The sequence below is a fragment of the Vicia villosa genome, unplaced genomic scaffold (assembly GCF_029867415.1).
Source record: "Vicia villosa cultivar HV-30 ecotype Madison, WI unplaced genomic scaffold, Vvil1.0 ctg.002905F_1_1, whole genome shotgun sequence".
Taxonomy (NCBI): domain Eukaryota; kingdom Viridiplantae; phylum Streptophyta; class Magnoliopsida; order Fabales; family Fabaceae; genus Vicia; species Vicia villosa.
In genome coordinates this window covers 63,702-135,790 of record NW_026706064.1, presented here as the reverse complement: position 1 = coordinate 135,790, position 72,089 = coordinate 63,702, and the positions used below count along the sequence as shown (strand labels likewise).

General features: G+C 35.2%; 3 protein-coding genes across 7 annotated transcripts; 1 reads left to right on the top strand and 2 right to left on the bottom strand.

Moving 5' to 3' along the window:
* Positions 1 to 16,188: 16,188 nt before the first annotated feature.
* On the bottom strand, positions 16,189 to 17,076 carry LOC131640039 (uncharacterized). Its single transcript, XM_058910454.1, has one exon. The coding sequence runs from the start codon at positions 17,074 to 17,076 to the stop codon at positions 16,189 to 16,191; it is 888 nt and encodes a 295-aa protein (XP_058766437.1).
* Positions 17,077 to 28,264: 11,188 nt separating this feature from the next.
* On the top strand, positions 28,265 to 30,766 carry LOC131640042 (receptor-like kinase TMK3). 2 transcript variants are annotated; one of them, XM_058910457.1, is made up of 3 exons: positions 28,265 to 28,470; positions 28,563 to 29,937; positions 30,030 to 30,766. In XM_058910457.1, the coding sequence occupies exons 2-3, from the start codon at positions 28,713 to 28,715 to the stop codon at positions 30,536 to 30,538; spliced, it is 1,734 nt and encodes a 577-aa protein (XP_058766440.1). In that variant the 5' UTR covers positions 28,265 to 28,470; positions 28,563 to 28,712; the 3' UTR covers positions 30,539 to 30,766. The 2 variants fall into 2 exon arrangements, with proteins under 2 accessions (XP_058766440.1, XP_058766439.1); XM_058910456.1 differs by having other exon boundaries at positions 28,265 to 29,937.
* Positions 30,767 to 33,132: 2,366 nt separating this feature from the next.
* On the bottom strand, positions 33,133 to 64,336 carry LOC131640037 (protein disulfide-isomerase-like). 4 transcript variants are annotated; one of them, XR_009295127.1, is made up of 4 exons: positions 64,143 to 64,336; positions 63,933 to 64,012; positions 63,149 to 63,289; positions 33,133 to 34,047 (listed from the first exon to the last, which is right to left on the bottom strand). XR_009295127.1 is itself a non-coding variant. In XM_058910452.1 (3 exons), the coding sequence occupies exons 1-3, from the start codon at positions 33,990 to 33,992 to the stop codon at positions 33,422 to 33,424; spliced, it is 333 nt and encodes a 110-aa protein (XP_058766435.1). In that variant the 5' UTR covers positions 33,993 to 34,216; the 3' UTR covers positions 33,133 to 33,421. The 4 variants fall into 4 exon arrangements, 1 of the variants encoding a protein (XP_058766435.1); XR_009295128.1 differs by having other exon boundaries at positions 63,929 to 63,982; XR_009295129.1 differs by having other exon boundaries at positions 63,933 to 63,982.
* Positions 64,337 to 72,089: the final 7,753 nt, after the last annotated feature.

The following is a 72,089-nucleotide window of genomic DNA, read 5'->3' as shown; positions in this document are numbered from 1 at the left end:
AGTATTTAATATTTCTGCATCTTAAGATTCTTTACACTTTAACAGTTTTTCGTTACATATTTTACTTACCCTTTCGCTGAAATTATACTTACGTATAACAAAGTGATTGTCAAGTTTACTTGTTTTATTCGAAACGATTCTTATTGACAAAGATAAATCATGAATATGGTTCCAATGACCATTCAATAACAATCTTTTTGACTATGTGTCCTAGGATCAATCTAGTCGAACCCCACGAGTAACCAAATCATATTTATTTATAGTTTGGAAGACTAGCGGTTGTTTACCGGAAATCACCGTAAACAATAACATGTATTGGTATTTGGTACCATGTGCTAATTGTAATATTTGGAAACGATGAATGCTAATTTTTATGCATTGTTGTAATTGTCGTATGATAAATGTGTTTTCTACAATGGTGGAATAATTCAATTAGTTGAATTTTGGTAATATGCTTGGATGTTAAGATTATATGGATAATTCTTAATTGCATATGTTTTGGTAATTGTATGTATACATGATGCTTAGATTTAGCAAATGTATATGTTATTTTTGGAGAATTATTGAGAATGACATTGATTGGCTTGTATGCTATATGTTATTATGATTGATAAATGCTATGTGAATTATTATGGTATGAGGTATGTTAAGATTGTGTGATAATCTTAATTTCACACACACACACATATATATATATATATATATATATATTGTAAGTCTTGTTGCACATGCATACATGGTGGCTTTGAAATAGAAGCGGTGAAACTTTGGGTTCACATGGTTGACCTCGATCCTCGATCGGAAATAGAGGTGGTGAAACTTTGGGTTCACATGTTGGCTTGGATTCTAGAGGTAGAATCGGAAGCAGTGAAACTTGGGTTCACAATGGTGGCTTTGGTCTTGTCCGGATCAGAAGCGTGGTTTGGATTCTAGATATTGAATCGGAAAGCGGTGAAACTTTGGGTTCACATGGTACCACATGCATTGAGTCACATTTATTACATTCGAGTCACATTGTGTGCTATGTGATAGTTTTTGTATCAATATGGTTGTTTTGTGTGATAATTGATATATGGTGTATGAATGTATGTTTTGAGAAGAGTGATGAATTGTGAAATGTATTCTTGTTGTGTTTTGCATTTCCCATTATTATGTTTATCTATAATAATTTGAATTCTCGCCCTTCTGTTTGAATGATGTTCATCGTGACATCGTGCAGGTTCCGACGAGTAGTAGCTTGTCTGAGGATTTAGCCGGGGTGCTCCTAAGTTTGTGGTTTGATTAGGTAGCGAGTCATATGCTCTGATCATGTAACACTTGGGGGGTTTTATTTGACTTATGCTTATGTTTGGATATTGATATCCTGTATATATTTTGAATCGATACTTTGGATATGTTGTTGACGGCTATGTTGCCTAGATTTGATTTTGTTTAGCATAATTGGATATGTTAATTGAGTTCGGTAGATGAGTATAGTATGGGATATATTCATTGAAATGTTTGAGTTATAATTCTTCCGCGTGCGATATGCATAATTTATGAAAGCATGATATTTTCAAAATGTGTTACGATATGATTAGTGCATGTTGGTATGTTTGTTCTAGGTTTTCATTGTGATGAAAATAACATGTGACGCCTCTTTGATTGTATGCATAATTTACTCTGTGAATAATATGTTATATTTGGGGTTAGAAAAGGGGTGTTACATTAGTGGTATCAGAGCATGGTCGACCAGTTGGTCAATAGTCATTAATGTCTTTTATCCCGTTGTATTATATTTGTGTATCTCACACGATCAATACCGTTTTGCCTGGTTTGGTTGTTGGATGTCTTAGGACAATGGCTGCAGGAAGGAATGGTAACATTAATGTTGAGGCAGTGATGAGGTGGATTGGTGCGATTGGACAAGTGCCACAAGAGAGTGCTGGTTATGGAGGAAAGGATGAGTTCCGTGCTTTTGGAGATTTCCGAAGGTTCAATCCGCCGATCTTTGAAGGAGAGTATGGACCGGACAAAGCACAAGAATGGATGAGAGAAATTGAGAAGATCTTTCAAGTCATGATTTGTACTGATGTACAGAAAGTACGGTTGGTACTCACACGCTGACGAAAGGAGCTGACGATTGGTGGAGTTATACTGTGCTAAGATTTGAAGAGAAAGGTATGAAAGTTACTTGGACTCTTTTTCGTGATGCATATTTGGAAAACTATTTTCCAGAAGATGTGCGGGAAAGAAAGATGTAAGATTTCTAAAGTTGAAACGAGAAGGAAGACAATTCCGTGGGAAACCATATGTTGAACAGAGGAAACAATCTGGTTTTGGCAAGAAGCTAAGTGGGGGAGGAACTTCTACTCCACTTAAGTGTTTCAGATGTGGTGTTGAAGGTCATCGTGCTGTTGATTATGGTAAGGACTCGGTGACATGTTTCAAGTGTAACAAGATTGGTCACAAAACACACAAGTGTAGAATTGGTTCGAGTGTGATTTGTTACAATTATGGTGAGCAAGGTCACATTAGTACCAAATGTGATGAGCCAAAGAAAGAGCAAGCGAAAGGAAAAGTGTTTGCGTTGCCTGGTGCTGAGACCACTACTAAGGAGAAGATAATATGAGGTACGTACTTTATTATTGATAATGGTGCTACGCATTCTTTCATTTCTTTGGATTGTGGTGTGAAGTTGGATCTTGCTTTATTTGTTATAAATAGAAGTATGGCTATTGATACAGCTGCTGTGATTTTGTTTCTACCTTTTTTGCGTGTTTGAATTATCCGTTGAGCATCTTTGGTAGAGATTTTGGAATTGATTTAGTTTGTTTTCCGTTAGACCAATTTGATGAAAATCTTGGTATGAACTGTTTGGAGTTAGAGCAATTAATTGTAACCTTAAGAGAGATTTTGGGTCTTAGTGCTTCAGGAGATTTTGAGTACAAGTTCTTAAGGAAAGCTATTGTAGTTTAGTAACAGAGGTTTATGTTCCATCATGGTTGTCGGCTACTATTAACAAATTAAGGACTTGATCACCCTTAATCTATTGTTGATAGGAGACGAGATCGTATTGGACGAGGTAGACTTGACTTACTAACTTGGTAGCGTGTAAAGCGATTAAGGAGAAGTTGAAGAGTCAATTTGAGAAAGGGGTTTATTTGTCTAAGTGTATAGTTGTAAAGTCGCGCCTGTTTTTTCGAGTAAGAGGGAAGAAGGTTCTATGAAGTAATGTTTCTTGAGGATATTTTGATTTTAAGAGTGACGATGACCATAGTGAACATTAAGGATTGTGTTATCGGTGCTGATAGGAAAGAGGTTTTATGCGAAGCTTTCTGAATGTGAGTTTTGGTTGGAAGAAGTGAATTTTCTTGGGTAGGAGATTTCGAGCTGAGGTGTGTTGATACAGATATCGACAAGCAGTAGTTTATGCTTCAAGGAAACTTAAAGTTCATGAGAAGAATTATTCGTTGTATGAATGGATGTTATCTGCCGCTGGGTTTGTTTTAGAACTTAAGAGGTATTAATTGTTGGATCGAGATTCGAAGTGTTTAATGAGCACAGGAGTTGCAATATTTGTTTGATTAAAGGAATTGAGTAGGAGGCAAACGATATGGTTAGAATTCTCAAAGGACTGTGATTTTTGTTTGAATTACCATCTTGGAAAAGCGAATGTTGTAGCCGATGCATTGATTAGGAAATCATTGCATAAGTCTATGTTGAGGATTCTAGAATTGGAATTTTTGGAACAATTTAGAGATTTGAGTTTGGTTTATGAAGCGACGTCTTCGTATGTTAAGCTTGGTATGTTGAAGCTTACGTGGGACATTCTAGATGAGATTCGAGAGGGTAAAAAAATGGGATTTAGAATTAGTTAACAAGATGACATTGAGGAAGCAAGGAAAAAGGTAATAACTTTTCGATTGGTGAGAATAGTGTTATGAGGTGTTATGATCGAGTTTACATTCCTGATGTTTTGAATTTGGAAAAGAGAATTTTGGATGGAGGGCATCGTAATGGTTTGAGTATACGTCATGATGTTACTATGATGTATCAAGATTTGAGGAAATGTTTAGTGGCAAAGTATGAAGAGGGATATAGCGGGATTGTGTATTTGAGTTGGACTTGTCAGAAATCGTTTAGTTGGTGCAATAATTATTTTATTCGAGTGGAAGTGAGATAGTATCTCTATGGATTTTGTTTCGGGTTGCTGAGAACATCGAGTAATTGTAAAGTGATTTGGGTCATTGTGGATAGGTTGACGAGATGCGCTTATTTTATTCCAATGAGGATGGATTATCGGATGGAGAGGCTTGCTAAATTTGACATCGAGAGAACGATGTGTTTGCATGGTATTTCATTCGAGTATTGGAGTGGCATCCTTGGAAGCTTGTATGATTGAAGATGTGGAACGTTTTGTATTAGTATGAATCTGGAGAGAGTAGATGTGGTTTTGGCGTTGAGATGGTTGTGTCAATTGAATTTTCGAGGACGAAAATATTCTAAGTGGGGGAGAGTTGTAACATCCCGATTTTTATTAATATTTTTATTAATTATATTAGTAATTATATTATTTGGTGTTTTTAATAATTATTTGCTTAATTTAGTCATTTCTGATGTTTATCGAAATTTTCGCGTTTTGGGACGATTTAGTCGGTATTAGTTCGGGATAGCGGATCAATATTTAATCGAAAATTTTAATATTTTTAGTATTAGAAATATTAATGAGTTAATATTTAGCGTTTTGGGAATTTTCTGAGTAATTAAGATTAGACCGGAAATATGAGACATTGAGTTATTAGAGGATTTTATCCGTATTTATTTTATTATTTTATTTTATTTGGTGTGTTAAATAATTATTTAATTGTTATGAGATATAATAATTAATTGAATTAATTAATTTTGTGTATAATTGTGTTTATTGGGTTTAATGAGTTAATTAAGTTATTAGAGAGATATAATTAATTGGGCCTAAGTAGTAGATATAAAATATGAAGTTGATTTGTGGGTTAGGCCCATTAAAAAAAAAGATAGTAGGAAAGAGTTAGGTCATTCTTTAACTTTTCATAACTTTGGTAAGAAGAATAGAAGGGAGAGGAGAAGAGAGCATAGAAGAGAAAGAAGAGAGGATTGTAGATTCTTGAAGAGGGTGGATTAAAATCAAAAGGTAAGGGTGTGAATCCAAGTTATTATAAGTAGATATAAGTGGGTAATGATGATTGAGTTAGAAAATGCATGATTTGGAATGGGTTAGATATCATGAAGTTAGGATTTGGGGATTTGTTATATTCTTGAAAACCCTAACACGAATCTATGTTTAAATCTATGAAATTGATGATTTATATATGCTATGATGTTTCTATATTGAAATCCATGAATGGGTATGTGTATAGAACATGATTTAGTGCATATATGTATGTTTAAGTTTCACTTGAAAATGGTTGATTTGGAATTTTGGTGAAAATTAATGGAGCTTAGGATCTTGTTTTTATGATCCTAATAGTTGCTATATAATGTATATAGGTTGTATAACTATTTATTTCATGAAAAATGATGGATTAACATGGTTTTATGGTGAAAAATATGGGATGGACAGTAGTATTTTCGCAATAGCAGACAGTATTTTTGCAACAGCAGTTTTCTGGTTTTTGACAATATTTCCGTAACAACAAATTTTCTGGTTTTGACAGCATTTTGAAAAACTTATAAATTCAATAACTTTTGACTCGGGTGTCCGTTTGATGCGGCGTTTGGACCGTTGGAAAGCTAAAATAAATTTCTATCTCATTAAATTGGATTTGAAACCATTAGATAATAATTTAATATAACTTATATTTTTTTGTATGTGTTTGATCGGTATGAATTGATAATGATGTTGTATGCTACATGCAATTAGTTGTATGTATTCGAACTGTATGAGCCAATGATGATTCCTTGTGATGAATTAACAATAATATGCTTTTATTAAGAAGTTGACTTAACTGTGTCATGTTATATCTTTTGATCCGTAACTTCTTTTTATGCGTCGTTTGAAGCATTAGGAAGCCAATGTTATTATCTATGTGATAGGATAGAATTGGTTGACACTTATTGAATTAATTATGATGTTGTTGTGTGAATAACATGTAATTATGTATATGTGAGTTATGAATCGACGAATAATGAATAACATTTGTTGATATGTTATGTGGTATGATATTCATGAGGTGTGCAAGTGAGTGTATGCTATTTAAATGCAATTGTGGAGAATGATTATTTGATGACTTAATCATTATGTGATAGTTTATGTCAGGGATTAATGTTAATTGTGGATAACATGTATTGGTATTTTGTACCATGTGCTAATTGTGATATTTGGAAACGATGAATGCTAATTTTTATGCATTGTTGTAATTGTCGTATGATAAATGTGTTTTCTACAATGGTGGAATAATTCAATTAGTTGAATTTTGGTAATATGCTTGGATGTTAAAATTATATGGATAATTCTTAATTGCATATGTTTTGGTAATTGTATGTATACATGATGCTTAGATTTAACAAATGTATATGTTATTTTTGGAGAATTGTTGAGAATGACATTGATTGGCTTGTATGCTATATGTTATTATGATTGATAAATGCTATGTGAATGCTTTATTGATGATATATGCATGTTGTGCAACGTTTGGTGGATAATTCGAATTGTGCGAATTATTGTGGTATGAGGTATGTTAAGATTGTGTGATAATCTTAATTTCACACACACACACACACACACAGATATATATATATATATATATATATATATATATATATATATATATATATATATATATATATATATATATATATATATATATATATATATATATATATATATTGTAAGTCTTGTTGCACATGCATACATGGTGGCTTTGAAATAGAAGCGGTGAAACTTTGGGTTCACATGGTTGACCTCGATCCTCGATCGGAAATAGAGGTGGTGAAACTTTGGGTTCACATGTTGGCTTGGATTCTAGAGGTAGAATCGGAAGCGATGAAACTTGGGCTCACAATGGTGGCTTTGGTCTTGTCCGGATCGGAAGCGTGGCTTGGATTCTAGATATTGAATCGGAAAGCGGTGAAACTTTGGGTTCACATGGTACCACATGCATTGAGTCATATTTATTACATTCGAGTCACATTGTGTGCTATGTGATAGTTTTTGTATCAATGTGGTTATTTTGTGTGATAAATTATATATAGTGTGTGAATGTATGTTTTGAGAAGAGTGATGAATTGTGAAATGTATTCTTGTTGTGTTTTGCATTTCCCATAATTATGTTTATCTATAATAATTTGAATTCTCACCCTTCTGTTTGAATGATGTTCATCGTGACATCATGCAAGTTCCGACAAGTAGTAGCTTGTCCGAGGATTTAGCCGGGGAGCTCCTAAGTTTGTTGTTTGATTAGGTAGCGAGTCATATGTGTCATACCCCAATTTTTGACCTAAGATACTGTCGCACCCCAATTTTTGCCCTACAAATTGCATTCATTCTTGGTCACGTCGCATCTATATTTCTTTTAAGATAGTTTTCACATCTTTGCATATTTTTATTCAAGTTACCATCATTTCGGAGTTTTATTTTAGACTCCATATTTTTTTATTATTATCACTTAAAAAAAATGTCAAAAGATGTGTGTTTTATTTTTTAGTTTAATTTTATAAAATCAATTAGTTTTAGATAATTTAGTTTATTTATTTTATTTAGGATTAGTATTATTTTTATTTTAGTTTAGATTAATCTTATTTCTTATTAGTAAAAAAAAAAAAGAGTATATAACAAAAAAAAGAGAGTTTCTTTTGATGTATTACTAAATTTTTAGTTTAGGCCATTGAAAAAAAAGCAGATATACTTTCAGATTTTGAATAGGTCCCATCGGCATCCATCTCACAGCATCAATACACAATGCATAACAATCAGAAGAAAACAACCAAAACAGTCCAAAATTTCTGCCCTGCTACACAAGACCTGCTGCTCCACTCTCAATGCCAAACACTATTGTCCAAAATCCTGCTCTTTGCTGCACACAACACTCCAAATCTTGCATTCAAATGGCTCTAAAACAAAACATGCATCCAAAAAGCAATAACACAGTTAAACACATTTGTTCAAAATCCTAACAAATTTTCCCCCCATTTTATCATTTTGACTCTCTATATAACAGGGGAGGGCACACGAAAAAACGGAGAAGAAAAAACGCACGGAAAAACTCAGGAGATATCCCTCCAAACCCATACCTCACTCTGCTTAAATCCCATAAGCCACCACCAACAATATACCATAAGCCAACCACAAATCCAAACTCATAATCTTCTGCACCTTTTGTCTAAACCGCAAATAAGTTGCTAGCTAAGATAACCGTCGCCTTCACCATTCAACTTTCAGTAAACTTTGAGTAAACCATAACATCCACTAACCACCACCAAAAACCGTACTCTCATATCACAACCAATCTTCATAATCCCTTAACTTCAATCTAGCTCCTTTGTAACATCACTGTTCAAAAACAAACGAACAACACACACACACTTCACTGAACCTGCGAGCAACAACAACACAACAAGCTTTCACAACACCAAATCAACCTTCAACAAGCAAATTTCGATCAGACTTCGAAGCAGAAATAAAAAGAAGGAGAAGGGAAACGAAAGAGAGTCAAAGTAAAGATGAAATTCGTGCCTAAGAATCATTAGAAAAGTTATCATCTCCGATTCGGTACCTTTGTTTCTTCTCTTTTTTCCAGTTTTGCTGTTATCATGTAATGTCGTGTATGTGTTTGCCATGTTTGTTGTTGCGTTTCGATTGATTGGACCTGATGTTTCTGGCTTGGTAATTGATATGCTTGGTTTGTATTTGTTTAAGTTCGTGCTAATTTTGTGTCGACCGTGAGAATATAGAACGAGATGAAGGTTGTTCTTGTTGTTGCGATTAAGAGAGAGATCGGAAGTGAGATTAGCGAAAACAGAGAGAGATCTTGAGAGACGCGAGAGGTTCGTTGTTGTTGTTGTTTTCACGGCGAGAGAGAGGCAGAAGAGATTTGTATGTGAGATTGAAAGATGAATAAACTGTGAGAGCAATAGCGAGATCGTTGCGAGAGAGAGCCGAGAGCTTCGCAGAAAGATCCATGAACGGATCGAGAACGTGAGAGTGAACGTGAGAGTTTTGTCGTGAGGGAAATTTGAGGGTGAGAGAGCGGCCGAATTTGGAAATGTGAAGGAGGCATTTTCGTTCTCCATGTAGTTTCTAGGGTTTTTTTTTGTTTCAATTTAGTTTGGGCTTATGGCCGTTAGGACCCGATCCGGCCCAATTCGTTTTTTCCTTTGATACAGCCCCTACCTCCAGCGTACCCCCTTCCTTGGGCCTCAACTAATATGGGCTGGTGCCTACACTCTTTGCACTTCCACCAGATTCCTTACACCCCTCCTGTACTTTTAGTTTATATTTTATTTTCTTCATGGATTTTAGTTTTAATTTTCAATCCTTGTTTGCTTTAATCATAAAAAATGTAAAAATATGTTTTATTTAGACTTTTATTTTCCCTTTTATTACTTAAAATACCAAAAATATTAAATTAATATCTCAATCCAAAAAAAAGAACAATAAACTTTGGTTCAACGCCAAGTCGTTACAATAATTCTCGATCCAACGTCGAGCTTCTTCTTTTCGAAAACCTTTTTCTTAACCATACCGAAAGATCGTGTGACAAGGGGTGTACACCTCTTGAATACCTCGATTCTTTTGGATTAAAACCCTTTTTTTTAATAAAAAGCTTTCTTAATCAAATCAAAGTGATCAAGTGACAAGAAGTGCACACCTCTTGAATACCTTGATCCTTTGAACCAAAACACATTAATAAAATCAAAGTGATCAAGTGACAAGAAGTGCACACCTCTTGAATACCTTGATCCTTTGAACCAAAACACATTAATCAAATCAAGAGATTAAGTGACAAGGGGTGCACACCTCTTGAATACCTTGATCTTTTGAATCTAAAACACGTTAATCAAACCAAGAGATTAAGTGACAAGGGGTGCACACCTCTTGAATACCTTGATCTTTTGAATCTAAAACACGTTAATCAAACCAAGAGATTAAGTGACAAGGGGTGCACACCTCTTGAATACCTTGATCTTTTGAATTAAAACAAATTAATTAACAAGGACAACAAGTGACAATGGGGCTCGCTCCTGTTGAATACCTTGGGTAAAGGACGCGCTAGGTGAACACCTTGCTCAAATACTTTACTAAACATCTGCAAATATCTCCTTTAATTTAAATCTCTTTTCATAAACGAGACACTTAATCAATTTTCAATACGAACATACTTCCACATGTGAAAATCGAATATCTTCCACTCGAATGCGATGATGCCCAAAATCATGTCTTATCTTGATTTAGTCATCCATTCTTGTAGTGATCTCATATCCATGTGCGCATAGTATTTCCATTTGAAGGCGATCGAGTACCTCTCGCTAAAATCAACCAACAAAACTTTTCGTGGTTCCTAGCCCGAACTACGATTGCTCTGACTTTCCCATTGCACTAGGGAATACGTAGGCACAAGATACAAACGTCTTGGCGAGCATAATAATAAAAAATCTTTTCTTTTTCTTCCATAATAATAATAAAAACCCTAAAAAACATTTCTTTCATCTTTTCTCGATTAATAAGCTAAAGAACACAAACATTATGTTGACACTCAAACACAAAACTAACTAAATGGGTCCCATCGAGTACGATGGAGGTGAGGGGTGCTAATACCTTCCCCTTGCTTAACCGACTCCCGAACCCAAATTTGGTTGCGAACGACCATCTTATCCGTTTCTTTTTCCTTCGTGGGTTTTATCGATATTTTCCCTTTCCATCTTGGAATAAATAAAGTTCGGTGGCGACTCTGTTGTACTTCGAGCGCGCGAATACGCTCGAGTCACATTTTTACCGCTACAGATACCACCTCATATCATTTGCATATGCATCATTTGCATCTCTAACAAATTACATAGCCTGTGTTTGCTACTTGTGCTCAGCAGGGTTTAATCAAGAAATCACTCATCAGTACAAGCAACAATCAATTAGGGTTTTGTTCTCCCTTCATCTCAAATGAACTAGCCTCATCCACAATCAACATTTGGTCCTCAAAGATTCACTTCAACAAGCTCAACAACTTTGAATCGACCAAATTAGGGTTTTGACTAAAGACAGCATACTCCTAACTTTTGCTCAGAATTTGACCTAATGGCTTGGGACATGACTTCAAGACCCTAAGTGCATTATCTTGACCTAATTTATTGGTTCAAGACACCCCTCACCCAGAGATTGATCAAACAAATCCCCAGATTAGGGTTTTGAACTATCAGGGACTGAAAATCAGGGATCACATTTGGGAAACCCTAAAAAGCTCCAGGGCATCAATCAAAGGCTTCAATCATATTCAAATAATCCCTATGACAATATACAATGGAAATTGTATCTCAATTCAAGACCTACATACATCAATTTCATCTGGTCGACAATTAGGGTTTTTGACCTAATTCATTTGAACAACTGACTTTTTAATCAGGGCATGGTGCTACAACCCAAACCATGGTTCAATATCCTCTAATTCCTCAATATTATCCATTCGTACCATTCATTTGGTGAGGATAGCTTGGTTCATTTGAAATCTCCAGAAACGCGATTCGTTTGAAAAAGTCAACTGTACAAGATCACCATTGAGTTTTGGGAATTTTGGTCAACCATGAATTTTGGAGTTTTAAATCATCAATATATGATATATGAAATCATTTGATCAAAGAAAATCAAGAAAATTAATCAAGAATCAAAAAGTCAAAAGTTTGACTTTCCATACTTAGAAAAATTCTAAGTGTTTTTCAATGGTTTTTTCCAAACTTTGGAAGAGAATTTCTCAAAATTTCACCTACAAACTGAAAAAAACTTCCAACATGAAAGTTGTAGATTTTGATCCAATAAACAACTTTGTCAGATAAAATGACTTTCCAAAAGATCAACCATTTAAGAGATATGGAGCTTCAAAGTTGGTATCTTTTGAAATTTTCACTTAAAATCTCATTTTTCTCAAAGTTCATGGATCTTTTTCACCCATTTCCTTAAAGGTCTTGAAGAAACTTTCAACTAGGGATTTGAAGTACATAACAAGAGCTTTCCAAAATGTCCAAGAGCATGAAAAAATATGGAGCATATCTATGGTTTTGAATTTTGTCATTAGAGGTCATTATGCATGAAATTATAAGCCATTTTCACTAAGTTTCAATTAGGGGTGGCAAAATGGATGGATTGGATGGATATGGATTGGATTGCTAATGGATGGATCAAATGAATCCATTAATCCATTAACAATCCATTAAAATGTCTTTTGAAAAATCCAATCCAATCCATCCATTAAAGATATAATCCATCCAATCCATCCATTAACAACTTTTTAATGGATGGATATCCATCCATCCATAAAGTTAATTTAATTTTTCTACAAAAATTTATTTGATTTTTAAAATTTTACAATTTTTTTTGAAGATATCTCTAAACTAAATTTTTTATTATTCTTTTAATAACATAATTTTTTTTTTAATAAACGATATGATTAGATGTAAGTGGTTAATATAAGTATGTTAAAATCAATTTATTATAATAGTAACCAAGTAAATTCATGTAACTAAAACAAAAAATTAGCTGATCTTTACGAAACCCCCCAACTGTAGTCTAAATATTTAAAATAGAAATACTTCAGCTATGTGGTGTTTGTAGAAAGACCATTAAGATTTTTTTTTTGACAGGACATTAAGATTTAAAATTAAGTAAAAACGTTATTTTATTGTTTCAATTTTATAATTTCAATGTGAATAAATTAAATTGACAAATCTATACTATTCTTAGCAAATTGCATAAACAAAATAAAGAAGATTTAATTTAGAGTAGTAAGACTTTAAGAGATATTTAAATTATTTTATAATAATTTTTTTTAATTTGTTGAATAAATATATTTCATATTATTTTATAATAAAAATAATCTATCAAATTTAAAATAAAAAATAAAAATAATCCATTGGATTTCTATAATGTGTTGGATGGATTGGATTCATCCATGAGTCTAAATGGATGGATTGAATCCAATCCATTAACTAATATTTTACATAATGGATGGATTGGATGGATTATTTAGTGGACGGATCAGATGAATATTGAGTTAATGGATTTCATTGTCACCCCTACCAATTTGTCATTCAGCCTAACATGACGATAACTATGATATTTTGAATATGGCCAAAATATCAACATCAAACGTCACTTATTTTTTGTCCTTTGGTCTGACCCGAACTCATTTATCATATGTGCGTCCTCGTTCCCCAGATTGAGCTGTCCGACTTTATCCTATAATCCGACCCACTCTTAGAGTGTACGGTCCTCACCGTTATTCCCCTCATGACTTACGTGTTTGTCATTCCCGACTTAGCAAGATATGAGGTGATGATATCGGTTAACTAGTTGTTTAAAATGTTGAGAAGGGAAACTCCGCCTCTAATTAATCAATCGCCTTGGGTGACATTGAAAATTCTAAATAGATGAAGACTTTGAACTGATAAGAAGCTACAACAACTTTTTGGAACTCAATTGTTTGTGATTCTTAAGAATCACAATATACTCTTTGAGAGTACAAGAGTTTTGAGATTGTTGACCATTTGGTCTGCTTTAAATGTCCTTTTGGGGCACTGATAAACAACAACAGAGACTCAAATGAGTTAACAGTTACAATACAACTTCAGCTTTTTTCAAGATGGAAAAAGTTTCAATGTCTTTGTTTGCCGGGTGATTGTCCATTGTAGGAGATTATCAGAGTTTTCTTGCAAATTTTGCCAGCCATCGAATGTGTTAGCTATTGAGGATGATGACAATGAAGCAGCTAAACTAGTGATACAGTTTGGTGTGGTGCGGATTTTAAACTTGGGAATCACATGAATATAGCATCTGCCATAAGATATAATAAAACAAAAAATTTGGCATGCATGTGATGAGAGTGCATGAACATGGAAAGTGGATCATGTGTCTGTAGGGTGACAAGCAGTTCTATTTATATATAACTTGTTAAGATCTGGTTTATAATACAGTTAAAGATTGTATGGAGCAATCAACAAATATCTTGCATGAACTTCAGTCAGTTATTCCTAGGAAGAGAGGTGTGGAAAGTGGAACTACTGTTGAGGGTGATAAATACTTGGCATATAAGAAGAAAAATTAGGAAAGCAATTGCAACAGCTCTTGGAAATTTGAAAGCAATGAGACTTTTTTCAATGCTTAGCAATCTCAAAGTTGGTGCGTCCTAAAAGAATATAGTGTAATTCACAACGATCAGAAACAAATGACTTCATAAAGATTGATGCAGTGTTGTAGTTTCTCATCAGTTCCAAGGCTTCTTCTATTCAGAATTTCAAATTCATATGCACAAGTTAAAGTTGTGCATTGAAGATATAGATAATGGAGTTCACCATAAATTAGAACCAAAGTTTGGCTTCTCAACTTTTTTGAAGTTCTTGTCGAACCCAAAACCAAGAGGAATATGTCAATGAATATATATAGTTTCATAAAGATTCTCGTGTAAAGATACATTCTTAATCTTAACATCAAACAGGTAAACTAACCAATGGTTGATGGAACAAGTGAACGAAGGTAAACACAAAAAAATTGGTGGGAGGATGAGAGATTGGAATGACTAACATATTTATGAATAGAATAAAGTGTGCTATGGACAGTAGCCAAGAAGTATTAGAGTGTTTGGGGAAATCGGAACCAACAATGAGTCTAATGTTCCAGACCCACAAAAGGAGAAGACGTTACATCGCCATCCAAAATGTTCATTTGCCTATGCACATAATTGATGCTGAAGAGAAGTAAGGTTCGAATATACATTTTGCATTCGGTAGCCATGTATACAAGTCATCTGCAAATTGCATTTTGACGTAAACTCATTATATGCTTAACTATTTCAAAGAGAGAAGGGGCGCTGTAAAAGAGATGAGGGAAATTAGAGGAGGGCACCGTAAGCTCACGTGCGAAACATTTACTGATTTCACGCATCATTTACAGATAATTGATGCATCAAGACCTCTTCTGCGAAGACTCGATTCAATCCATTAGAATCTCATCAAGAGTCCTTCAAATTTCTTTTCCTTGATTACTTGTTTTTTTTTTTCCATCAGCTTTGTTCTTTATTATTATTATTTCCTTGACTTTTGTACTATCATTGCCTTAAATGTGGCCTGGACCACCAGAAGAGTTTGATTGCTACTTGACTTGAGTTGGCTCGAAGGATTCATCAAACCTGTGCCAATTTTCCATGACTGAGTGACCATACTTGTTGCAGAGCTGACAAGTTGGACGATTACCAGTGCCAAGATTGGACTTACAACGACCATAACTATGAAATTGACGTCTTCTACCAGAAAATTGTTGGTGACCACCATGACTTCCACCATTACTGCCTGAGTTTTCACTTAGTGTGGTGTGAGCCAAATTTACAGTGGCATTCGTGACAAATAACTCTTGTCGATACTTGTCAAGTTGTGCTTTTTGAACATAGAGAAGAGCTTCAATGTCATAAAGATCCAAACGGTCGACTTCACCATAGATTATCATAATGAATGAGTTGCATTCTTCAGGTAAGCCTTATAGAATTGCATGAACCTGATCTCTTTTATAAAAAGGATCTCCAATAGCAAGAGGCAAATCAACTATAGCTCTAATTCATAAAACATACTTCGAGATTGAATGATCTGCCTTCTTCGTAATTTTGAGTTCTTACCTCAACTGATGAATCCAAGCTTTCATCAATGCCTGAAAACGCTTATGAATTTTGTCTAAAAGCATGTATGCAAGATAATACTTGAGTGTAGAGTAACTTCAGAAATTGTAGAGAGGATCTAAGTAAAGAGAGCTAGGTCTTGAACAAGCCAAGATTCCTATTCATCGGAAACGCATGATAAATCCTAAAGCTATTGTCATGATTTAATAGATCTACAAGTAAGTAAATAATCATCCGGTTTAAAAGGATATTGCAACGGGAAATTAAGAAAAAGTATTGGTTTATTATTGCTATACATTTACTCATATAACTTCATGTACAAGTGTATCTATATCACTACAAAATTTTGATCCTTGTATACATTCAACTAATGATTGAGGGTATTAAGAAGTGAGACTCGGATTTTAATGAGACGCCTAAACAGAAACTCAAGTCCTTCTTCAAGGTCCTGACTGCAACATTCTATTTTTAACAAATGGTTATGTAGATCATTGATAGCTTCAAGTTTTCCAGTCTTGGTAAATAGGAAACACTGCAATGCTACATCCACTTGGCCAAATTCACTCTCATCTGCAACTAGAGAGCAAGCAACTCTTTTAGGCTGTATAAGCTTGGAAATGGAGCCCCAACTGTTGGATTTTGACGGTGTGGTCCCTGAGATAAATTGCAGCGTTGTCTGGAATGTAGTTAGTGTAGCTACTTCAACATCTTGTAATAATTTAATCAAAGCCAATGTTTGATGGTCTTTGTTTGTTGATAACCTGTTGCAACTTTTGGTATCTCCCTTCAAATTTGTCAAGGCTTTGGAAATGGCCTTTTTCACTACTTTTCTAGATGTCATGAATTTCTTGGCCTCCGCAATGACGTCCGCTCCGTCTCCTCTTCTTCTTATGATGGATTGAAGTTCCCTTGTGCATTCTTTTGTATGAATTACAGCATCTTTTGCAGCACTACATACATCTAAGAGCCTTAAGGATCCATCCAATAGGTTATTTACCCAATTTTCTTGATGATCATGGACAAGTGCATCTTGTGTGAGTGGAAGCTGAATCAAATTTTCAACACACTCGATCAAATCTCGCAAGCCATCAATCTTATGGTAAATTAACGAAGAGGAGAAAGTTTCATTTGAAGACTTTAATAAGGTCTCCAAATGTTCACTGCATTTAAGAAATAGGGGGTGGGGTCTAGATGGCAAGCTGATTGAGCGAGCATGGAAATTGGATTTTGTGTTCAAAGGAGAAGAAGCTGCCATTTTTTTTCTCAAGAGAAGAGAAAGAGAAGCCTTGATTTGTATGTGGAATTGAGTCTGTTATTTTTCATTGGCATCTTCTTAATATATATCATAGGTGTTAGGCGACATATGGAATCTCTTCTTATTCGCATATGAATGAGGCCAACTAATCAAGATTTGAATCCAAACATTACTACATAAATGTTAGAGATGTGTCTCCTCCAAGGAATCTCTCCAACTCACACTCTGTTGCATTTGCATTATTATAACATTTTCAATGCAAATGCTTCACCAAAAAAAAGAGTGTTAATAATAATACTGGTGTGATGCTAATGCAACAATTGCAGCATGTCTCTTGAAGGAACATGACTCACACCACCCACATGATCAAAATAGATCTTAACAAGCTATTTATAAATAGGAATGCTTTGTCATCCTACAGACACATGATCCACATTCCATGTTCATGCACTCCGATCACCTGCATGCCCTTGAAGTTCAAAATTTGAGTTTTATTATATCTTATGGAAGATGCTATATTCATGGGATTCCAAAGTTTAAAATTGAGGGGTGCGTTGGGAAGCAGAATTGAGCAAACACTGGTGTGGAATTTGAACATAAAAAATGTGGTTCTTGTCTACTCTAGTTATCTGCTATATATTTAAAATATATCAACTACTACGACCATTAAATCACCAAATGAAATGGTAGTTAGTTGCACTTTCTGGATTTGCACCCGTGCACTTCATGTAATGCTACTTAAAACCCTATTTTAGGGTGAGGCGCTCCATTTTATAAACATTTCTACACTATTGTTTATGAATTAACCGATGTGGGACTGTGTTACACTCTATTAGTCTTAATATATTTTACTGTACTTTATTGTTATTAATTAGACTAAGTAAAAAAATCTATTGATTACAGGCTATGTAACATATCTAATTCTTCGAGAGCTGCGTATTGCAAACCAGATCTAGTATAACATACGGAAACGAATCAGGTGACTATGATTTTAGAGCATTCATATTCATTAATTATATTCATTTGACTTTTTTAAATGGGAGTCCTACTCCTACTTAATTTTTTATATTATACTAGTCAGAGACCCGTGCTGTCGTCCGGGTACATTATTTATGGTGTAGTATTTTTTTGAACGATATGAAAAAATATGTAAAGAAGTTTGACCAAATTGCATATGTAAAATGGAAATTAACCATTTAAAAAAAAGTTTTACTAATAAGATATTAGCAGTATAAAAATTAGGTTATAAGTTAAAATAATAATCCAAAAAAGGTTTAAGATAGGTCAACACGGGTAAGTTCATTCATATCTTAGATCATTTCGATAAGGTTTTATTGTTGTTAATATATAATTATTATAAAATCACTAATAACTGAAAATATTTAAAAATAAATATGTAACAAATTGATAAATTCAATATATTCAATATGTTTAATAACATTAACTATTTATAAAAAAGTTTTGGTGACAACTATTTATAAATATTTTGTTAATTAAATAAAAAAATGGCCCGTGATAATAACTAAGACACTTATAAAGTGAGTCATTAAAATATAATAACAGAAAATTATTTTAATGTATCATATATTTGACTCGTAGATATGGAGTTGAAGGAATATAAATCTATTTGAGATGTAACCAAATTTTTGAGAAATTTTTAAAATTACTAATTTGATTGGTGATAAAATTATCATTAGCAGTATATGTATAGTTAATTAGTTTCAGATGCATTATACCCACACGGATAATTTATTTATGATATTAATCATCTAAGAGTTATCAAAAAATTGTGTTAATGTGTTAAAATTTCAAAAGTATCAAAATAATATTAAGATATTTGTTAATTTTTTTAAACAAAACATTAATAATTTTTTAAAGTATTATCAATTTATTAATAATTTTTTAAAAGAAAATAATTTATTAATGTTTTGCAAATGATTTCTATCATGTCATACAAAGTTGAGTCAACATGTGCATGTTGAATGAAATTTACATTTGTGAAAAAATATGAATGGAGCTAGTTCACAATAATAATCAAGCATTATTTCATTAAACATATTTTTCACAATCTTTATCTTTTTTATTATAGGTGTTACGCCAACGCTCTCTAATATTTTCATTTCAATATTATTCATATCCGATGCAACATCTTGCTACACTTATACTGCTAATTACTGCTAACATAAAGATAGTATATTTTTTGGTCTTAATTACTACTAACATTTATATCAGGATAGACTGGACCTCAAACAGTCACGACTCATGAGCCAAGTAGCAAACTAAAATCCAACTATTTGAAATGTATCCCATTAACCTGGCTAATACATTTCAATCCAAAATGAAAGCAAATTAATTTTTTTCTAAAACTTAAATACTCCTTCTCTAACCATATTTACAATAAACAAAAGTCTAAACCATAAAGACAATGAAACACACATTCAGAGTTGTCAGTACTTGTATACCGGGGGGATAATGATGTTAATGATGCAGACAATTACTAAATTAGAAATAAGTCAAATAACTATCCAAACACCGTTACATCATTATCAAGGCTCAGGCTAGGGTGAGAGACCTGTTTAGGTCTCTCACCGTGAGAGACTTCATTTTTTTTTTTTTTTTTGGTTTCAAATGCTTTTCTACCATTGGATTGAATTGGGGTGCCATTGGATTGAATTGGGGCTGATGATGGTATGGTGTACCCAACACACACAATAAAACTCCTTTAATACTAGTGTATGTGTTTTGCTGTTTCCAATGTCTGAATAGTACAGTAAATGCTGAAAATTCTGCAGCCAATGATTATAGCATTAATTAAATGCTGAATAAATTAAAAAAAAAAAGGAAAAGAACGTTGAAGGCTTGGAGCAAATTTACCTTTATTTGGAATAGGGTGATACTGACCATTATTTCTGAAGAAAATTGATATAGGCATTAATTCTGAAGAAATTTAAAAATTGGAAAAGATAAGACCAAAATTAATAAATCAATAACTGCATGAATAAATTTACATTAAAATTAGAATTAATATTAAATTTTATTTAAAAACATGATGTTTATTTAAATTAAAAAAATAAATAAAGTTTAACTTAAAAAAATCTGACGCTAAATTTATTTTGTAAAATTTGATTTTTTTTTTAATTTAAAAAATAAATTATGTTTAACTTATAAAATCTCACTTTAATTTTAAATTTGTTTTTTTAATTTAAAAAATAAATTATGTATAACTTTAGAAATCTCACGATAATTAAAATTATAAGTTTTTTTAATTTAAAAAAAAATATGACGTTTAAATAAATTATTTTAATCTATAATAATAATAGTAATAATAATAATAATAATAATAATAATAATAACATTAGTAGTAATAATAATAATAATAACACATAGATATAATAAAAATAATAATAATATTAAAAATAATAATACTAACAAAAATAATAATAATAGTAATAATAATAATAATAATACTATAATCATGTTACAAATGAACTAATGATGGTCAACTATGTGTGAACCATGTCAGAGATTGAACTGATGATGTTCGGCTATGTGTTAACCATGTCAGGGATTCAACTGATGATGGTCAAATATGTGTTAACCATGTCAGGAAGTCAGATGATGATGGTCAACTATGCGTGAAGCGTGTTACAGATGAACTGATGACAGTCAACTATGTGTTAACCATGTCAGAGATTCAACTGATGATGGTGAACTATGTGTGAAGTGTGTTACAGATGAACTAATGATGGTTAACTATGTGTTAACCATGTCAGGGATTCAACTGATGATGGTGAACTATGTGTGAAGCATGCTACAAATGAACCGATGATGGTCTACTATGTGTTAACAATGTCAGAGATTCAACTGATGATGGTCAACTATGTGTTAACCATGCTAGGGATTAAACTGATGATGGTGAACTACGTGTGAATCGCGTTACAGATGAACTGATGACAGTCAACTATGTGTTAACCATGTCAGGGATTCGACTGATGATGTTCGACTATGTGTTAACCATGTCAGGGATTCAACAGATGATGGTGAAATATGTGTGAAGCGTGTTACAGATGAACTGATGACGGTCAACTATGTGTTAACCATGTCAGAGATTCAACTGATGAGGGTCAACTATGTGTTAACCATGTTATAGATGAACTGATGACGGTCAACTATATGTTAACCATTTCAGGGATTCAACTGATGATGTTCGACTATGTGTTAACCATGCCAGGGATTCAACTAATGATGGTGAACTATGTGCGAAGCGTGTTATAGATGAACTGATGATGTTTGACTATGTGTTAACCATTTCAAGAATTCAACTAATGATGGTGAACTATGTGCGAAGTATGTTTACATATGAACAGATGACGGTCAACTTTGTATTAACCATGTCAGGGATTCAACAGATGATGGTGTACTATGTGCGAAGCGTGTTACAGATGAACTGATGACGATCAACTATGTGTTAACCATGTCAGATATTCAACTGATGATGATGAATCATGTGTGAAGCGTATTTTAGATGAACTTATGATGGTCAACTATGTGTTAACCATGTAAGGGATTCAACTGATGATGTCGAACTATGTGTGAACCAAGTCAGGGATTCAACTGATGATGTCGAACTATGTGTCTACCATGTCAGGGATTCAACTGATGATGTCGAACTATGTGTGAACCATGTCAGGGATTCAACTGATGACGTCCAACTATGTGTGAACCATGTCAGGGATTTAACTGATGATGTCGAACTATGTGTGAACCTTGTCAGGGATTCAACTGATGATGTCCAACTATGTGTGAACCATGTCAGGGATTCAACTGATGATGTCCAAATATGTGTGAACCATGTTAGGGATTCAACCGATGATGTCGAACTATGTGTGAACCTTGTCAGGGATTCAACTGATTATGTCCAACTATGTGTCAACCATGTCAGGGATTCAACTGATGATGTCCAACTATGTGTCAACCATGTCAGGGATTCAACTGATGATGTCCAACTATGTGTGAACTATGTCAGGGATTCAGCTGATGATGTCCAACTATATGTCAACCATGTCAGGGATTCAACTGATGATGTTCAACTATGTGTCTACCATGTCAAAGATTCAACTGATGATGTCCAACTATGTGTCAACCATGTTAGGGATTCAATTGATGATGTCGAACTATGTGTGAAACATGTCAGGGATTCAACTGATGATGTCGAACTATGTGTGAACCATGTCAGGGATTCAACTAATGATGTCGAACTATGTGTGAACCATGTCAGGGATTTAACTGATGATGTCGAACTATGTGTGAACCATGTCAGAAATTCAACTGATGATGTCCAACTATGTGTGAACCATGTCAGGGATTCAACTGATGATGTCGAACTATGTGTGAACCATGTAAGAGATTAAACTGATGATGTCGAACTATGTGTCATCCATGTCAGTGATTCAACTGATGATATCGAACTATGTGTGAACCATTTCAGAGATTCAACTGATGATGCCGAACTATGTGTCATCCATGTCAGGGATTCAACTGATGATGTCCAACTATGTGTCTATCATGTCAGGGATTCAACTGATGACGTCCAACTATGTGTGAACCATGTCAGGGATTCAACTGATGATGTCCAACTATGTGTCAACCATGTCAGGGATTCAACTGATGATGTCCAACTACGTGTGAACCATGTCAGGGATTCAGCTAATGATGTCCAACTATGTATCAACCATGTCATAGATTCAACTGATGATGTCCAACTATGTGTCTACCATGTCAGGGATTCAACCCATGATGTCGAACTATGTGTGAACCATGTCAGGGATTTAACTGATGATGTCGAACTATGTGTGAACCATGTCAGAAATTCAACTGATGATGTCCAACTATGTGTGAACCATGTCAGGGATTCAACTGATGATGTCGAACTATGTGTGAACCATGTAAGAGATTAAACTGATGATGTCGAACTATGTGTCATCCATGTCAGTGATTCAACTGATGATATCGAACTATGTGTGAACCATTTCAGAGATTCAACTGATGATGCCGAACTATGTGTCATCCATGTCAGGGATTCAACTGATGATGTCCAACTATGTGTCTATCATGTCAGGGATTCAACTGATGACGTCCAACTATGTGTGAACCATGTCAGGGATTCAACTGATGATGTCCAACTATGTGTCAACCATGTCAGGGATTCAACTGATGATGTCCAACTACGTGTGAACCATGTCAGGGATTTAACTGATGATGTCCAACTATGTATCAACCATGTCATAGATTCAACTGATGATGTCCAACTATGTGTCTACCATGTCAGGGATTCAACCCATGATGTCGAACTATGTGTGAACCATGTCAGGGATTCAACTAATGTTGTCCAACTATGTGTGAACCATGTCAGGGATTCAACTGATGATGTTCAACTATGTGTCAACCATGTCAGGGATTCAACTGATGATGTTTAACTATGTGTCTACCATGTCAGGGATTCAACTGATGATGTCAAACTATGTGTGAACCTTGTCAGGGATTCAACTGATGATGTCCAACTATGTGTGAACCATGTCAGGGATTCAACTGATGATGTCCAACTGTGTCAACCATGTCAAGGATTAAACTGATGATGTCCAACTATGTGTGAACCATTTCAGGGATTCAACTGATGATGTCCAACTATGTGTGAACCATGTCAAGGATTCAACTGATGATGTCCAACTATGTGTGAACCATGTCAGGGATTCAACTGATGATGTCAAACTATGTGGGAACCTTGTCAGGGATTTAACTGATGATGTCCAACTATGTGTGAACCATGTCAGGGATTCAACTGATGATGTCCAAGTATGTGTCAACCATGTTAGGGATTCAACTGATGAGTTCTAACTATGTGTCTATCATGTCAGGGATTCAACTGATGATGGTCAACTATGTGTGAACCATGTCAGGGATTCAACCCATGGTGTCGAACTATGTGTGAACCATGTCAGGGATTCAACTGATGAAGTCGAACTATGTGTGAAAGATGTTAGGGATTCAACTGATGATGTCGAACTATGTGTGAAATATGTCAAGGATTCAACTGATGATGTCGAACTATGTGTCTACCATGTCAGGAATTCAAATGATGATGTCGAACTATGTGTGAACCATGTCAGGGGTTCAACCGATGATGTCGAACTATGTGTCTACCATGTCAGGGATTCAACCCATGATGTCGAACTATGTGTGAACCATGTCAGGGATTCAACTAATGTTGTCGAACTATGTGTGAAACATGTCAGGGATTCAACGCATGAGGTCGAACTGTGTGTGAACCATGTCAGGGATTCAACCCATGATGTCGAACTATGTGTGAACCATGTTAGGGATTCAACTGATGATGTCGAACTATGTGTGAACCATGTCAGGGATTCTACTGATGATGTCGAACTATGTGTGAACCATGTCAGGGATTCAACTGATGATGTCCGACTATGTGTGAACCATGTCAGAGATTCAACTGATGATGTCGAACTATGTGTGAAACATGTCAAGGATTCAAATGATGATGTCAAACTATGTGTCTACAATGTTAGGGATTCAACTGATGATGTCGAACTATGTGTGAACCATGTCAGGTATTCAACCCATGAAGTCGAACTATGTGTGAACCATGTCAGGGATTCAACTGATGATGTCGAACTATGTGTGAAACATGTCAGGGGTTCAACCGATGATGTCTAACTATGTGTGAACCATGTCAGGGATTCAAACCATAATGTCGAACTATGTGTGAACCATGTCAGGGATTCAACCCATGATGTCGAACTATGTGTGAACTATGTCAGTGATTCAACTGATGAAGTCGAACTATGTGTGAAAGATGTTAGGGATTCAACTGATGATGTCGAACTATGTGTGAAATATGTCAAGGATTCAACTGATGATGTCGAACTATATGTCTACCATGTCAGGGATTCAACCGATGATGTCGAACTATGTGTGAACCATGTCAGGGATTCAACTGATGATGTCGAACTATGTTTGAAACATGTCAGGAATTCAACTGATGATGTCGAACTATGTGTGAAACATGTTAGGGATTCAACTGATGATGTCAAACTATGTGTCTACCATGTCACGGATTCAACTGATGATGTCGAACTATGTGTCTACCATGTCAGGGATTCAAATGATGATGTCAAACTATGTGTGAACCATGTCAGGGGTTCAACCGATGATGTCGAACGATGTGTCTACCATGTCAGGGACTCAACCCATGACGTCGAACTATGTGTGAACCATGTCAGGGATTCAACTGATGTTGTCGAACTATGTGTGAAACATGGTAGGGATTCAACGCATGAGGTCGAACTATGTGTGAACCATGTCAGGGATTCAACCCATGATGTCGAACTATGTGTGAACCATGTTAGGGATTCAACCGATGATGTCGAACTATGTGTGAACCATGTCAGGGATTCAACTGATGATGTTGAACTATGTGTGAACCATGTCAGGGATTCAACTGATGATGTCGAACTATGTGTCTACCATGTCAGAGATTCAACTGATGATGTCGAACTATGTGTGAAACATGTCAAGGATTCAATTGATGATGTCGAACTATGTGTCTACCATGTCAGGGATTCAACTTATGATGTCGAACTATGTGTGAACCATGTCAGTTATTCAACCCATGAAGTCGAACTATGTGTGAACCATGTCGGGGATTCAACTGATGATGTCGAACTATGTGTGAAACATGTCAGGGGTTCAACCGATGATGTCTAACTATGTGTGAATCATGTCAGGGATTCAACCCATAATGTCGAACTATGTGTGAACCATGTCAGGGATTCAACTGATGATGTCCAACTATGTGTGAACCATGTCAGGGATTCAACTGGTGAAGTCGAACTATGTGTGAAAGATGTTAGGGATTCAACTGATGATGTCGAACTATGTGTGAAATATGTCAAGGATTCAACTGATGATGTCGAACTATGTGTCTACCATGTCAGGGATTCAACTGATGATGTCGAAATATGTTGAACCATGTCAGGGTTTCAACTGATGATGTCGAACTATGTTTGAAACATGTCAGGAATTCAACTGATGATGTCGAACTATGTGTGAACCATGTCAGGGATTCAATTGATGATGTCGAACTATGTTTGAAACATGTCAGGAGTTCGACTGATGATGTCGAACTATGTGCCTACCATGTCACGGATTCAACTGATGATGTCGAACTATGTGTCTACCACGTCAGGGATTCAACTGATGATGTCGAATTATGTATTTGTGACAAATATTATTAAGAAAAAGTAAATAACATGTAATCTTTAAAAAATAAAATAAAATGTTGTTAAAAATATAATTTCATTTTAATAAAAAATAATGAATTTTTTTTAAATTGAGAGTAAATTGATTTTTTAATTAAGAATCCTGATTTTTTTTATTGAAATATTTAGCATCATAATTACTTATTTTAGGAATCACATCTTTTAAAATGAAGAATAATTTGAGTTTTTAAAAATAATAAAAAATATATTTTATTTTATGATAAGGTATTATGATTTGATAAACTAAAAATTATTTGTTACCAAAATTGGGAGAGACTATTTTTTAAAATAATCATGGAATTATTAAGTGGTCATTTATAACCATTAAATTAGAATCATGGAGTTATTAAGTGGTCATTTATAACAAGAAAATAATTCAAGAATCATACATTTCTTAAAAAATATTTAGAATAAAGTTTTCTTTAAAAGTATTATTTTTTAAACATTTATTTTAAATTTATAGAATTGATTAGTGACTTTCTTCTGATTATTTTAGAATAAAGTATTAGTATATAGATATACATTTTAATTTTTTCTATTCACAATTAAATTACTTTATACTCATTATTTATTATAACTTTCTTCTGATCATAATTAATTAAATTATTTTGTAAACATTATTTTATTATTATTATTTCGTACAGTAGTTACATTTTGATATTATTTTGTACTCATTGTTGTAAGTAGCCATTTGATTTGATAAAATTGTTACATTTTTAAATAGATTATGGAGTAATAATAAAATAATATAAAAATAACAAGTGCAAATAATTTAATTCTGATTAAAAGAAAATTATAATTAATAATGAATTTAAAACAATTTAATTGCTAATAGAATAAATTAAATGTATATCTATATATTAAAAGATTATTTCTTTCTCTCAAGCCACTAATTAATTTCATATACTAAAATAAATGTTTAAAAATTAATAGTTTTGAATAAAACTTGATTCTAAATATATTTTAATTTTTTCATGTTTGTTTTAATATACTAATTTAATTTTTTCATGTTTGTTTTAATCAATTTCATTTTGAATTTAAATACAAAATTCTATTTACTTAAATTAAACTATGAGTTTCTAGTAATTAGACTCTATCATTTATTTTAAATAAATAGAATATAATTTAATTTAAATGAAAAAATAAATTTATTTAAAATAAGAAGAAATTATTTTTTATTAAGAATCATGATTATCTTAAAAAATATTTAGAATCATAATTTATTAAAAATAAAAATATTTTTAAGCATTTCTTTTTATCTATATGAAATTTATTAATCCCTTGAGAGAAATAATTTTTTATTAATATATAAATATTATTTTAATTATGCCGTACATATAAGTATATATATAAAATATTTTTGTGAAAGAATATTTTATTAATTATAGAGTGCATAGAATATCTATATATGGAATGATTTAATTATGTGGGGAAAGTCAATATTTTATCAAGCTACCTTTTAATAGCGATTGAATTTAAAACAAATCAAAGGTTATAAATAACTGTAATAACTAGTGTAACTCATTGATGTAATTTGATTCCTCCTCATATATATATATATATATATATATATATATATATATATATATATATATATATATATATATATATATATATATATATTTTGTGTATAAATTTATTAATAAATTTTGAAAAAATTGAAATTTTAGAAATTATTTTCCTTTCCCTCTTATATGCTAAAGGTTTCCCACAATTTTTTTCCATTCCCTCTCATTTTCCAAAACTTTCCCTCTTCTATTTTCACTTAAACAAAAAAAAATTAAATTATATAAAAATAAGAATTTCAGAATTTTATGTACCCCTCTCTAATATTCACTTTCTCTCTAATTTGATATCTTCACATTCTTTCTATTCTATTTTATCTCTCTCTTAATACTACCTTTTCTAAGAATTGCTATGGCTTCTAAGATGATCTGTTACATTTTTTCCCCGATGATTTGTGAATTTGTTTTTTACTCAAGAATGACAAATATCAAGATGTTCTTGGACACTTTCAGAAAGATTTTGAAGACTGGGGTGTCCGCGAAGAATTTGGGTAAGTTTTAACCTAGAACCCTAATTCATCTCACATTGGCCTGCAAAATAATTAATTTTTTGGTCTAATAATATTGAGGAACAAAACTATAGGGGCGGAATTTGGTGGTTATGGATCAAGATCCAGATGCTGATTGTGTTAACCCTGAAGAATAGGTAGTGATAATTCATCTATTGTTCTATTTGGTTTAAATTGTAGTATATCACTTGTTTTGCTCATCACTTGCTGATGGGAAAGTTTCGATGATTAATTTGCCGCGTTTTAAGATTAGTGGTAGTTTGAGTCCTTCTGTTGCGAATTTAGGTTCTTTGGTTGATATTAGATTGGAGGGTAATCATATAAATGGTGTTGTGCCTAGTAATTGGACTAGTTTGATGAATCTGAAGTTGTTGGATCTGAGTGATAATGATATTTCTCCTCCTTTGCCGGTTTTTAGAAATGGGTTGAAACCTATGGTTGATGGGAATTCTTTGTTGAATGGTGGTGGAGCGAAAGGTCCTTCCTCTGGGAAAAACAGTACGTCGGGTGGATCGGGGAGTACGAGTGATGATACGAAGGGAGGGTCGGATTCAAGTTCGAGTGATTCGGTTGAAACGAAGAAATCCAAAAGGAAAAACGTGGTTTTGATTGTAGCTCCCATTGCTGGTGTTGCGGCTGCTGCTTTTCTGTTGATTCCGCTTTACGCATATTGTTTTAGAAGGACAAAGGATGGATTTCAGGCTCCGAGTTCACTTGTGGTTCACCCGAGAGATCCGTCTGATTCGGACAGTGCTGTAAAGATAGTTGTTGTTAATAATACCAACGGAAGTGTTTCCACTTTGACAGGGAGCAGGACAGGGAGTAGAAACAGCAGCGCGTTTGGGGAGTCTCATGTCATTGAAGCTGGAAATCTTGTGATATCGGTTCAAGTTCTAAGAAACGTGACGAAGAATTTCGCCCCTGAGAATGAGCTCGGTCGCGGTGGATTTGGAGTTGTTTATAAGGGAGAGTTGGACGACGGGACTAAGATTGCAGTAAAAAGAATGGAAGCAGGTGTGATAACCAATAAAGCCTTGGATGAATTTCAAGCTGAAATCGCAGTTCTGTCGAAAGTTCGACATCGACATCTAGTGGCCCTTATAGGTTATTCCATGGAAGGTAACGAGAGGATTCTAGTGTATGAGTATATGCCACAAGGCGCTCTCAGTCAGCATCTTTTCCATTGGAAAAGCCTCGGACTCGAGCCTCTCTCGTGGAAGAGGAGACTCAACATTGCCTTGGATGTTGCTAGAGGAATGGAGTATCTTCATACTCTGGCTCAACAGAGCTTCATTCACAGGGATCTTAAGTCCTCAAATATTTTACTCGCTGATGATTTTAGAGCTAAAGTCTTGGATTTCGGATTGGTAAAACTCGCACCTAATGGCGAAAAATCTGTAGTGACTAAACTTGCTGGGACTTTTGGATACTTGGCTCCTGAATATGCAGGTGATTATTTTTTTCAGGTTTTTTTATACATTTCAAGAAAACCGATAAATTTTATTACTAATCCTCAGTTTTTTTGTTATATATATATTCAGTGACAGGAAAAATCACAACCAAAGTAGATGTTTTCAGTTTCGGCGTCGTGTTAATGGAGCTGTTGTCTGGATTGATGGCACTCGACGAGGATAGACCCGAGGAAAGCCAATACTTAGCAGCATGGTTCTGGAATATAAAATCCGATAAGAATAAACTAATGGCTGCAATTGACCCAACTCTCGAAATAACCGACGAAACATTCGAGAGCGTCTCAATTATCGCAGAGCTAGCCGGCCACTGCACAGCTAAAGAACCAAACCAAAGGCCAGAAATGGGTCATGCTGTCAACATCCTCGCACCACTCGTTGAAAAATGGAAACCGTTTGACGACGACCCCGACGAGTATTCCGACATCGACTATAGTCTTCCACTTAACCAAATGGTGAAGGGTTGGCAGGAGGCGGAAGGAAAAGACACAAGTTATATGGACTTAGAAGACAGTAAGAGTAGTATCCCCGCGAGACCTACTGGATTTGCGGATTCTTTTACTTCGGCGGATGGCCGGTGAAACAAATGGTTGCTTGTCGCTTTGTTGAATGTTGCTATTTTATTTATTTACTTTTTTTTAATCTTTTCTTAGGTGTAGATAGCATGCTATGATGCTCTTTCTGTCTAAAAAAATGCTAAGGCAAAATGTGAGAATGCTTGTAATTTCTACTATGTGTTACATTGAAGTGTTAATGGTTGTAGATAGTGGAGAAACAATCAATGAGAATGCTTGTAATTTGTTCATTCATTTATAAGTGTTTCAATGTTTTGTTGGTGAATGCACAACATACTGCATTGTAAATGTCATTTCTGCATTTATAAGGTTCATGAAAATGTTGTCTTGTTGGTGAATGAACTAGGTCCCCAAGTATACAGTTACAATGTCACATCTGTGTGCTGGAAAATAGAGGCAACAAAAATTATATTTGTTATATTATTATTATTATTATTATTATTATTATTATTATTATTATTATTATTATTATTATTATTATTATTATTATTATTATTATTATTATAGATTATAGAATTGGGTCCAAATCGGTGAGTGTGTAAAAGTATTTAATAGAAATGACCAATCCTTAAAATACAATAAATTGAAGGCTCGTGCTTAGCTGTTGGTGGTTCAAAATAAAAAAACACACTTTTTCTTATAATTAAATTAAAATTAAAATAATATTAATCTAAAAATTAAATACTATATGTTTTTTTGACCGAATTAAATACTATCTTAAATAGAAATTAACAATTATTTATTGTAATCTTAATAAAATTTTGCTTTTAATTGAAAACAAAGTTTTACAATGATTATGAATGAATTAATATGTTTAAAAACTTATAAATATAATAAATTGATTTAAAATATTATTAATAAAAATGTAAAAAAAAAATCATATTTGTAAGAGAAATAGTGTGAAACTAATTATTGTTAATAGTACAATAAGTATAGGTCAAATTATTTAATATTTATTTATTTAATAGTAATAAATATATGTGAGAGATAAAGAAGAAAAGAGAAGATGTGAGAGATGGAGAGAGAAATGAGAGCAATTTAACATGAGTGTTTTATTGAGTGTGGAGAGATCTATAATAATAATGGTACACCTCATATCCAATGGCATATTCAATGGCTATGATTGATTTGAAAAAAAAAAAAAAAAAAAAATGGTCTCTCACGGTGAGAGACCTATGGACGTCTCTCACCTTAGACGGCGCCCATTATCAAATGCACAACTTAGAAACATAAAATAAAAATAGACTTCCTTTTTCATTTAAAAAAAAAATCATAGGTTCATTGGTTCAACATGGATGTTATGTAATTGGTAAAGCATGTATCAACTTAATTGTTCCTTGCTTAGCAGCGTGATGATTATTAATTGCCTCCAAGTTCATTCTTAAGTTCTCAAGGTCCAGTTCAGGCATCGAGACAAAACGTTTCTATTGTATTTGTCAAGTGCATTCTTAAGTTCTCATGTGTTTGTAATTTCCCTGGTGCATTCATGATTTGGAAAGTAAAGAACATGTGATTTAAAGTAAAGGAGATTTCCTTAAAAAAAACTACCTAACTCAATTTAAGAAAAAAATTAGTACAACCAAACAATATGTATATATTCCTTCTACAGATATACATATCTTCTGCAAAAGTTAGATCTTTATCATCTCCAGTAGAGTGTCAATTTAAGGGGCCAATTAATTTGGGCCCTAGCCCCTATAAGAAGAGGGCCTAAAATAATTTTAAAATAGTAAGCCCTCAAATACATAGGGCCCAATGTTAGAAGGCCCCAAAATTTGAAAGAGGGCTATAAGGCCCCAAATAAAATAAAAAACTTAATTTTAAAAAATAGAATAAAATCAAAAAGATAAATAAATTTTAAATAAAAAATTTTAAAAATATGTTTAAAATTTTCAAAAAAACAAACAACTTGTTAAATTAGTTTCTTTTTTAAAAATTAAAAAAAAATTAAAAATTCCGTTAAAAAATTCCAAAAATAAAAAATGAAAAATGGAAGTTTGAATAAAAGGGAAATGGGGGAATGAAGTCAAAACTGATGAGCCATAAATTAGCATTTCCTTTAACTGTAGTTTTATTATTTCTGATGAGCCATAAATTAACATGATCAATGTTCAATATTTTTCTCCAAATGATTAACACAAATTGTTAACATTCTAACAAAATTGTTTGATAATATAGATAGCAATGAACATCCACTTCAAGCAACTATGATTTTCCAACTAATTATTTCCACATCCTATCAATTCTAAAAACTAGTCTTGAACATATACAAGCTATCCACTTAATTAACCACATAGAATAGATCATGCAGCTAGCAAAACATTACTCAAGAAAATGAAGCTGTGGCGGTGAATATGAAGCTGTGCAGAATTGAAAAAAATGGAGTCTTCAAGCTACAGTAAATTGAAGTCTATTTGGATTTTGGAATAAAATAAATAAGGCCCTCTCAATGGGGCCAAAAAAAAGCATTTTGTAAAGGGCCTAAAATTTTAGGCCCTAAAATAAATTTTAATAATTAAGGGCTCAATATATTAGGGCTTTAATGGGGTCAAATTATTAGGGCTTTTAGTTATAGGGCTTAATTGACAGCTCTAATCCCCAGAGGTCCAAACAGCATCAGGGAAAAAAGTCAAATAAAAACAACATTGATAAAAAGGATAGAAAATTAAAAGGTATATCATCAAGTGAAAAAAGTTGACATTCTGATGATTCTGGACCGGGTGAAAAATGGGGCTTCTTCAGCTTTGCTAAGAATATCATGTATGTCTGCCACAAACATGTATGAATGAATCTGTTATGCACATTTTTGTTCTTTTTGGCTGTTTTGGGTGCTACAATTATTTATCATACGGTCACTTCTTTCCCATCACAAGGGAGTTGAATTTCATATCAAATCATCTTGGTCTTCAAGTGATCGTTTTCAAGCTCGTAGATTGAGCTTGAGGTTTTCGGGCACAGGAGGTGTCCTCCCTCTGCAGAAATAAAGGTCTTGAATTAAAGCAGCAAATACAATAAGCTACTAAGGGAACTGAGCTCTACCTTGTATTCCTTTCACCCAAGCTGCAAGGTGATCTGGTTTCAAGTTTGATTTGAAAAATTTATTGCCATCAATCTGGTGAATAACAAATAGAGATATTTGATCTTCCTTAAGTCCAAAATACTGCCAAAAAAAGTCATTCAAAATGTCAAATATCACTAATAAGCAAACAATAACTTCAAATATTTAAATACTAAATACTTTCATAATAAATTAAGGCCCGTAAGAGTAGAGGTGTCAAAACAAAACAAATATATCATGCAAATTAAAGTTCCATTAAACCCATCTTCACACCATTTGAAGCCAGCATATCTTGGCTTGCTTTTGCCACATTTGCAACTGCAGTTGCTGCTGATTTTGCAGCTTGAGCAACTTCTTCAGCAGGAGTTGGTTTGTTGTTATTTTCCTTTGATAGTTCATCATCTTTGTTTAAGACAACCTTGCATATCCAAGATTTTACCCGAGGAAGAAGGGAATTCTAAAACATGAAGCATTTTTGAAGTTCAGCAGAAAACAAAAATGTGACAAAGATTGTATATGTATCACAACATCAATTACAATAAGTGAATAAAATTTCAATAAAAACTGAGAATAATACTCAACCATAAAGATACTGATTTAGATGGCATCATAATTCATACATAACAGTTAGTGGTGTCATACCCCAAAATTTGCCCGATCAAATCTACGGCTGTTAACTCATTAAGGGGTCAAAATTAAGAGCCATGGGGTTTGACATTTCTATTGTTAAACCCGCTCTCTTATAAAGTGTCCTGAGATAGAACGGAGTTAAGATTGACAGGAATTTGGGCTCAATCATTTGGCCCAATTATTGTATTATAAGAGTCCAATCATTTTTGAGGTATTGATTTTTAGTTTTTACTACTGGGTTCTAACATTTATTTTTATTGAAGTATTATTACTAATATTTTTTTCATTATTATTACTAGCTATTAGTATTTAATATTATTAATTTTTATTATTAATATTAATATTAATAATAGGTGATATTATTATTAAGATTTATTTGTAATATTATTATTATTATTTGGGTTATTTTTAGCTATTGAGTGAGTTGGGCAATAGGTCCATTAGGTATAGAAATAACCTAATTTAACCAACATAAAAAGGACAGATCTCACGGACAGAAGGAGGGGATTTTTGCCGAAAAACCTTATTGGAAGAACAAGAACAATCGTGAAAAAAAGAGACCGTAAAAAGGGGAGAAGCTAAAGCAAAGAGCAAAAATTGCTTGAACCTGATTCCATGCTTACATGCCTTCTGCATATGAATTAATTATATATTTGTGTTTGTATTGATGGTGTGATTCAATCTGGATAATTTAATTGTGTTTTAGATGCAGGTTTCAAGAATCACCATTACTAGGGTTCTAAGTTTTCAAATTGGGGCTGCATAATTAGAGACTAAATTAGCTCAAATCAAGGGCTCTACCACGTTTAGAAATTGATTTATGATTTAAACGTGATTTCGTTTGCGATTTATTTAATGTTTATTGTGAGTTTGGCAATTGCAGGGCTATGGCTATGCTTCAAAACTGTAGGTACAAGTCTGTGTTTTTTTCTAAAAAACTCACGAAGAAGAAGAACAGCAACAAGGCGCTGTTTGTTTTGTTTAAATTCTGTTACACGATTTTGGAATGTTATGTAGCGTATGATTCAATTCAATGTCAACAAGGGAAGCTTGGCTCGTTGGCAAGGGCAAGTGGCTGGTGACCAAAGACACGCTGGTTCGAATCCCAGCTCCAGCGTTTAATTTTATGAATTAACAAGCTTCTTGATTCCATGCGCGCGCCTCCAGGAGATACCCCATACACCTTCAATACTCGGCCCTTGGATGATCACTAAGCCAGATCTGACGCACACAAGGCTGAGGCTCCACCATGAACATTCAAAAGCCACAACACAGGATTGTTGCCCAGGTGTTATTATATATTTTTATTTATTTTTCTTTTTTGTTTATTTAATTGTTTAGGTTAGAAATTAATTAATTATATTTAATTTAATTGAATTAATAATATAATTAAAATTAGGATTATGAATATGATTAAGTATTAGGACTTTTCCCGATTATTTCGATTTATATCGATTTAATTTATCTAATTAAATCATGTTAATAATAAAAATCAAATTATATTCGGTTAAATGGTTGCAATTATCTTATTGATTGTGATTATTAATCTTGCTTTGTTCTAAATTTAATTTGTTATTATTTGTAATCGTGTTAATCGATTATGAGGGGTAACAATACAAAATAAAATTTATAAAAAAATAATAAAATACATTAATTCATTATTAGTGATAATCGAATCAATCGATTTGAATTGGTAATGGTGCAAAACCCCAATCTTTTAACTATGGTGATCAAACCTATTGATCATTGCGGTTAATTGTGCCAAATCAGGGTTGTACGCCCGAAACATCTAAAATACACTAAACCACGATACTACAGGATTTTTATCCTGGGCAACTAAAAATGCCCTTTCAAATCAAATTCAAACTGCGATAGGCTGACCAAAAAGCCTCTAAAAAACACATCTAATCAAATTCAACTCTAAGGGGCGTACAACCCTCCCCGAACTACGTTGACTCTGATTCTCCCTAAGGAGATACGTAGGCACTTGGTAACAAGGCGAGTCTCCTTCCTCCAAATCTTAATCATGTCTTTAACCCTATTAATTGTTTGTTACCTTTCTTTATGTTTTGCCATAACCCTTATCTTTGCAATGTTAACCTTTAGGAAAGAGTTCCTCGGCCTGAATATAGTATCTTACCCTGATCTCTATACTGCGTAGGGTTTCCTATTCGCCCTTCAGAATAGGTGGCGACTCGAAAGCTGAAATTTTTAGGCAGGTTGCTACAGCTGGCGACTCTGCTAGGGACACTTAAATGGTGACTACTATGCTCCTATAGGCTTTGGCAGGGTTTAGGTTTTTGGCAAACTTTTTTAGGGTTTGGCTAATTTGCCATTTTAGGGTTTATTTATTTTTTTATAAATATTTAAAATTTTTATTTTATTTATTTATTTGTAATTTCATCCTTTTACGTCAATTAAATATATACCTGTTTATTTAAATAATATCTGTTTATTTAAATATTTGCTGTGTATCGCATTTTAAATTGCAAGCGGCTGGAGTTCGAGGTTAGTTTTAAATATTTAAATTTTATTTATTTATTTATCTTCCTTTGCAATTTCATTACTGCAGTTTAATTAAATATTTATTTAAATGAATATTTTTTGCTATTTTTCTATTATATCTGTTGGGTTATTATACATTGTTGTTAAACCCTAAGTGTGGGAGTTAACTTTGAGATCAATAGGGGAGTATGAATCTCCTACGAGTCTCATTGATAATTTCACTCGGAGTGGGTTGAGTATTCGGAAATGTCCAAAACGAGGCTTGACTTTGTTGAGGGCAGGACTGGATACTTGGCTGATCTCTCCGAGAACCTACCCCAAAAATTCGAACCTCATGGATAAAATGAGTTGTTCTAAAATCCGAAGAGACAAAAAGTCTCGGAGGCTACGAACGACCCCATGAGACCTTCTAGAACACTCCCATAAAAAGGTTGGCTCCCTAGAGCCCCCTACGTCGAACCTATGAACCTAGGACTTTCGTGCTCATGTGCTTATTATATGTTTGCAACTTATTTGCTTTGGATATCTATGCGTTTGGATTTTGCAGGTATCACTACGTGGTCCCTAGCCTGTAGGGACCCTAATTTCTAAAAGACCGTGTCTTTCCCACGGAAGACATCACCATCTATGCATCCCCTAGCCTGTGGGGATTTTATTTTTATATCCTTGTATCTACAACTACGCATCCTTCCCACGAAGGACATTTCCATTAACGCACGTCAATTGGCCTCTCGAGGGCCATGCGATCTAGTGACTGTCTCGAACGGTCATCTCGTGCCTGCACCTGCGCACTCCCTAGCATATAGGGATTTTCTGTTATATCTACGTGTTTTCACAACGACGCGTCATTCCCCGAAGGACAACTTCACTAGCATGTGTTCGATTGGCCTCCCGATGGCTATGAAATCTAGTGACTGTCCTAAACGGTCACTCCATGCTTATTCCCGCGCACCCTCTAACTTGTAGAGTTTTGGATCTCCATTTACACATCACATCCCTGGCATGTAGGGATTTCTCTTCGTCCATATCGTCCTTAGATAGGTTGTGTTCCGCATAGAGAACCTTCCCACGAGGGACGAATTCATTGGTACACGTTGATTGGCCTCTCGATGGCCATGAGATTTAGTGACTATCTTGAACGGTCACTAGCCGCTATCTTCTACATACTCTCGAATCCAAGGGATTTCCCTTAACGTGTCATAACATCTATCTTGCAAAGATTCCACAAGGGTCTAATGTCGCCTCTAAGGCTATCCTTAGGATCATATGTTACACGTCTGCATTGCATACACGGAGTTACAATATAAGGAATCTCTCGCTTACGCGTGCATTTGCATTTTCATGCATTCATACATTCACATTTGCATTTCTATCTTCGCCCGCATCCACACTTACCATGCTAGCCGGTTTCCCGAAACTCCAAAAATCAAAGGATCGTAAACTATGGAGAAATGAGGATAAATTGAGAATGACCTTAGTCTTACTAAAAAAAAGGATGTCTTTCACCATGCCAACCGCATGTCCATGCCTTGTCATAACAGGATTATGAATACAATAAAGGTTTTCATCGAGCAAGGATCAGTTCAACAAAGAGTTCCCTCATAGATACACTCAAGATGTATCTAATCATAAAGGGGTTCATCTTAGAACATATCAAACTTTCAAGGACGCTCTACGATAACCTGGGGCAAGGATTAGTCCAACTGGGGCAATACCCTGAGCAAAGATGCATGACTACAATGGAGGGAATGCGACATATGTCAGCCCCACACCAAAGAAAAAAGGGTCATAGGTGATACTATCCTCAGGAGAAGCAAAAGAGGTTCAGTCAAAGGAAACTCATGAAGTTCCGATACGACGAAAACCCACCGCTAACGATTTCTTCCCGCCAGTATGACATGTCCGAAGAAAGTTCGAGGTTGCCCTCACTTCTACAAGTTTGAGAACCTAAGGAGTGAAACAAGGTTTTGGAATCAATTCATTCACTTCATTCACTCACTACCACGACTTTCCAGTCACACACTTCTATTTTTAGGGTTATTAACAAACTTGAGGGAGAATGACGAATACAAAAACTAAGTCCAGCTAAATATATGCTTTCAAAGTAAGACCGAGCCGAGGATGTACAGGCATTGTTTCATTTCCCAAACAGTGGAGATATAAGGATGTTAATCCCTCGTTACCCCCTCGAGCCAGGAGTTGGAGTTTTGTTTCTACTGTTCAAAAAAAAACCTTGATTTTAACCAGGGGCAGGGTAGATGTCAACTAATTCAACGATGTATTTTGGTTGCCAAGAGAATCAGTCCATCCAAGCATAAGGTTCAAGCGTATCTTCTTCCTCGCATTCATCCAAGATTGAGGAAGTAATGGAGATAACATTTACAACACCTGCTTCCTCATTACATTATTCAAGATCGAGGAAGTATCAAAGGCGAAGCTTACAAATCAAAATCAACATAGCAGTCACAATATTCAATATCCAAGGATCAATCTCAAAAGGAGTATTCAAAAGAAAAAGGAGAAAAGCGCCCGCTAAGTCAAAAATTCCATGAATAAAAAAAAACGACTTAGGCAAAAGTTAGGGCATCCCGATGGATCAAATTCAAAAGAATTGGTTCATGCAAAAATAAGGGATAAAAACAAAGGCTAAATACAATGGATAATCTGGTGACTGCTAAATCATCAAAGCTTCGCATCCATGCTTGGATCTTCACAATATTTTCATCAATGCTTGGATCTCTATTAAAGCTTCTGCTCAACATCGAAACTGAAACGATTCTCCTGCAAACAAAGCACATCCATTGGATTAGTAGAATTTTTAGGATCTGGAGAACATCAAGGAGAAAGGGGTAGGATAAGTAAAATTTTGAGCCTTATATCCATTGTTTCTTAAAACATGAACCAGGCCAAGTTACAACATTTAAAAGTCCTAATTGAGGCAAGGTTAACCATGAAAGCATATTAAGCAGGATCTGTTATACTGACTCCTATGTTTGTTAAAACTACTTCTAATCACTATGCTTCTTCAAGCATTCTTTTCAAAACCATCCAGTCCTAATTCATAACGGACTTCGATTTCAAAAACTGGCATACGCATTCCATTGGAGCTACTTCTCAAAAAAAGTACAACACCATCTACGAGTATACACTTAGCATCGAAGAAATCTCGAAATTGGTTTAATCAAAGGTGAGCATTTCTAATAAAGACCCTGGAGTCGGGGGAACCACATCTAGGGGGTTCTCCCAAACAGGGGCAAAAATTTCAAGGAGCACAGGGGCATACAATCGAACATCCTATTAACTAGGGGCAGTCTTCCTAAGGTTCAATCGACTTGGGGCACATCTCAAAGCAATCTCAAACAGGGGCATGTCAAACATGGGAAGAATTCAAATTCAAAGGATAGAACACTATGGATAACCTTCCATGACCTGAAGATCAGGGGCACACCCTTCAATCTAAACATCGAAGCATATGACAAGGCTATTCCCTGGGGCACTTCCTTCATAAGCATCTTTCTCCATGAAAATACTGGGGCAATGGATATCAAATCCGCAAGACACACAACAAAAGGAAAAAGGCGTTCTCGCACTTTACAACATCGAACAAATTCTTTCTCCTAACTACGATCTTCCGAGCTCAAACAAGACAGGTATTGGGAAATCGCGCTAGCATCACACCCCATCCTAGCAAACAGACCTGCAACTCCAGCGAACTATATACGCTTTGGTTACTAATAACCTACCGTTGGAGCATCACACAAATACATACAAATCACGCATTACATACATTGGTTGATACATTACACCGTAACTCTTTATGTGGTCTTCTTCAAGACAAACATTCACATCCATTCAAAAGACCTTTTTCGGGTAATCTTACAGAAGACATTACTTCGTTCCACTCATTACGTCAACCAAGCATACGCATATGCATAAGCATACATAAACATTACAAAGCCAGCATAAGCATAGTCAGGGTATAAGTGCAAGCATGGAATAAACAAGTTCAAAGGGTTTGAGGAGATAAAACCATGAGATTGCATCAGCATTAGCATACATGCATACGCATTAGCATTAGCATATACATATCACAAAAGCCCAATTTTTATTGGCAATCCAAACCATTACAAAGTCCAGTTCCCGTCTGGTAGTCAGTCCTCGTCTGACCGTTTCATCAGTATACATACAACATATACATGTGTAAGCATTCACACATACGCATTATACAAACAACAGGGGCATGTGCATAACGCATAAGCATGATGCATACGCATTTACAAAACAAAATTCTACATAGGTAAATTTCGCGATAACACTCGCGGATAACCCTATTGGTGGTACAGGTAAATTCTGCGATAACACTCGCAGATAACCCTGATGACATAGGTAAATTTCGCGACAACACTCGCGAATAACCCTATTGGTGGTACAGGTAAATTCTGCGATAACACTCGCAGATAACCCTGATAACATAGGTAAATTTTGCGACAACACTCGCGAATAACCCTATTGGTGGTACAGGTAAATTCTGCGATAACACTCGCAGATAACCCTGATAACATAGGTAAATTTCGCGACAACACTCGCGAATAACCCTATTGGTGGTACAGGTAAATTCTGCGACAACACTCGCAGATAACCCTGGTAACATAGGTAAATTTCGCGACAACACTCGCGAATAACCCTATTGGTGGTACAGGTAAATTCTGCGATAACACTCGCAGATAACCCTGATAACATAGGTAAATTTCGCGACAACACTCGCGAATAACCCTATTGGTGGTACAGGTAAATTCTGCGATAACACTCGCAGATAACCCTGGTGAAACAGGTAAATTCTGCGATGATATTCGCCGATAACCCTGTCGGTGCAGGTGAACTTGCTAGAATTATAGCAAGCAATCCTATTGGGGTCCAAACTGCGATGTAACTTGCCAGAACTATGGTAAGTGAGAGGTACAAACTGCGATGTAACTTGCCAGAACTATGGTAAGTGAGAGGTACAAATTGCGATGTAACTTGCCAGAACTATGGTAAGTGAGAGGTACAAACTGCGACGTAGCTTGCCAGCACTATGGTAAGTGAGAGGTCCACAAACTGCGAAAACTTACCAGAACTATGGTAAGTAGGGGTCCACAAACTGCGAAAGCTTACTAGCACTATAGTAAGTAGGGGTTCACTAACTGCGAAAACTTACCAGAACTATGGTAAGTAGGGGTCCACAAACTGCGAAAACTTACCAGAACTATGGTAAGTAAGGGTTCACAAATTACGGAAACTTACTAGAACTATAGTAAGTGGGGGTTCACAAACTGCGGAAGCTTGCTGACCATAGCAAGCCAATTACACAACCAACAGAAGGTCCTCGCTATTCCTTTTCAGGAACCTTTCCAGGAAGTCTTCTTCAAGACGTATTCCATCCTTTCTGAAGGATAGAAAAACACTTAGAAAGGGGGGGGATTGAATAAGTGTGACTTTAAATCTTGGACGATAAAAATAAATTGCACAATTATTTTTATCCTGGTTCGCTGTTAACGAAGCTACTCCAGTCCACCCCCGCAGAGATGATTTACCTCAACCTGAGGATTTAATCCACTAATCGCACGGATTACAATGGTTTTCCACTTAGTCCACGACTAAGTCTTCTAGAGTATTCTGATCACAACTTGATCACTCCAGGAACAACTGCTTAGACAACTTCTAAGACTTTTCTAGAGTCTACTGATCAACCTGATCACTCTAGTTACAAACTGCTCAGCCAACTGCTAAGACTTCCTAGAGTATACTGATCACACGATCACTCTAGTTCCTTACAACTTAATGTAATCTATACAAGAGTTTACAATTGCTTCTTAAAAGCGATAATCACAACTGTGATATTTCTCTTAATCGTTTAAGCTTAATCTCACTAATATATTACAACAGCAATGTAGTGAGTTGATGAAGATTCTGGGCTTTGATTGAATAGCGTTCCAGCAAGTTTATTTTCGTTCAGAGTTGTTAAGAATTGGTTCAAATTCGTTAACCTTGCTTCTCATCAGAACTTCATATTTATAGGCGTTGAGAAGATGACCGTTGAATGCATTTAATGCTTTGCGTGTTCCGTACAGCATTGCATTTAATGTTATACGCTTTTGTCAACTACCTCGAGCCTTGTTCACGCTGTGTCTACTGACGTTGCCTTTAGTAGCTTTAACGTTCCTTTTGTCAGTCAGCGTAGTCTGCCACCTGTACTTTCTTCTGATCTGATGTTTGTGAATACGACGTTTGAATATCATCAGAGTCAAAACAGCTTGGTGCATAGCATCTTCTAATCTTCTGATCTTGAAGTGCTTCTGTTGCGTGATACCATCTTCTGAGCTTCAGTGCTTCTGATCTCTTGTTCTTCTGATGCTTCCATAGACCCATGTTCTGATTCTGCTTCGACCATCTTCTGATGTCTTGCCAGACCATGTTCTGATGTTGCATGCTGAACCATTTGAGACACAACTTCTGAGCGCTGAATTATGCGTACTCTTTATATATATTTCCTGAAAGGGAAATTGCATTGGATTAGAGTACCATATTATCTTAAGCAAAATTCATATTATTGTTATCATCAAAACTAAGATAATTGATAAGAACAAATCTTGTTCTAACAATCTCCCCCTTTTTGATGATGACAAAAACATATATAAATGATATGAATTTGCGATCAGAAAGAGTAGACGGCAAAAGACAAATTACACAGCTATAGCATAAGCATATGAATATGTCTCCCCCTGAGATTAACAATCTCCCCCTGAGATAAATAATCTCCCCCTGAAATAAATACTCGAAGAACTTTGATAAAAGACTTCCCTGATTATTTCGGTAGAGACGATCATATAAGCTTCTGTCTTCAGAGAATTCATAGCTTCTGACTTCTGCTTCCATTGGACAGCTTCAGAACTTGAATTTCTTTAGATCCTTAGAACACTCACAGCTTCTGATTCCTGCTTCCATCTTGGACAGCTTCAGAACTTGAATTTCTTTGATCTTCAGAACATTCACAGCTTCTGACTTCTGCTTCCATTTAGGACAGCTTCAGAACTTGAATTTCTTTGATCTTCAGAACATTCACAGCTTCTGATTTCTGCTTCCATTCAGGACAGCTTCAGAACTTGAGTTTTCTGGATCTTTTAGAACATTCACATCTTCTGATTTCTGCTTCCCTCGGATAGCTTCAGAACTTTGAATGTCTACCAATCATCACTTCATGCTAGATTTGTATCAGAACATTGTTGAATGTACCAGAGCATCATCAGAGCATCTCTACATCCTGAAATGTTACAGAACAAAAACTAAACGACAAAAGTCAGCATGAACGAGTTAGAACATAAAATGTATGTTTGAACACATTATATGTATCAGAGCCATATAGGCTGAAATAATGTATCAGAGCAAATAATGTATCAGAGCCATAACATTATATGTATCAGAGCAAATAGAATTTTGTCAGAACAGGATAGACAATGATATTCAAATTCTATTATCAGTGCTTCTGATTCATTCTTCTTTCTTGCTTCTGATCTCTGAAGCTTGACAGCACTCAGCTTGCTTCAGTTTCCAAGAGCTTATTCCTTTTACAGAATAACGCTTCTTATGGTTTTGCTTCTAGTGTTTGCTTCTGAAGATTCACTTCACTTCTCTGTACCTGCAAAACACTTAAACCATATAGAACTTGCAGTTCTTGTTAGTGAATGTGTGGGAGCCTCTTTACCCAGCAACTGATAGATTTAATCAAATCATTTATCATTTATCTTCTCCCCCTTTTTGTCATAACATCAAAAAGAATATTTAAAAAAGATTCAGATGCAAAAAAAAAAAAAAAAAAAAAATAGAATCACTGGAATGTAAATCAAAGAAACTTTTTCATTGATAATCAAAAAGGTTTACAAGAAGTTCCTATGATTAACAAGCAGAAGCAACAAGGAAAAGAAAACTACAAAGACCAAATCCTAGGACCCTAGCTAAGACAACGTCTGTGCCAGCATGCCATGAAGGAGTGAAACGCTTCATTGACTGCTTCTCGGGCTTTCAGGCGAGGAGTCAGGGAGACTTGGTTCTGATGCAGATCTTCCACCATCTTTACCAGAGACAGCATTCCCAGCAGGTGAAGATGAAGAGATTTCTTCAGAAGAGACTAAGGGAGAGGAAAGGTTAGATGAAGAGGAAGCTGAGTCTTGAAGGTCGAAAGATGAGGAAGAAGATGGAGATGATGGAGGGCTTTCACCAGGAGGATGAAACACTCGTCTAGAATAATTTCCAGACAACATTGCTTCGAATGGATTCACCTTGAGAGGATCATAGGTGATTTTGATCTTTTTGGGTTTGGAAGGAGATGTTTCAACAGCTTTTCTTTTGTTGTTTTGATGATTTTCATTATTTCCTGGGCTTGATGAAGAGTTCATGATGGGTTTGCAGAAAAAAGAACAAGTAGGGTTTGATATGGAAGAGAGAGAGAGAAAAAAAGAGATAGAGAAAGATGAGAGGGAAAGAGGAGAGTTTGAAGAGTATTTAAAAAGAAAATAAAATGAAACGAATGATGAAAAGCATTTAATGTTACGTGACGTGAGGAGAGATAATAAAGACAAATGAGGTGACTAGCACAGTTACCTATGGTCGGCGTCCCTTCAACTGCACGCGCGTTTATCCATGAATAGTAACGACAGGTTTACCATCCCGAGATAAAACGTAACAGCTGTTTTGCTTTAAAAGAGGTTCTGAATCAACTTAGACAATGAAACGTTAGTAATAACCGAATCATAATTTCTAAAAGATTTTAATCAGAACTTCTGATATATAAAAAATAATCCATGTTCATTTCAGAAGTTACTCATACATAAGAACTTCTCATCTTCTCATTCTGGGCATAAATCCATACTGATGTTCTTCAGAATGAACTTAAACCTATCTTCAGCCAGGGGTTTTGTAAAGATATCAGCCCATTGATGGTCTGTATCAACAAAGTTTAAAGAAATAACACCCTTCTGAACATAGTCCCTTATGAAATGATGTTTAATCTCAATATGTTTAGCTTTTGAATGAAGAATAGGATTCTTAGATAAACATATAGCAGAAGTATTATCACAGAATATAGGAATGTTACTCTCAAATATCTGATAATCTTCCAAATGACTCTTCATCCAGAGCATCTGTGTACTACAGCCAGCAGCAGCGACATATTCTGCTTCTGTTGTTGATAGAGCAATAGTTGCTTGCTTCTTGCTATACCAAGAGATCAAATGACTTCCAAGAAATTGGCAACTTCCTGAAGTACTTTTTCTTTCAATTCTGTCTCCAGCATAGTCAGCATCACAGAATCCTACTAAGTTGTATTCTTTAGATTTTCTGTAAACTAAACCAACATTAGTAGTACCTTTCAGATACCTTAGAATTCTCTTAACAGCAGTTAAATGAGATTCTCTAGGATCTGATTGGAATCTAGCACACAAACAAACACTGAACAGAATGTCAGGTCTAGAAGCAGTCAAATATAGAAGAGATCCAATCATACCTCTGTATAACTTCTGATCTACCTTCTTACTTACCTCATCCTTACCTAGGATGCATGTTGGATGCATAGGAGTTTTGGCTTCTTTGCAGTCCAGAAGATTAAACTTCTTCAGAAGTTCCTTCACATACTTGGTTTGGTGAACATATGTTCCTTCTGATGTTTGATTTATTTGTATTCCAAGGAAATACTTGAGTTCTCCCGTCATGCTCATTTCAAACTCAGCCTGCATAGACTTAGCAAACTCCTTTCCAAGTGTAGCATTAGATGTTCCAAAAATAATATCATCTACATATATTTGACAGATTAAAATATCCTTTTCAAAGGTTTTACAAAAGAGAGTAGTGTCCACTTTTCCTCTAGTGAAACCATTATCTAGAAGGAAAGAACTTAAGCGTTCATACCAAGCTCTGGGAGCTTGCTTCAATCCATATAATGATTTCTTTAGTTTAAACACATGATTCGGAGACATAGAGTCTTCAAAACCAGGAGGTTGATGGACATAAACTTCTTGATCTATATAACCATTTAAGAAGGCACTCTTAACATCCATCTGATAGAGAGTGATGTTATGTTGAGTGGCAAAAGAAATTAATAGACGAATAGACTCTAACCTGGCCACTGGTGCAAAGGTTTCTGTATAATCAATCCCTTCTTGCTGACTATAACCCTGAGCCACCAGTCTGGCTTTGTTCCTTACCACTTCACCTTTCTCACTGAGCTTGTTTCTGAAGACCCATTTTGTACCAATTATATTGAATCCATCTGGTCTAGGAACAAGATCCCAAACATCATTCCTTGTAAACTGATTCAGTTCTTCTTGCATAGCCATTATCCAGTCTGGATCTTCTAGAGCATGATCAACAGAAGTTGGCTCGATCAAAGATACAAGACCTAATTGACAGTCTGCATTGTTCTTAAGGAATGCTCTTGTTCTGATTGGATCATTCTTCTTTCCAAGAATGACATCTTCTGAATGACCAGAGATGAGTCTAGATGATCTTCTGACAGATGGTTCTTCAGAAATACTTAGATCCTCCAGAGAAGCTGATACTTGATCTTCAGATTCTTTGCTTCTGAGAAGCTCTGCTTCCGATGCGTTGCTTCTTGGCTCAACAACTTCTGATATATCAATATCACAATCTGCAAAATTATCAAACTGCTTTGGTTTTTCAGAACCAAGCTTATCATCAAACCTGATATTGATTGATTCTTCTACAATCAATGTTTCAGTATTGTATACTCTGTAGCCTTTTGAGCGTTCAGAATATCCAAGAAGGAAACATTTCTGTGCTTTGGAATCAAACTTACCAAGATAATCTTTAGTGTTCAGAATAAAGCATACACATCCAAAAGGATGGAAATATGAAATGTTGGGCTTTCTATTCTTCCACAATTCATAGGGAGTCTTATTTAGAATAGGTCTGATAGAGATTCTATTCTGAATATAGCATGCAGTGTTTATTGCTTCTGCCCAGAAATGCTTAGCCATATTGGTTTCATTGATCATGGTTCTGGCCATTTCTTGCAGAGTCCTATTCTTTCGTTCTACAACCCCATTTTGCTGTGGAGTTCTAGGACAAGAGAAATCATGGGCAATACCATTTTCTTTGAAGAACTCTTCAAAGGATCTGTTCTCAAATTCACCACCATGATCACTTCTGACCTTTATGATTTTACACTCTTTTTCAGATTGAATCTGAATGCAGAAATCAAAGAACACTGAATGAGTCTCATCCTTGTGTTTCAAGAATTTTACCCACGTCCAGCGACTATAATCATCTACGATGACTAATCCATATTTCTTCCCTCTGACAGATGCTGTTTTGACTGGGCCAAACAGATCAATGTGCAAGAGTTCTAATGGCCTTGAGGTAGAAACAACATTCTTAGACTTGAATGCAGGTTTGGAGAACTTGCCCTTCTGACATGCTTCACAAAGAGCATCTGATTTGAATTTCAGATTAGGGAGTCCTCTGACAAGATTCAGTTTGTTAATCTGAGAGATCTTTCTCAAACTAGCATGACCTAATCTCCTGTGCCAGACCCACTGCTCTTCAGAAACAGACATAAGACAAGTCACCTTCTGACTCATAAGATCTTGCAGATCTGTCTTATAAATGTTGTTCTTCCTCTTGCCTGTAAATAGGATTGAGCCATCCTTCTGATTTACAGCCTTGCAAGACTTTTGATTGAAGATTATATCATAACCATTGTCACTTAATTGACTGATAGATAAGAGGTTATGAGTTAATCCTTCTACAAGAAGTACATTAGAAATGGAAGGAGAGTTACCAGACTTTATAGTTCCAGAGCCAATTATCTTGCCCTTCTGATCTCCTCCAAACTTGACTTCTCCTCCAGACTTAAGCACCAGGTCTTGGAACATAGACCTTCTTCCTGTCATGTGTCGTGAGCATCCAGAGTCCAGGTACCATGACATGTTGTGCTTTGTCCTTCTTGCAGCCAAGGATATCTGCAATAGGAATAATCTTATCCTTAGGTACCCACATTTTCTTGGGTCCTTTCTTGTTAGATTTTCTCAAGTTCTGATTGAACTTGGGTTTGACATTATAAGCAATAGGAGGAACAGCATGATAATTTTTAATATGAGTTTCATGATATTTCCTAGGTTGTGTCACATGCTTCTTGGTGTGTGTTATGTGAAAACTTTGTGCATGTGAAGTGTGCCTAATATCATGAGAGTGGCCATACTTGAACTGATCATACAATGGCTTGTATGTGAGTTTCATTTCATCAACAGGTTCAAGTTTGTATGGGGTTTCACCCTCATAACCAATGCCGACTCTTTTGTTTCCAGACACAGCATATATCATAGAAGCTAGCTGACTTCTGCCAATACTTCTAGATAAGAACTTCCTGAAACTTAAATCATATTCTTTCAGAATATGGTTTAGACTAGGAGTGGATTTTTCTGAATTAGAAGGAGATCCAACATCATTGGATAATTTTAAAAGTTTATCTTTCAATTCAGAATTTTCCAACTCAAGCCTCTTTGTTTCAAATTCAAATAGCTTTTTCAGCTTTTTGTATTTAATACAAATCTGAGACTTGGATTCCAGAAGTTCAGTTAATCCGGAAACTAACTCATCTCTAGTAAGTTCAGAAAATACCTCTTCAGAATCTGATTCTGATGTAGATTCTGATCCGTCATCTTCTGTCGCCATCAGCGCACAGTTAGCCTGCTCATCTTCTGAATCATCTTCTGACTCATCCCAGGTTGCCATAAGACCTTTCTTCTTATGAAACTTCTTCTTGGGACTTTCCTTCTGAAGATTTGGACATTCATTCTTGTAGTGTCCAGGCTCATTGCATTCATAGCACATGACTTTCTTCTTGTCAAATCTTCTATCATCAGAAGATTCTCCACGTTCAAATTTCTTTGAACTTCTGAAGCCTCTGAACTTCCTTTGCTTGCTCTTCCAGAGTTGATTTACCCTTCTGGAAATCATGGACAGTTCATCTTCTTCTTCAGATTCTGATTCTTCAGGATCTTCTTCTTTGGCCTGAAAAGCGTTAGTGCATTTCTTGATATTAGATTTTAATGCAATAGATTTACCTTTCTTTTGAGGCTCATTTGCATCCAGCTCAATCTCATGGCTTCTCAAGGCACTGATCAGCTCTTCCAGAGAAACTTCATTCAGATTCTTTGCAATCTTGAATGCAGTCACCATAGGACCCCATCTTCTGGGTAAGCTTCTGATGATCTTCTTCACATGATCAGCCTTGGTGTATCCTTTGTCAAGAACTCTCAATCCAGCAGTCAGAGTTTGAAATCTTGAAAACATCTTTTCAATGTCTTCATCATCCTCCATCTTGAAGGCTTCATACTTCTGGATTAAAGCTAGAGCTTTAGTCTCCTTGACTTGAGCATTTCCTTCATGAGTCATTTTCAAGGACTCATATATGTCATATGCCGTTTCCCTGTTAGATATCTTCTCATACTCAGCAAGAGAGATAGCATTCAGCAAAACAGTTCTGCATTTATGATGATTCCTGAAAAGCTTCTTCTGATCATCATTCATTTCTTGCCTTGACAGCTTTACGCCACTGGCATTTACTGGATGTTTGTAACCATCCATCAGAAGATCCCATAGATCACCATCTAGACCCAGAAAGTAACTTTCCAGTTTATCTTTCCAGTATTCAAAGTTTTCACCATCAAATACCGGCGGTCTAGTATAACCATTGTTACCGTTGTATTGCTCAGCAGAGCCAGATGTAGATGCAGGTGTAGGTGTAGACTTTTCACTTTCATCAACCATCTTTTACTGAAGCGTTTTTCTCTTCCTGAATCTTTTCTAAACACGGTTAAGTGCTTGCACCTTAGAACCGGCGCTCTGATGCCAATTGAAGGATAGAAAAACACTTAGAAAGGGGGGGGGGGGGATTGAATAAGTGTGACTTTAAATCTTGGACGATAAAAATAAATTGCACAATTATTTTTATCCTGGTTCGCTGTTAACGAAGCTACTCCAGTCCACCCCCGCAGAGATGATTTACCTCAACCTGAGGATTTAATCCACTAATCGCACGGATTACAATGGTTTTCCACTTAGTCCACGACTAAGTCTTCTAGAGTATTCTGATCACAACTTGATCACTCCAGGAACAACTGCTTAGACAACTTCTAAGACTTTTCTAGAGTCTACTGATCAACCTGATCACTCTAGTTACAAACTGCTCAGCCAACTGCTAAGACTTCCTAGAGTATACTGATCACACGATCACTCTAGTTCCTTACAACTTAATGTAATCTATACAAGAGTTTACAATTGCTTCTTAAAAGCGATAATCACAACTGTGATATTTCTCTTAATCGTTTAAGCTTAATCTCACTAATATATTACAACAGCAATGTAGTGAGTTGATGAAGATTCTGAGCTTTGATTGAATAGCGTTCCAGCAAGTTTATTTTCGTTCAGAGTTGTTAAGAATTGGTTCAAATTCGTTAACCTTGCTTCTCATCAGAACTTCATATTTATAGGCGTTGAGAAGATGACCGTTGAATGCATTTAATGCTTTGCGTGTTCCGTACAGCATTGCATTTAATGTTATACGCTTTTGTCAACTACCTCGAGCCTTGTTCACGCTGTGTCTACTGACGTTGCCTTTAGTAGCTTTAACGTTCCTTTTGTCAGTCAGCGTAGTCTGCCACCTGTACTTTCTTCTGATCTGATGTTTGTGAATACGACGTTTGAATATCATCAGAGTCAAAACAGCTTGGTGCATAGCATCTTCTAATCTTCTGATCTTGAAGTGCTTCTGTTGCGTGATACCATCTTCTGAGCTTCAGTGCTTCTGATCTCTTGTTCTTCTGATGCTTCCATAGACCCATGTTCTGATTCTGCTTCGACCATCTTCTGATGTCTTGCCAGACCATGTTCTGATGTTGCATGCTGAACCATTTGAGACACAACTTCTGAGCGCTGAATTATGCGTACTCTTTATATATATTTCCTGAAAGGGAAATTGCATTGGATTAGAGTACCATATTATCTTAAGCAAAATTCATATTATTGTTATCATCAAAACTAAGATAATTGATAAGAAAAAATCTTGTTCTAACAATCTCCCCCTTTTTGATGATGACAAAAACATATATAAATGATATGAATTTGCGATCAGAAAGAGTAGACGGCAAAAGACAAATTACACAGCTATAGCATAAGCATATGAATATGTCTCCCCCTGAGATTAACAATCTCCCCCTGAGATAAATAATCTCCCCCTGAAATAAATACTCGAAGAACTTTGATAAAAGACTTCCCTAATTATTTCGGTAGAGACGATCATATAAGCTTCTGTCTTCAGAGAATTCATAGCTTCTGACTTCTGCTTCCATTGGACAGCTTCAGAACTTGAATTTCTTTAGATCCTTAGAACACTCACAGCTTCTGATTCCTGCTTCCATCTTGGACAGCTTCAGAACTTGAATTTCTTTGATCTTCAGAACATTCACAGCTTCTGACTTCTGCTTCCATTTAGGACAGCTTCAGAACTTGAATTTCTTTGATCTTCAGAACATTCACAGCTTCTGATTTCTGCTTCCATTCAGGACAGCTTCAGAACTTGAGTTTTCTGGATCTTTTAGAACATTCACATCTTCTGATTTCTGCTTCCCTCGGATAGCTTCAGAACTTTGAATGTCTACCAATCATCACTTCATGCTAGATTTGTATCAGAACATTGTTGAATGTACCAGAGCATCATCAGAGCATCTCTACATCCTGAAATGTTACAGAACAAAAACTAAACGACAAAAGTCAGCATGAACGAGTTAGAACATAAAATGTATGTTTGAACACATTATATGTATCAGAGCCATATAGGCTGAAATAATGTATCAGAGCAAATAATGTATCAGAGCCATAACATTATATGTATCAGAGCAAATAGAATTTTGTCAGAACAGGATAGACAATGATATTCAAATTCTATTATCAGTGCTTCTGATTCATTCTTCTTTCTTGCTTCTGATCTCTGAAGCTTGACAGCACTCAGCTTGCTTCAGTTTCCAAGAGCTTATTCCTTTTACAGAATAACGCTTCTTATGGTTTTGCTTCTAGTGTTTGCTTCTGAAGATTCACTTCACTTCTCTGTACCTGCAAAACACTTAAACCATATAGAACTTGCAGTTCTTGTTAGTGAATGTGTGGGAGCCTCTTTACCCAGCAACTGATAGATTTAATCAAATCATTTATCATTTATCTTCTCCCCCTTTTTGTCATAACATCAAAAAGAATATTTAAAAAAGATTCAGATGCAAAAAAAAAAAAAAAAAAAAAAAATAGAATCACTGGAATGTAAATCAAAGAAACTTTTTCATTGATAATCAAAAAGGTTTACAAGAAGTTCCTATGATTAACAAGCAGAAGCAACAAGGAAAAGAAAACTACAAAGACCAAATCCTAGGACCCTAGCTAAGACAACGTCTGTGCCAGCATGCCATGAAGGAGTGAAACGCTTCATTGACTGCTTCTCGGGCTTTCAGGCGAGGAGTCAGGGAGACTTGGTTCTGATGCAGATCTTCCACCATCTTTACCAGAGACAGCATTCCCAGCAGGTGAAGATGAAGAGATTTCTTCAGAAGAGACTAAGGGAGAGGAAAGGTTAGATGAAGAGGAAGCTGAGTCTTGAAGGTCGAAAGATGAGGAAGAAGATGGAGATGATGGAGGGCTTTCACCAGGAGGATGAAACACTCGTCTAGAATAATTTCCAGACAACATTGCTTCGAATGGATTCACCTTGAGAGGATCATAGGTGATTTTGATCTTTTTGGGTTTGGAAGGAGATGTTTCAACAGCTTTTCTTTTGTTGTTTTGATGATTTTCATTATTTCCTGGGCTTGATGAAGAGTTCATGATGGGTTTGCAGAAAAAAGAACAAGTAGGGTTTGATATGGAAGAGAGAGAGAGAAAAAAAGAGATAGAGAAAGATGAGAGGGAAAGAGGAGAGTTTGAAGAGTATTTAAAAAGAAAATAAAATGAAACGAATGATGAAAAGCATTTAATGTTACGTGACGTGAGGAGAGATAATAAAGACAAATGAGGTGACTAGCACAGTTACCTATGGTCGGCGTCCCTTCAACTGCACGCGCGTTTATCCATGAATAGTAACGACAGGTTTACCATCCCGAGATAAAACGTAACAGCTGTTTTGCTTTAAAAGAGGTTCTGAATCAACTTAGACAATGAAACGTTAGTAATAACCGAATCATAATTTCTAAAAGATTTTAATCAGAACTTCTGATATATAAAAAATAATCCATGTTCATTTCAGAAGTTACTCATACATAAGAACTTCTCATCTTCTCATTCTGGGCATAAATCCATACTGATGTTCTTCAGAATGAACTTAAACCTATCTTCAGCCAGGGGTTTTGTAAAGATATCAGCCCATTGATGGTCTGTATCAACAAAGTTTAAAGAAATAACACCCTTCTGAACATAGTCCCTTATGAAATGATGTTTAATCTCAATATGTTTAGCTTTTGAATGAAGAATAGGATTCTTAGATAAACATATAGCAGAAGTATTATCACAGAATATAGGAATGTTACTCTCAAATATCTGATAATCTTCCAACTGACTCTTCATCCAGAGCATCTGTGTACTACAGCCAGCAGCAGCGACATATTCTGCTTCTGTTGTTGATAGAGCAATAGTTGCTTGCTTCTTGCTATACCAAGAGATCAAATGACTTCCAAGAAATTGGCAACTTCCTGAAGTACTTTTTCTTTCAATTCTGTCTCCAGCATAGTCAGCATCACAGAATCCTACTAAGTTGTATTCTTTAGATTTTCTGTAAACTAAACCAACATTAGTAGTACCTTTCAGATACCTTAGAATTCTCTTAACAGCAGTTAAATGAGATTCTCTAGGATCTGATTGGAATCTAGCACACAAACAAACACTGAACAGAATGTCAGGTCTAGAAGCAGTCAAATATAGAAGAGATCCAATCATACCTCTGTATAACTTCTGATCTACCTTCTTACTTACCTCATCCTTACCTAGGATGCATGTTGGATGCATAGGAGTTTTGGCTTCTTTGCAGTCCAGAAGATTAAACTTCTTCAGAAGTTCCTTCACATACTTGGTTTGGTGAACATATGTTCCTTCTGATGTTTGATTTATTTGTATTCCAAGGAAATACTTGAGTTCTCCCGTCATGCTCATTTCAAACTCAGCCTGCATAGACTTAGCAAACTCCTTTCCAAGTGTAGCATTAGATGTTCCAAAAATAATATCATCTACATATATTTGACAGATTAAAATATCCTTTTCAAAGGTTTTACAAAAGAGAGTAGTGTCCACTTTTCCTCTAGTGAAACCATTATCTAGAAGGAAAGAACTTAAGCGTTCATACCAAGCTCTGGGAGCTTGCTTCAATCCATATAATGATTTCTTTAGTTTAAACACATGATTCGGAGACATAGAGTCTTCAAAACCAGGAGGTTGATGGACATAAACTTCTTGATCTATATAACCATTTAAGAAGGCACTCTTAACATCCATCTGATAGAGAGTGATGTTATGTTGAGTGGCAAAAGAAATTAATAGACGAATAGACTCTAACCTGGCCACTGGTGCAAAGGTTTCTGTATAATCAATCCCTTCTTGCTGACTATAACCCTGAGCCACCAGTCTGGCTTTGTTCCTTACCACTTCACCTTTCTCACTGAGCTTGTTTCTGAAGACCCATTTTGTACCAATTATATTGAATCCATCTGGTCTAGGAACAAGATCCCAAACATCATTCCTTGTAAACTGATTCAGTTCTTCTTGCATAGCCATTATCCAGTCTGGATCTTCTAGAGCATGATCAACAGAAGTTGGCTCGATCAAAGATACAAGACCTAATTGACAGTCTGCATTGTTCTTAAGGAATGCTCTTGTTCTGATTGGATCATTCTTCTTTCCAAGAATGACATCTTCTGAATGACCAGAGATGAGTCTAGATGATCTTCTGACAGATGGTTCTTCAGAAATACTTAGATCCTCCAGAGAAGCTGATACTTGATCTTCAGATTCTTTGCTTCTGAGAAGCTCTGCTTCCGATGCGTTGCTTCTTGGCTCAACAACTTCTGATATATCAATATCACAATCTGCAAAATTATCAAACTGCTTTGGTTTTTCAGAACCAAGCTTATCATCAAACCTGATATTGATTGATTCTTCTACAATCAATGTTTCAGTATTGTATACTCTGTAGCCTTTTGAGCGTTCAGAATATCCAAGAAGGAAACATTTCTGTACTTTGGAATCAAACTTACCAAGATAATCTTTAGTGTTCAGAATAAAGCATACACATCCAAAAGGATGGAAATATGAAATGTTGGGCTTTCTATTCTTCCACAATTCATAGGGAGTCTTATTTAGAATAGGTCTGATAGAGATTCTATTCTGAATATAGCATGCAGTGTTTATTGCTTCTGCCCAGAAATGCTTAGCCATATTGGTTTCATTGATCATGGTTCTGGCCATTTCTTGCAGAGTCCTATTCTTTCGTTCTACAACCCCATTTTGCTGTGGAGTTCTAGGACAAGAGAAATCATGGGCAATACCATTTTCTTTGAAGAACTCTTCAAAGGATCTGTTCTCAAATTCACCACCATGATCACTTCTGACCTTTATGATTTTACACTCTTTTTTAGATTGAATCTGAATGCAGAAATCAAAGAACACTGAATGAGTCTCATCCTTGTGTTTCAAGAATTTTACCCACGTCCAGCGACTATAATCATCTACGATGACTAATCCATATTTCTTCCCTCTGACAGATGCTGTTTTGACTGGGCCAAACAGATCAATGTGCAAGAGTTCTAATGGCCTTGAGGTAGAAACAACATTCTTAGACTTGAATGCAGGTTTGGAGAACTTGCCCTTCTGACATGCTTCACAAAGAGCATCTGATTTGAATTTCAGATTAGGGAGTCCTCTGACAAGATTCAGTTTGTTAATCTGAGAGATCTTTCTCAAACTAGCATGACCTAATCTCCTGTGCCAGACCCACTGCTCTTCAGAAACAGACATAAGACAAGTCACCTTCTGACTCATAAGATCTTGCAGATCTGTCTTATAAATGTTGTTCTTCCTCTTGCCTGTAAATAGGATTGAGCCATCCTTCTGATTTACAGCCTTGCAAGACTTTTGATTGAAGATTATATCATAACCATTGTCACTTAATTGACTGATAGATAAGAGGTTATGAGTTAATCCTTCTACAAGAAGTACATTAGAAATGGAAGGAGAGTTACCAGACTTTATAGTTCCAGAGCCAATTATCTTGCCCTTCTGATCTCCTCCAAACTTGACTTCTCCTCCAGACTTAAGCACCAGGTCTTGGAACATAGACCTTCTTCCTGTCATGTGTCGTGAGCATCCAGAGTCCAGGTACCATGACATGTTGTGCTTTGTCCTTCTTGCAGCCAAGGATATCTGCAATAGGAATAATCTTATCCTTAGGTACCCACATTTTCTTGGGTCCTTTCTTGTTAGATTTTCTCAAGTTCTGATTGAACTTGGGTTTGACATTATAAGCAATAGGAGGAACAGCATGATAATTTTTAATATGAGTTTCATGATATTTCCTAGGTTGTGTCACATGCTTCTTGGTGTGTGTTATGTGAAAACTTTGTGCATGTGAAGTGTGCCTAATATCATGAGAGTGGCCATACTTGAACTGATCATACAATGGCTTGTATGTGAGTTTCATTTCATCAACAGGTTCAAGTTTGTATGGGGTTTCACCCTCATAACCAATGCCGACTCTTTTGTTTCCAGACACAGCATATATCATAGAAGCTAGCTGACTTCTGCCAATACTTCTAGATAAGAACTTCCTGAAACTTAAATCATATTCTTTCAGAATATGGTTTAGACTAGGAGTGGATTTTTCTGAATTAGAAGGAGATCCAACATCATTGGATAATTTTAAAAGTTTATCTTTCAATTCAGAATTTTCCAACTCAAGCCTCTTTGTTTCAAATTCAAATAGCTTTTTCAGCTTTTTGTATTTAATACAAATCTGAGACTTGGATTCCAGAAGTTCAGTTAATCCGGAAACTAACTCATCTCTAGTAAGTTCAGAAAATACCTCTTCAGAATCTGATTCTGATGTAGATTCTGATCCGTCATCTTCTGTCGCCATCAGCGCACAGTTAGCCTGCTCATCTTCTGAATCATCTTCTGACTCATCCCAGGTTGCCATAAGACCTTTCTTCTTATGAAACTTCTTCTTGGGACTTTCCTTCTGAAGATTTGGACATTCATTCTTGTAGTGTCCAGGCTCATTGCATTCATAGCACATGACTTTCTTCTTGTCAAATCTTCTATCATCAGAAGATTCTCCACGTTCAAATTTCTTTGAACTTCTGAAGCCTCTGAACTTCCTTTGCTTGCTCTTCCAGAGTTGATTTACCCTTCTGGAAATCATGGACAGTTCATCTTCTTCTTCAGATTCTGATTCTTCAGGATCTTCTTCTTTGGCCTGAAAAGCGTTAGTGCATTTCTTGATATTAGATTTTAATGCAATAGATTTACCTTTCTTTTGAGGCTCATTTGCATCCAGCTCAATCTCATGGCTTCTCAAGGCACTGATCAGCTCTTCCAGAGAAACTTCATTCAGATTCTTTGCAATCTTGAATGCAGTCACCATAGGACCCCATCTTCTGGGTAAGCTTCTGATGATCTTCTTCACATGATCAGCCTTGGTGTATCCTTTGTCAAGAACTCTCAATCCAGCAGTCAGAGTTTGAAATCTTGAAAACATCTTTTCAATGTCTTCATCATCCTCCATCTTGAAGGCTTCATACTTCTGGATTAAAGCTAGAGCTTTAGTCTCCTTGACTTGAGCATTTCCTTCATGAGTCATTTTCAAGGACTCATATATGTCATATGCCGTTTCCCTGTTAGATATCTTCTCATACTCAGCATGAGAGATAGCATTCAGCAAAACAGTTCTGCATTTATGATGATTCCTGAAAAGCTTCTTCTGATCATCATTCATTTCTTGCCTTGACAGCTTTACGCCACTGGCATTTACTGGATGTTTGTAACCATCCATCAGAAGATCCCATAGATCACCATCTAGACCCAGAAAGTAACTTTCCAGTTTATCTTTCCAGTATTCAAAGTTTTCACCATCAAATACCGGCGGTCTAGTATAACCATTGTTACCGTTGTATTGCTCAGCAGAGCCAGATGTAGATGCAGGTGTAGGTGTAGACTTTTCACTTTCATCAACCATCTTTTACTGAAGCGTTTTTCTCTTCCTGAATCTTTTCTAAACACGGTTAAGTGCTTGCACCTTAGAACCGGCGCTCTGATGCCAATTGAAGGATAGAAAAACACTTAGAAAGGGGGGGGGGGGATTGAATAAGTGTGACTTTAAATCTTGGACGATAAAAATAAATTGCACAATTATTTTTATCCTGGTTCGCTGTTAACGAAGCTACTCCAGTCCACCCCCGCAGAGATGATTTACCTCAACTTGAGGATTTAATCCACTAATCGCACGGATTACAATGGTTTTCCACTTAGTCCACGACTAAGTCTTCTAGAGTATTCTGATCACAACTTGATCACTCCAGGAACAACTGCTTAGACAACTTCTAAGACTTTTCTAGAGTCTACTGATCAACCTGATCACTCTAGTTACAAACTGCTCAGCCAACTGCTAAGACTTCCTAGAGTATACTGATCACACGATCACTCTAGTTCCTTACAACTTAATGTAATCTATACAAGAGTTTACAATTGCTTCTTAAAAGCGATAATCACAACTGTGATATTTCTCTTAATCGTTTAAGCTTAATCTCACTAATATATTACAACAGCAATGTAGTGAGTTGATGAAGATTCTGAGCTTTGATTGAATAGCGTTCCAGCAAGTTTATTTTCGTTCAGAGTTGTTAAGAATTGGTTCAAATTCGTTAACCTTGCTTCTCATCAGAACTTCATATTTATAGGCGTTGAGAAGATGACCGTTGAATGCATTTAATGCTTTGCGTGTTCCGTACAGCATTGCATTTAATGTTATACGCTTTTGTCAACTACCTCGAGCCTTGTTCACGCTGTGTCTACTGACGTTGCCTTTAGTAGCTTTAACGTTCCTTTTGTCAGTCAGCGTAGTCTGCCACCTGTACTTTCTTCTGATCTGATGTTTGTGAATACGACGTTTGAATATCATCAGAGTCAAAACAGCTTGGTGCATAGCATCTTCTAATCTTCTGATCTTGAAGTGCTTCTGTTGCGTGATACCATCTTCTGAGCTTCAGTGCTTCTGATCTCTTGTTCTTCTGATGCTTCCATAGACCCATGTTCTGATTCTGCTTCGACCATCTTCTGATGTCTTGCCAGACCATGTTCTGATGTTGCATGCTGAACCATTTGAGACACAACTTCTGAGCGCTGAATTATGCGTACTCTTTATATATATTTCCTGAAAGGGAAATTGCATTGGATTAGAGTACCATATTATCTTAAGCAAAATTCATATTATTGTTATCATCAAAACTAAGATAATTGATAAGAACAAATCTTGTTCTAACACTTTCTAGGAGCCTTTCCAGGCACGCAAAATTTTTCAAATGATTCCTCAACTGAGTTTATCACGTTAGTCCCTCGGCAGTGATCTTCTCCATCAACAACAATCAAAGGCTTTATCTTTCTTTTCAGAATAACTAACAACTTCAACTAACTTAACTGATAATCATACATCATTCAACTAACATACTTCATTCATACATAGTGCATATACATACATGGCTCTCATTTATTTTGAGAAGCTTACTGCATCATACATCGCATGCATCATACCATCGCATAAAATTCAAGTTGCCTCTTTAGGCTATGCTACAAAAAATCAATCATCTGGTTCCCTCCAAAGGGCATGTGCTTCACACTTAGAAGAATGGTATTCACCTTGGGTGGCATCTGTAAGCCCATCTCCCACGGAATTCTTTCCCAACAAAGGCAAATTTCAGGGCATTTCAGTGTCCAATCATCTTCTACCTTTAGATCACGATAGGCAGACGTGCCTATCTGACTCTTCAGGTTTAAGAAGATTGAACAGGGGCAGCTGTCATACCCCAAAATTTGCCCGATCAAATCTACGGCTGTTAACTCATTAAGGGGTCAAAATTAAGAGCCATGGGGTTTGACATTTCTATTGTTAAACCCGCTCTCTTATAAAGTGTCCTGAGATAGAACGGAGTTAAGATTGACAGGAATTTGGGCTCAATCATTTGGCCCAATTATTGTATTATAAGAGTCCAATCATTTTTGAGGTATTGATTTTTAGTTTTTACTACTGGGTTCTAACATTTATTTTTATTGAAGTATTATTACTAATATTTTTTTCATTATTATTACTAGCTATTAGTATTTAATATTATTAATTTTTATTATTAATATTAATATTAATAATAGGTGATATTATTATTAAGATTTATTTGTAATATTATTATTATTATTTGGGTTATTTTTAGCTATTGAGTGAGTTGGGCAATAGGTCCATTAGGTATAGAAATAACCTAATTTAACCAACATAAAAAGGACAGATCTCACGGACAGAAGGAGGGGATTTTTGCCGAAAAACCTTATTGGAAGAACAAGAACAATCGTGAAAAAAAGAGACCGTAAAAAGGGGAGAAGCTAAAGCAAAGAGCAAAAATTGCTTGAACCTGATTCCATGCTTACATGCCTTCTGCATATGAATTAATTATATATTTGTGTTTGTATTGATGGTGTGATTCAATCTGGATAATTTAATTGTGTTTTAGATGCAGGTTTCAAGAATCACCATTACTAGGGTTCTAAGTTTTCAAATTGGGGCTGCATAATTAGAGACTAAATTAGCTCAAATCAAGGGCTCTACCACGTTTAGAAATTGATTTATGATTTAAACGTGATTTCGTTTGCGATTTATTTAATGTTTATTGTGAGTTTGGCAATTGCAGGGCTATGGCTATGCTTCAAAACTGTAGGTACAAGTCTGTGTTTTTTTCTAAAAAACTCACGAAGAAGAAGAACAGCAACAAGGCGCTGTTTGTTTTGTTTAAATTCTGTTACACGATTTTGGAATGTTATGTAGCGTATGATTCAATTCAATGTCAACAAGGGAAGCTTGGCTCGTTGGCAAGGGCAAGTGGCTGGTGACCAAAGACACGCTGGTTCGAATCCCAGCTCCAGCGTTTAATTTTATGAATTAACAAGCTTCTTGATTCCATGCGCGCGCCTCCAGGAGATACCCCATACACCTTCAATACTCGGCCCTTGGATGATCACTAAGCCAGATCTGACGCACACAAGGCTGAGGCTCCACCATGAACATTCAAAAGCCACAACACAGGATTGTTGCCCAGGTGTTATTATATATTTTTATTTATTTTTCTTTTTTGTTTATTTAATTGTTTAGGTTAGAAATTAATTAATTATATTTAATTTAATTGAATTAATAATATAATTAAAATTAGGATTATGAATATGATTAAGTATTAGGACTTTTCCCGATTATTTCGATTTATATCGATTTAATTTATCTAATTAAATCATGTTAATAATAAAAATCAAATTATATTCGGTTAAATGGTTGCAATTATCTTATTGATTGTGATTATTAATCTTGCTTTGTTCTAAATTTAATTTGTTATTATTTGTAATCGTGTTAATCGATTATGAGGGGTAACAATACAAAATAAAATTTATAAAAAAATAATAAAATACATTAATTCATTATTAGTGATAATCGAATCAATCGATTTGAATTGGTAATGGTGCAAAACCCCAATCTTTTAACTATGGTGATCAAACCTATTGATCATTGCGGTTAATTGTGCCAAATCAGGGTTGTACGCCCGAAACATCTAAAATACACTAAACCACGATACTACAGGATTTTTATCCTGGGCAACTAAAAATGCCCTTTCAAATCAAATTCAAACTGCGATAGGCTGACCAAAAAGCCTCTAAAAAACACATCTAATCAAATTCAACTCTAAGGGGCGTACAACCCTCCCCGAACTACGTTGACTCTGATTCTCCCTAAGGAGATACGTAGGCACTTGGTAACAAGGCGAGTCTCCTTCCTCCAAATCTTAATCATGTCTTTAACCCTATTAATTGTTTGTTACCTTTCTTTATGTTTTGCCATAACCCTTATCTTTGCAATGTTAACCTTTAAGAAAGAGTTGAGGGTGCCTAACACCTTCCCTCGACCTGAATATAGTATCTTACCCTGATCTCTATACTGCGTAGGGTTTCCTATTCGCCCTTCAGAATAGGTGGCGACTCGAAAGCTGAAATTTTTAGGCAGGTTGCTACAAGTGGTAAAAGCTTAATTATCAAAATTGTTCCAGCACCTGAGGCAGTCAGGACTCCAAAAAAAATAAAGGCATGGGGACCAGTGATGTTTGGTTTGTGATAAGGTTTTTGATGAAGTGTTTACACCTGAAGCAGTCACCTTGATTTATATTATCTGTCTGCACAGTCGGAGCCGCATCCTGTGATATTTCACAAAGACTGATGTAGTTGAAGAAAAACACTACACAATTGAGTTACTTATTAGAAAAACCATTTATGACACTGTAAATTCATAAATCCATTTGAAGAAAAGCCATTTGAACAACAAACAGAAAACAACCTTACGTAGCAGGGTATGAATGTGTATGAACCTAGCAGGGTATGAATGTTTTAACAAAATACCACCAAATAATCCATGACACTTAAACCATAGAAAAGCACCACATTGAAACAGAAAATACACGGTCCTTGTGACTTCTCATTAAAAAAAAATTACCCATAAAACATTAAAAAAATAAACACAATCATCAATAAATCGTATCTAAATTTCTTCTTTGCTTGAAATCAAAACTACAACCCACAAACATATCTCCATCTTCTTCACTTCAAACCTAAACCACAACCCACAAGCATATCTCCATCTTCTTTTTCACTTGAAATTTAATTACAATCCGTAAATAAATCTACATGAAATTAGGAAGAAGTGAAAATGAGGTGGTTGTCCATTAAACCTAAAGGTAACGAAGAACGGATCAGTTGAAAATGGGTATAGTTTAGAAAGTAAAAACACATATTAAAGCATAAAATTGATGAAGAAAGTGGGTGAGGAATTCACTTACTTACAAACAGTCGGAGAAGCATGTAGTTCTTATTCAAAGCTTCAACTGTGAACTCTGGAAGAATGTATTTTGTTGCATAAAAAGCTAAAAAAATCATTTACAGAACTCCAAAAGTCATTAAAAATCAATTAAATTGAATGATTATTATGAACATATTTAACAAAATACTCTTAAAACAAAAACAATTGACGACAAGCAAGTATGCGGCTATCACCTTCATGTTTATGCGACGACGTCTTCAAATCAAATGCAAAAGTAATGAAGTAACACAGAGAAAGAGTTATAGAGATTTCAAGGGTTTTGCGTAAACGATTTTAAGGTTGAGAAAGGAGGCGGAAACAATGTTAGGGTTTGAGGGGTAAAGGGAGACGAGAGGAAACAGAGAGATAGAAAAAATGGGGGAGTAGTGTCTTTTGGGGGGAAATAAATTTTCAATTTAGACCAATAAGAATGGAACATTTGGTGCAAGAGATGTGAAAAGATGAAAAGTGAAGGGTTATTTTGTTAGTTACTAAAATGTCCAATTTACAATGTAAATTATTTTTGAGGGAAGGGTATTTTTGGTAGTTTGGTCAATCTAATATTAATGGGTAGATAGTAGATAGTAGATAGTAGATAGATTACACTTTAAAATGGGAATCCGTCACTTTTATCAAAGTTTCGCTCGAGAAACTAAGTGAAACAACTAACTACAACATATTGGTTAGTGCTTTCAAGTTATAGATTTACTGTCAAGGACTTGAATATCACTTGACCAAATAATCGAAGATACTGCCAGCATCCATTGCACTAAATGGAAGCAAACCAATGCCTCTATATGCATCGTGTTATGATTTTCCATATTGCCAAATCTCCAAGCGTAGTATCAAGCATTTACAACTTGTTATGAGATTTAAGAAAAGGCTAAAAAAGTCTTCTCCACCGATGTCTATTATCTTTACAATGTCATCCTTAATATCAACCCTTTAAAATTAGAGAATATGGATATGTAAGCTTATCTTAGTAAGCTTGATTTTTTTAATGTTCATTTTTCAACCCTAATGTCTTTTACAAATGATGCAACAACTCATTAACAATAACGTAACAAGTTTTTTATGATCACGACACTTATGAGACTGCCACCAAAACTTGATTCTATCAATAATCAGATTTTATTGGGATCTCCTGTTCCTGACCAGGGATTAGTTAGTGAAAAGTTGTTGTGCTTCACTACACCTCACACTTTTCGACCAATCTCCACTCCATCTACCACTGAATCATCTACTCTTTCTTCCCACTACCATGGTCGTGGTGGACAGAACGAAGGATGTGGTGGCCAACACCATGGTATTCTTTGTAACCATTACAATCTTTATAGTCATATTGAAGTTGAATGTTGTATAAAGGCTTACGTGGCAGAGGAAGAAAATGAAGTAGGTCCCCCTTCAAATAAAAAACAAGAAAACATGGTCTTGTCTTTTCCCCTAGTCCTCACTCCAAAATGACAAAAATCAGTGAAATAAGGTCAATTTCCAAGTTCCCAATCTAGTACTACCAGAAATTCTAAAAATTTCGAAAAATTTCAAATTTTTTGAAACTACCGGAAATTATGAATTTTTCGGTACAATTGGATTTACGAAAATCCAAAAATTTCATAGTTTCCGGTAAAACATTCTGGAAATTCCATAAATTATGGTTAAAACTTCCGGAAATTCCATTATTTCAAGACAAAACCTCAGACAATTCCAAAATATAAGGTAAATTACTCACTTTTTCAATAACTTCCAATAGATTCTATAAATTTCCGATATCGCTAGAGAAATTTTGAAATCTGCGCAACCTTTAAGTGAATTTTGAAAATGTTGGAAATTGTTTGTAAGGCTATTATAGTCTTTTTATTGCATTTGGGGGGGGGGGGTGTCAGGTACAACTTGAGGTGACAAATTAAAACCTCCTAGATTTTCTATGGGGAACAACATGGGGCCACTCGGCCCCGTAGTCCAGGTTGAGGTTACGACCAGTTCGTAATGAGCCGCTGATTTTTTGTATGGCAGATCTTCAAAACTTCAAATTTTAGTGTTTTTTTTCTTGACTCCCCTTTTGTCTAAAACGACTTTTTTATCCTAAAAACCGATGAAACACACGGAAAACAAATAAAAAAGAAAAAAAAAAGCTTAAAACATCAATACTTAAACATGAAAATTATTAAAAATATGGTCTAGATAATCTTATCACATACCATCCTCAATCTTATAGTCAATCAAACGCTTTAGATAAAATTGAAAAATGAAAAAACAAAGCTTAAAACATCAATACTTAAACATGAAAATTATTAAAAATATGATCTAAATAATCTTATCACATATCATCCTCAATTAGATGGTCAATCAAACGCTTTTAGAGTTGTCAAATAAGCCCAATTTTTCAAAGCCCCAATTTTTTGGCCCCACTAAAACCCCACTTTATTAAGCCCTCTCTAAATAAAAAAAATTTCAAGCCCTTTAATTTTAGGGCCCTTAGTTAATATGTTATTTTTAGGCCCTATTGAAGGGGCCTTATTCTGTTTCAAAAATTGCACCTCTACAGTAATTTTACATAGATTGCTTCGTTTTTCATCTTGTAAACTTCACCTCTATTATTGAGACAAAATCAAAGTAGATGATTTATTCATAGAACTTTATTAATTAAATATTCATTTTTATAATAATATAAATAAAATATTTTATTAATATTTTCATAATAAAATATTAATTTTTATTAATCTTTATTTTGTTTTATCGTATCCCATCTTTGGTTAAGGATATATACTTATAACATTTTACATATATTTATTTTGTAGTATGTATTTCTTTCATTTTTCTCTTAATAGAGATAACTTTACATTAATGATACGTTTGCATCAAGCAACAATCATCCTAGTTTCTTCCAAAAGTATATCAAAATAAATAACATAACATTTCATAGCTAAACACAAAGAAGTTTCTCAACTGTCACAAAAAAGTAAAATTTTCTGGAAAAAAACTCCAATTTTTTAATAAAAAATATAAAGTCTACTTTTTTTTTTTTTTTGAAAAAGATCGATTTTTTATAAAAATATAAAGAGTTGACTATTTAAAAAAAAATCTATTTTTTATTGAAAATATAATAAATCAACTTTTCCGAAAATAAATTTGATTTTTTTTATCGAAAATACAAGAAGTCGATTTTCCAGCAAAAAAATGATTTTTTTGGAAAATATAAAAAGTCGATTTTTTTCGAAAATAAAAAAGGTTGACTTTTTCGGCAAAACCCCGATTTTATACCATCATTACATCATGAACATTCAATTGTATTACTTTAAGAATTTAAAATAAGAGTCAAACTTTTTATACTTATTAATGATTATGATTTAGTGATGTTAATGTATTTCAATTAAATTCTTATTATTTTTTTAAAAAATATATAATTTTATCATTTCACATCCGACATGTGTAGCAATTATGATTATGTGTTGATGGTGTAAACTTGTTTGCAACAGTAAATAATTCATAGGCACACTCATTGACTAATATTTAAAATATAAATATTATATTTTTTAGATAAATTTTAGATTTTTTAAGTTAAAAGTGTTCATATTTTAAACTTTTAAATAATATTTAAACTACATGAAAATAAAAGCAGTCAATTATAACCATAAAAAGTATCTGACTTTAATTATAACTAATTAATACGGTCAATGTTTTATATATTGGCAAATGTATATAAAATAGCTCAACCATAAATTATTTTTGAATGTACATATATCTAAAAAGTTGATTTTTTTTGGAAAAAATTGATTTTTTCCGAAAATATCAAAAGCCGACTTTTCTGAGAAAAAATCAATTTTTTTCAAAAATATAAAAAAAGTCAAATTTTTCAAAAAAAAAAAAACAAATTTTGCAAAATAAAAAATTGTTTTTTTTTAAATAAAAAGGTCAATGTTTTTATTAAAAATAAAAAATTTTAATTTTTTATGAAAATATGTTATGAAGAAGTTTGGGCCTTGAGGCCTTACTTAAAATTTAAGGGTCTTTATTTTAAGGCCTTATTTATTTTTTGGCTCATTTATTATTGAAAATTTAAGCCTTTTATATTTTGAGGGCCTTAAATATCAAGCCCTAATCCTTGAAATTGACAGCTCTAAACGGTTTAAATAAATGTCTAAAATGTCTTTACATTTCAAATTCCAAAAGGTTAGGACAAAGTTTTTATATAACACCTCAGTTTGGAGATGACTCACTTTAAGATATTGTATGGACGTGATCCTCCCATTCTCAATAGATATATGCAAGGTAACAAGAATCCTCCATAGATACAACAACAAATATGAGAGAGAGAGAAACCTTGTTGACACAGTTGAGAGAAAGTTTGAACAAGAACCAACTTATGGATGACAATTTGGCACATACTCCATGAGTACCCGGAAAAAATGCTCACAACGAGAAGGATAAAAATTCACAAAATTTATATGGGCACAGACACAAATAATTACCTATTAAAATAAGCGGGTATGAGAGCGGACACATATATCTTACTACTCACCCTGTCTCATATCCGCACTGCATATTTATATAATATCATTAATATTATTATATAATAATGCATGTTTATCAATCTTTTAAAAAATATATCACTATTAAAGTATTACACATTTTAATAAAAGTGTCTACTTATTTTTTAACTCAACAATAACATCTATAATTTTTTTTCATATTGTTAAAAAAAATTAAATTGGCTTAATTGCAGTTTTGGTCCCCCTATTATTCTTTTTTTTGAGTTTTGGTCCCCCTATTTTAAAATCCGGAATTTTAGTCCCTCTATTTTAGTTTTTAGAGGATCTTGGTCCCCCTGCAAATCCGAAGACAATTTTTAATGAAATAAACCTCACATTGATGACATGTTTAACATAAATCTTAAATAAAAATAGTTTTTTTTGAACATATCACTGCTGAATTGACATTGACACATCATTAATGTGAGCATCATTTCATTTAAAATTGTCTTCAAATTTGCAGGGGACCAAAATCCTCAAAAAACTAAAATATAGGGACTAAAATTTCGGATTTTAAAATAGGGGGACCAAAACTAAAAAAAATGAATAATAGGGGGACCAAAAGTGCAATTAAGCCTATTTTATTTTAATGTAACTCTAAAAAGATATAAGACCATAAGCTCTTGAAACTTATCATTATTATTATTAATAACATTTCATTTTTATTTCTTTTGATATGTGTTAAAAGTCCTTTAATCTCTTGAAAACATTGCATATGCACAATCATATCATTCATAAACATCGCATCACAGGTTCCATAAAAACAAATGCCTCATCTTTCCGCTGTTTATTTCAGTAAGAAAGATGGATGTCGAACAAACTGTCAAGAATCTCCAAGCTCAGAATGCTGAATTTCAAGCCATGATCCTGAACTTGTCCAAAGGGCAAGATGAACTGAAAGCTCTCCTGACTAAGAAGACCAAGACCAAGAAACCCAAAGGAGTGATCAACATGGGAAGAAGGTTCAAGGGTCGTCCAAAGAAAGCTGAAGACGCTGAAATTCCTAAGGACGAGGAAGAAGAAGAGCAAGATGACGACGCTGAAGTTAATGATGACTCTGATGGACAAGGTGAGGATGAAGAAGAGGATCCTCAATATGAGGATGAATCTGATGAAAAGTATAGGCTGTTGGAAGAACGTCTGAGAAGCGTGGAAATTCAGAAGATCCCTGGGATGGATTTTGAGGAGCTGGGACTCATTCCTGGAGTCGTCATTCCTCCAAAATTCAAAGTTCCTACCTTTGCTAAATATGATGGAGTCTCCTGTCCCAAGATGCACTTGAGGTCTTATGTAAGAAAGATTCAAGCTCATACCACTAATAAGAAGCTATGGATCCACTTCTTCCAAGAGAGCCTATCTGGAACTCAACTCGAATGGTACTATCAATTGGAAAGTACTGACATCCGTACGTGGGAAGATTTGATGGGTGCTTTCTACCAACAATATCGATACAATTCTGATCTGGCACCAACTCGCATGCAACTACAAAGCATGTCTATGGGACCGAAGGAAAGCTTCAAGGAATATGCGCAAAAATGGAGAGATCTAGCTGGGAGAGTCCGACCTTCTCTAACTGATAGGGAAATGGTTGACATGTTCATGGGCACGCTAACTGGGCCGTTCTATAGTCACTTGCTGGGTAGTTCCTCATCTGGTTTTACTGATCTTATACTGACTGGAGAACGTGTTGAGAATGGTATTCAAAGTGGGAAGATACAAGTGGGCACATCTTCTGGTACTACAAAGAAGCCATACCAAGGAAGAAATGAGTCTAATGCAATTCAAAGCCAAAGGGGTCGTGGTAGGAATGATCAGAATCAGTCTGTTGGTTCCGTCCTCATCTCTACTCCAACATCTCAACAAGCTCCTAGACAAGAGTATCAACGCAAGACTGATAAACCAAGGCGAAAATACACCCCGATCAGTATGCCTTTGTCTCAAATCCTACAACATCTTCTGAAGGCTAAGCTGGTCACACTAAAAGATCCTCCGAAGTTTGTCAACACTGCGAGTCCAAGTTATGATCCCAAAGCTACATGTGCTTATCATTCCAATGCTGCTGGACACAATACAGATAGTTGTTGGGCACTGAGAAACCAAGTTCAAGATATGATAGAAGCTGGCGAGATCGAGTTCGATGCTCCCGAGACTCCTAATGTCATCACTGCTCCGATGCCAAAACACGACAAGACTGTTAATGCTATCATGGACACTGTCTATATCCATGATGTGAGGGATCTGTCGACTCCACTTCTTAGAATCAAGAAGCATCTGATACAAGATGGTTTATTTCCTGGATGTGATCCTGATTGCTATTATTGTGCACGCTTGCCCAATGGTTGTGAAAATCTGAAAAGAGGAATTCAAAAATGGATGGATCGTCGTACTATCATGTTTGAGAGGACCCCTTCTGTTGAAGAGTTATGCGAAGGTTTCTCTCATGGCTTGAAGATCGAAGACGTGTCCGTAATTTCTAGAGCTCCGCTGAAGATCCCTACTAAGGCTCCTTTCAAGATTTCTGTTGAACCCCGTGTGGCTCCGATTGTTATCACTAAACCCGGGCCGATGTCGTATTCTTCTGACAAAGCTATCCCGTGGAATTATGGTGCTGAGGTTTTTATTCAAGGAACTAAACAAGAACTCGAGTTTGATAAAGTGCCTGAAGATACCAATCTTGCCAAACCTGATGTGGATAATATTGCTGGTACTAGTAAAGTGACAAGAAGTGGAAGGGTGTTTTCTCCAGAGATCTCTCCGAACACTGCTTCACCTGCCGTTACTGTTACTCCAAATGCTGATGCTCGTGGTAAAAGACCATTGCATGAGCCTGAGACTGTCACTGAAAACCCACCATCTGATGACACAAATGAGTTCCTGAAGATCATTCGCAAGAGTGATTATGATATTGTTGAACAAATTGGGCATACTCCATCCAAGATCTCCATGCTGTCACTTCTGTGCTATTCCAAAACTCACGCCAAAGCCATGATGAAGTTTCTAGAAGCTGCCCATGTGCCTCAAGATATCTCTGTCAATCAACTTGAGAATTGCATTGCAAACCTGACGACAGAGAACTACCTTGGGTTTTCTGATGCTGATCTAGGTCCTAGCGGAAAGAACCATAACAAAGCGCTACATATCTCCATTGAATGTGAGGGCACCACTCTGGCCCATGTTCTAGTGGATAATGGTTCGTCTCTAAATGTGATGCCCACGATGGTATTGGACAAACTCCGACCTAAAGGAGCTACGTTGAAATCTAGTGATGTGATCGTCAAAGCTTATGATGGATCGATGGGTGCTGTACATGGTGAAATTGAGCTCCCGATCAGAGTGGGTTCCCAAACCTTCAATACTGTGTTCTATGTGATGGACATTCATCCTGCTTATTCCTGTTTACTTGGGCGTCCTTGGATACATGGGGAAAATGCTGTGACCTCAACCCTCCATCAGAAACTTAAATACCCTGCAAAAGGCAAGATTGTTACTGTCCATGGCGAAGAAGAGTATGTGGTAAGTTTCGTGAATGAAACCAAGTATGTTGAGCTCACCATAGAAGGTTTCGAGACTCCCCGTCAAGCATTCGAGTTGGTCCCTCAAGTAATCTCTGAG

What these genes read in the sequence shown, in the direction of transcription:
- LOC131640037 (XM_058910452.1), bottom strand. Translation starts at nt 33,992, where the DNA reads ATGATGAACTATCAAAGGAAAATAACAACAAACCAACTCCTGCTGAAG. An exon ending in AGATATGCTGGCTTCAAATG is followed by an intron (nt 33,693 to 33,863) that starts GTGTGAAGATGG and finishes TTTTTTTGGCAG; the next exon opens with TATTTTGGACTTAAGGAAGA. An exon ending in TTGGGTGAAAGGAATACAAG is followed by an intron (nt 33,505 to 33,571) that starts GTAGAGCTCAGT and finishes TTATTTCTGCAG; the next exon opens with AGGGAGGACACCTCCTGTGC.
- LOC131640039 (XM_058910454.1), bottom strand. Translation starts at nt 17,076, where the DNA reads ATGGCAGCTTCTTCTCCTTTGAACACAAAATCCAATTTCCATGCTCGC.
- LOC131640042 (XM_058910457.1), top strand. Translation starts at nt 28,713, where the DNA reads ATGATTAATTTGCCGCGTTTTAAGATTAGTGGTAGTTTGAGTCCTTCT. An exon ending in CTTGGCTCCTGAATATGCAG is followed by an intron (nt 29,938 to 30,029) that starts GTGATTATTTTT and finishes ATATATATTCAG; the next exon opens with TGACAGGAAAAATCACAACC.